The sequence below is a fragment of the Filicampus tigris genome, chromosome 2, assembly GCF_054856515.1.
Source record: "Filicampus tigris isolate MCC_2025a chromosome 2, RoL_Ftig_1.0, whole genome shotgun sequence".
In the NCBI taxonomy this organism is placed as follows: Eukaryota; Metazoa; Chordata; class Actinopteri; order Syngnathiformes; family Syngnathidae; genus Filicampus; species Filicampus tigris.
Genome location: NC_141218.1, coordinates 35457386 through 35529474, shown reverse-complemented (window position 1 = coordinate 35529474; position 72089 = coordinate 35457386). Strand labels below are relative to the sequence as shown.

General features: G+C 40.8%; 1 protein-coding gene across 1 annotated transcript; it reads left to right on the top strand.

Moving 5' to 3' along the window:
- Positions 1-18650: 18650 nt before the first annotated feature.
- On the top strand, positions 18651-69439 carry LOC147152217 (uncharacterized). Its single transcript, XM_086053748.1, has 4 exons — positions 18651-18800; positions 18929-18962; positions 20917-21228; positions 69368-69439. The coding sequence occupies exons 1-4, from the start codon at positions 18793-18795 to the stop codon at positions 69437-69439; spliced, it is 426 nt and encodes a 141-aa protein (XP_085909874.1). The 5' UTR covers positions 18651-18792.
- The last annotated feature ends 2650 nt before the right edge of the window (positions 69440-72089 follow it).

The following is a 72089-nucleotide window of genomic DNA, read 5'->3' as shown; positions in this document are numbered from 1 at the left end:
GCATTTAATTTAATTTATGTATTTATATATTTTACACAAATGCTAAAAAATCACATGAAGTATCTGGAAAAACAAATGCAATAAATATTCACCTAACCTATCATTATTCATGTAAATATAATCTGCATTTTTTTTTTAACAAGGAGTTATCCATCACACTCAGTTTAAAGGTGAGCAAATGTAAACGGGCAACATGTTTCACCTCTCAGGGCTTCATCAGTCGACTAAAGAGAACTGAGAGGCAAAATGCATTGTTTAATAAATGTGCTCACTTTTAAACTGAGTGTGGTGGACCCCTCCTTATTTAAGGACTCTCCTCTTCCTGACACCACCGGCACCAGTTGAGGCTATCTCTGTGTTGTGCGGGGTAATCTCCCCTTAAATTTGTTAATCAAAAACCTGTGCATTTCCATTGACTTCCTAGTGTAAGGCAGATAGCGCTTGTCGTGTGCCATTCTTCAATCCATTTCATTTAAACATCCTTATTAGTGGATGACCGACTGATAACACATTAGGTGATAAAAATCCCATTATCGTGAACCTCACAGTGTAGCCTTAAAAAGATTGGACTGGACAGTTTTTTCTGTCACTACTGGAATCAAACACAAATGCATGTGTACAAGATATTATCAAAAAAAAAAATCCTCCAACAGTATGTTCTGATGCAGCGAGCTCAGACCGAATGGCCCGTCTGGCCACATCTTCCTAAATAAGGGTTTTATGACAGGGAATAACAGGTCTAGTGTCCGAGTGGTGCAGATGTTGTCAGAGAAGCATGATGTTTGTGCTATCACAGAGTGGCGGAAGGAATGGATCCATTCAGGTGCACCGCTTGCAAAAGAAGCTGTGAGTGATTTTTCTCCCGCTATTCTTGGCCCTCTGGTCGAGGTTTTTACCCTGATTTGAAGACCTACATCAATGGGTGGTTTTAAGTCTTGCTTGGGAATCAACAGAGCTGGGCACTTGACTCTTTTTTGCCGGTCCGGCCGCGACCCTCCACCCTTGACCTGGGTACCCTTCCGGCCGCGACCCTCCGGCCATATTCATAAACATTGTCGGCCTCCGCCCCATTAAGCCCCCCCTCCACCCCCCAAAAAAAAGCGTCCGTGATTGACGTCGCCGCGGGAGAGATGCTAACGGCAGAGGCTTTTTAAAGATCATTAGCTGGCTAATTCGAACCCGCTGTGGACATGCTTCAAATGCGCCAGTAGTACTTACCCAACTGCGTGTGCTTACTTGCATCGCAACCCCCGGGGTTGGATTTGTCGTATTGTATGTCAAATTATTTGGGTCCATCAGACGGCCAGAATGCGCAGTCAACAAGTTATTTTCCACACTTCCCCTCCTTCACACCTCCGGCCTTCAAAATAAAAGCATACCAGCAAACCACTATACACAGCAGGTGTGCTACGGCGTATTTCCGGATGTAGAAGACGCCAGAAGAAGTGCATGAATTCCACCTTGATGGGCCAACGTCATCCTTGAGTGCTGCGTGCAGCTTGACTATACTCATGGACGCAAGTTGTTTTAAAACAGTTGCATTCCAAATCGGGAGGCGTCGCTTCAAAAAGACAGCGACAACAATGGATATCGTGCCTGCTACAACCATAAAGGAACCGAGATGACTAGCCGATGCATTTAATGTTATTGTGTACACGATTTGGAAGGTGGTGGCTAAGGGGGAACATGGGTGAGTAGCTTCTTTTTACACATACGCCGCTGCCAAACTAGTTTGCTTTGCAGCAGCAACGAGCTGCGTGCTGCATCCTCTCTCCCCCTCTCATGTGACATAATGGACCGATCAAAGCAGCAACAATTCCTGATGTGTGCGTGGCATGTGTTGCAGACCCTTCACCAACAGCACAATGCGTCGGTCATGTGAATCAATGCGGCAGTAGAAAGAAGCCTAAAAAGAAGCCTTTCACCGAGTAGACTGATAATAAATTTGGCTGCTTCGCTAGCACGTCACACGCATGAGGGCCGATTAGTGGGCCGGACTAAAATCCACTTCCGGCCATGCTTAGTCCAGCCCGTTTTAAAATTTGTCAGCCCGCAACCCCCGCCCCAAAAATGGGCATCCGGCCGGGCCGGAGAGTCCGACCGGTCCGGCCCAGGGACGGACTGGACTGCCCAGCTCTGGGAATCAACATGTAAACCTGCCGCCATGTTTTGTCATGGTACATCGTCAGGATGATGTGCCAGTGGGACTGCCTGAAAAATAAAATATATCGTGTTAAAGATTCCTTTGTGTGGTCAAAAAAGCACAACTTCTCAAGTCGCAATGCGTGGAACATACAAGACAACTTCTACTGTTTGTGCCATCACTATTGTGGCACTTAGTGAATCTGAAGGTAATGACAGTTCTGGAACCACTCTCACATTACAAAGGTGCAAGAAATACCTGAAAGCTCAAATTGCAGAAGAAGTATTTGTCAGCATGTCATATGAGGTTGAGGTACAAGAACCTGTCGATGCACATAATCAGCAAATTCAGACTGATCAATTTTTGGTTTTGCAGCACAAATCCGCACGAGTCCGGCACGCAACGAACCGGTCGACACAAATGGGTAGGCTTTCATGCTTGAAAAGCCCTTTTTTTTTTTTATCATGTTGAACATTGCTTCAACAGCTGCTGAACTTGCAGTGATACTGGTGCTTCGGGAGAGAGGGACCATTTTTCCTGTTCAGAGTAGTGACTTCCAAGTCTTATGGTGTGGGGAATCTCAGGGGAGAAGTTGTTCATATCTCTGTCCCCATCAGCCATGGCAAGTGGCCTGCTCTCCTCACATATTTCTGTCACCCATTGACTTAAACTTAGTTGGCGAGTAAGGGAGTCACTCTGTGTGTTCGAAAATAATACGTCTTCAGTGATCCTGGGGCCTGATCTTCAGCCTGTCAATCACAGGAGGCGTACCAACCATTGAGAAGAAAGGTTATTGTCTATTTAAAAGTACAGCGCAAGGCCGGAGCCATGGGGGGGGGGTTGGGTGTGCGCAGGCCCACCCAGATTGACAGACTGCCCACCCAGTGAGATTCATGAAAAAATATATACTTTGACATTTTCAGTAAATTATTATTAGATTATATTTGAATTTGTGTTTTGTTGTGTGTGTTTTTTGTTTTTTATTATTGAACATTAAGAATGGCATAATTGTGGTTGCCTAAGGAAGTTCTGAACTTCATATTATTCAGTTTGTCATTTTATTTGAATATACAATGTGTCGGGGATAAGAGGATTGTGCACAGTGAGAGAAATATTCAGGCCCATCCATTAGTACTACAGCGCGGCCATTTCTATCAATATTTGATGTTTATTTTTCCATTTCCATATTAAAAAGAAATGCAGAGACACAGATTGATTGAACATAAGTTTTCAATTTATTGATTTTGTTGAATCAGACTTACTTTATGTTTCTGTTGATATAGAAAATTAAAACAGAGTGAAAAGCCTATCCAAAGAGTGGCTATATGCAGACTATGTGTGTAAAAAGGAGCATAAGGGTGTGTAATTGTCTGAGTGTCATGAATGCTATTAATGAATGGTGAATGAACTTTTGCTCAAGGGCAGCTACGCCTGGCCTGGCAGGGGACAGGCCTTGACTAGTTTGTTTTTTATTGCTAATTGTGTACCTTTTGTAAATGCATTGTCACTTTAAAAACACAGCACTTACCTCTAATGATTTGTCCAGATGACATGTTACACATGGGAACTATTTGGCATACTGCAGGATTTGTTCCTTTTGCCACTTGAGTTGCTCTTTCCTTCTCCTCCTTCGTGCAGGCTTGAGACATTAGCCATACCACCCAGCCAACATCATTTTCAAGTAGCCACCTGAAGGATTGACCAGTATATTTTCCAAAAGTAACAACTAACTGGCCCTTCCATATGTCTCCCACAGCTGTCTTAGCTGCAGCCTCTGCCTTAGCTTCGTCTGTACACAGCAGCTTGGCTTTTCCTTGCGTGTACAGATGGATGGACGGATACTGATGCTGTTTCAAATGGCTGTTCAACCCTTGTCTCTGGTTGAAGTTTTCCCACAGTCATGACACTTATGCTCTTGTGATTCATGCAGTTGCACGTGGCGAGTCAGGTTGGACTTCCAAGTGAAAGTCTTGTTGCGCACACTGCATCTGTGTGTGTTTGACACATTTGTTTGTCCTTGCTGTAACACAAATAGATATTTCAGATACTCTACATTACTGACAGTTTACATGATTAAATTAACAATGTAATCTAAAGTTATTAGTGAAATAAATGTCCACTATTTGAGAAAGACGAAGTGCACCAATAGACTCTCATTATTAGCAGTTTGTCATTAAAACTAGTGACTATGATGCTATAGAGTCAAGATATATTTTAGTGCAACCTCGGCTCTTGCCTTGTCATCCATGCTGAGCTACATTTAGCCCCAAAACAATGTTTGATTCGAAAGCACATTAAGGCCACTCCCTTTCAGAAATTCGAATTAGGATAGATAACATAGTAGCTCAACTGAAAATAAAACGTTTGTAATATACAATTATTTTTTTGAAATAGAGTAGCTATCTGTAGATTATTTGGTGAAATGTTTATCACACATGAAATGTGAAGCCGGACACGCATCCGGGCGCATCAAAGAGGAGCGACGCTATTGGTCAGCTCCTCGCTCAGCTACTGGTAAACACTGCTCAACCATTGGCCAACTATCGGTTGGAGCCAGCTCAATTTAGGCACTCGGACTCGTAAGTGCTTGGGAACGTGCTTGTTTGGCACAGTTAATAGAGCGACATGCTTTCAAACACAAGGTTCAATGCTCCTTAGATCTTGAATTTTAAAAATTCAAATTCATTTAGGGTTATTCGTGAACATTGTATGCATAATGTTTATTACTTATCCATGTTTGCACTACACACCTACTGCTAAAACTGCAATAGTGCTACTTATGGTCGTTTAGTAACTGTTAAGCCTACAATCCTTTTTCCATCTGTGTATACTTTTTAAGATTGCCTCAAACCATGTGCAAACCAATTGGCTAGAAGGCCTCAATGATTCATGAAGCTTAATTTCACCATATTAGGACATTCATAATACTTAAATGCAGAACTGGTCATTCCGCCTAGCCAACGGACCAGTACGCCATGACGGACGCCCATTTTCCCGGCAATGAATGGGATTTTTTTTTTAAAAGACGGATTAAGTGTGAGTGGATTTTCGCCCGTCTATTTAATCGTCTATAACGTGACATCGATGATTGTAATATTTGATGCAGGTAAGTTTGCTGTTTGATTCATATATTTTACATCAGGCATGTTTTTGATCAGCGTGATATCAGGGTCACACCATAGACTCTTGACAATAATAGATACGTGCTCGCAGACGACTCCTGTCAATGCTGCTTGTATTCTGCCCGTTTATCTTAGAAAGAAACATGCAGAGTAAACACTGCTGCTATGGAAGTTGCAGAAACAACTCCAGACACGACCATCCACATATGAAGGATGTATTCTTTATTCGTTTCCCGAAGCCAAAAACTCAGAGGGATGAATGTGAGTGATGGGTCAATTTTACCTGTTTGCACAGGCATGCAAGTTTTGGTTCAACATTTCCATTTGTAGTGCCCGGACAATGAGGTATATCGACTATTCTATATTCTCAATTGTATTTCACCCATTCACAGGTTTGTTCCGAATAAACAGAACGAGAGGCTGATGTAAATATAAAAAGTATTTTTATTCACAAATCAATAAGACAGTGGGCAAAGGTACAAAACAGTATAACAATATATATTAAAACCCATGTTGGTATAAAAAGGTTCACGCATGGCTGGTTCTAACTTCACAGCAAACAGTAATATTTTCAGTATTATAATATTAAGGATGAACACAGCACATCCACACTCAGGATGAACACAGCACATCCACACTCAGACCCAAATGGGTAGCAATAGATACCGAGCCAAATCTATTATTGCACTTTGCTAATTAAATAAACAACTAAATCAGCATAAATACATTACCAAAAACAAATAATTATGATTTCTCTCAAAGAGGTCAAGAATTGAAAAAACACATCATGGGGACAAAAACAGTGACACGCTATAGTCCTTAAACGGACAAGCCATTTAACAATGATGACTTAACGTTTTGTGCCTTGCCTCTGAAGATTTACCAGATGCCTGGAGCATTTTGATGCTTAATGCACTCGTGCACAACGTCTGGCGTCCTGCGTATATATAGCCGGCACAATAGTACAACTGAGGCAAATCACTAATCACAAGGTGGAGCAAGAGAGGGAGAGAGCCATCTGTCACCTTTGGAGCCTTCCCCTTGGTCCTAAAATCCTCTACACTACATATTCAACATTAATCTGTTAATTACATAGGAATACACATTTTATATGTTGATGGGATATCATAAAACATTTTTTGTCAGTCTTGCATACATTTTCACATGATAATCACAGCATTTTAAACCCAGACATAATGTCTGCTTGTGTTGCACACAAGCAAGTCTCTTTGTTAGCAGCTAGCAAGCTAAGCGCTAGCTTGAAAGGCTTCAACGATGTACAGAAAGGCGATTTTATCCTGACAAAAAACAAACAAACAATTTAAAGAACGTTGTATACCATTTAAGTAATACTCGTGGTCGACATACTGTGTCCAAAAGCAACATACCTCTGCTGTCATGAGACAAAGATCCATAGTCCCCACATAGTGCCACTTTCTGGATTTACTGTTATCCCGTATCACAGAGCTAGCCAACCTGCGGCTTGTGAGCCTCTTTGGCCGGTTTCATGCGACTCCTAAAGCCCTTTCTGAAAATTAGCTTAGCTGGGTGCATTGCACTGTCAACCCCATTTGTTGTGTATGTGTTCACCTTAAAATATAATTTTGCTCATCGATGTAGCGTTTAAGCGCGCCACTTCCAGGTTCGTGTCACGCGGCCAATTGGGTGCCGGTATTCGCAATACCATAATTCACCAATACAGTAATTCATAGTAAAGTTCAGCAACAGTAAAAAGTTCATGAAATTAAAGAACAGAGAAGTTCATGTGATTTATCAAAAAAAACCCTCATTTCTTTTTTTTGTTAAAAATCGGAATCGAGAATTGCTATGAACCATAATCGAATCAAATAATCGGAACCGGAATCCTCCAAATTCAAATGATGCCCAACCCTAATAGGCAGAGTCGCCCTCCTTGTGGGTGGTGGCCAAGAGTATAAGAGTAGGAATCCTGGAGGAGGGGGTTAGACCTTCTTCCGAAATCTCGCAAAAAAGGCTCCACGGCCGTCTATTGCTCTTTCTGGCATCCATTAAATAGTTCAAGTGAGAATATGATGTCTTTTGGTAATTACTATTAGCATAGCGAGCATTTAAGATAAAAGAACCGGGCAAAGGTTCCCCCCAGAAACCTTTCACAAGACTGCAATATACATCATTCTTGTCGTCTTTGTACCTGAGGTAAGAACATGCACCATATCCAGCTGGCATCCAAAAAATGGTCCAGCTCTACTCTGCCAATGTTATGTAGGTCATACGCATGGTAACACCGTGGAATTAAAACCTCTTTCAACTTATAAACCGTTTATTCACTCCTCGACCGTGGGCTAATATCTGCTGGAGTGGATCGTCCCATCCAATGCCTCTGTGACAAGGTCTTGAAGGATGAGCTTTCCCTTTAAACTGAATGGTGCAATTAAACAAAGTGGATCATAGAGAGAGGCAATGATGGTCAGGCAACCACGTCGGGTTGAAGACTGATCTTGCAAACCAATATTGAAACTGAAAGCGCCCATTTTGATGGACCGTTGAATTACAAGTGCACGCTCTGAAGGGGATGGATGGATTAAACATTCACATGTACAGTAAGTACTACTGCCTTCTTCCTGAAGTTACAAAGCACGCCCATCAAAGGATTGATTAGATCAGGCCCAGTTAACAGAGTGTTGTTTAAAGAGAAACCATGGAATTTGGCGGAACAATCAAATACAACTCTTAGCTTGTCCGGTTTTCAGGGATGAAATATGCCATGATGCTGAAGGTACCACTCTGTCTCTCCCTCAGATGTTGTGGGTGCAGGCTTAGCATCAACTTTGTTAAAGGTTTCTTTCCATAGATGTGATGTATTCATCATAATATTGTTTATTGGCCTTCAACTTCATGGTAAGCCACTGTTGTCAAATTGTCGATAGTCTCTTATTGTTTAGTAGGTTAGGTGGACTCTTGCCCTTGAAGGAAGTGGCATCTCATAATGTCTTGTCTGTGTGATATGGTCACTGAGAAACCGTACTAAACAATCATCATCCTGCGAAACATTTATTTTCACAAGTTCTCTTGATGAAGTCTGATTCTAGGGCTTTTAGAACATCTGTTGTTGATGGAATTGGCATTTCTTTTACAGAGTGCTGATGCACAAAACGCTGACTTCTTTGCCTGTCTGGGTGGGTGTTTGATGAGCCAACAATACTCCATCCTAATTTTGATCTATGTGCATACAGGTGTGTTTTTTTCCCCAATGACAACCTCAAGAGGAGCAAATGTGGATGGTCAATCGTGTCCACTCAGGAGCCCTACGTCACCATCTTGAAGGGGTGGTATCTTATATGCCAAAATGTCTGAGATGAGGTCACAGTACAGGCCTCTTCATATTCGTACGCATGGGCAACAACGGGCAAATTGCATCATGTGACCAATGTGTTTTGCTGCGCGGCACGTCTGCGACATGTCTGTGTTACAGCGCCAAGTAACAGATATGTTTACTTGAAAAACAGGTTCAAGTGTTAAGAAAGTGGAGCCAGCAACGCTTGTCGGCCAGGACTCATCGGCTATGTTTATTTACACATTTAACAAAATGACCAAAGTACAACAATGTCCTATTGCAATCTTATCCCATAATTATCCAGTATCAACCATACTGTATTATATTTATCTATCAAGACATTTACGTGTTCAAGTAAAACAAAATTTTTATACACAAATACACATCTGTCATATTCAATATAGAATATACTCAAAATCACAACAAACTTCTTTGTAGCTATGTAGATTCAAGTTGCTGAATCCATCTTGATTAAAACTGTAATTTGCATCAAAAGTGCATTTGTTGATATTAAGATGCTAAAGAATCATCTATGGGAGTAACACACGGAAAAAGTCTCAATGAAATGAAAGAACAACACAGTACAATAATTGGCAACTGAAATTCTTTCTAAAACAGTGAAACAATCTTTACAAAGTTTTAGCCAGTTAATAAATCAAATCAGCATCCTAATTGGATGGAGAAGCTGTAATGCACAGACACGTTAAAACAATGACTCACATTGCCAAGTAGACGTCATTTTACCTTCACCTTGCTCGTGGTCAGTTCACTTCCTTTATAAACGTCTTTTCGCACTGTAATCCAAAGCAGAATATCTTAACGACTATACTTGGGTTTGCCCAACATGGAGTGGTGTTTCCAGGCCAAAATAAACACAAAGACAACAAAAACAGCACTGAGTGGACTGTGACAAAGATGTGACGGCCATCTTGCCTGCTGGAGTGGTGAAGGGATCGATACTGTGTGAACTGATATCACTAAAATCGAAAACTTTAAACGTTGATAACTCCGTCATTTGAGACACTGTACTTGCAATGTCGTACCACAAAGGAAATCATTATTGGTATTGAGTCGCAGACTCACACAACGACCACACAAGCAGCGGAGCAGCTTTCTATGCAGCGATGAAATATTCAACAATTAAATATTGACAGGTAGCGCGTAAATCTTTTAGTGGCAGCCAAAAGTCATTTGTGGCAGCCAATATAGGTAAATGTATATGTGGGAAACACTGCAACTGTAATGGCTTTCTCGTGAGCAGCAGATGACAGAGAATACAGTTGGGGCAGATGGTTTCATCACATCTGCTAGCGCAACATATGGCACATTTCAAGACGTGTTTTACACGTCCTGCTCAGTCACATACATGCTGACTCTTGCCATCTCTTGTGGAGCCCTGATTTCTCCTGCAAGAAATTCCCTTGGCCTGTGTGTGTATTTTGCTTGCTTTCTTGTCTTTTTAAGTACTTCTATATTTTTATTTCAACTATAATGTCATCCACGATACTCACCTGTGAAATGGCAAGGCTAGTTGTTATTTTTAAATTGATCTAATCAATTGACTACTAATGTAATTCCTGCATAGCATGCAATATTTAACATTAGTCTTCTATGTGTATTAGCAGTAGCATTCATCCTTGACAACACACAGACACCTCTCACACTTTCCAACATTTTAACACTCCTCCTTCCCCAACACAGCACAATGTCTCGAACAGAGATAAACTCTGACGATGTGAAAACCATCATTGCCAGAGGTGGACAATTTACAAAATTTTGCCAGTCCATCATTCGTCATTCTTTACCGGCCCGAACACCCGTCCGTCATCGTCTGTCCGTGATTTTTTCAAGTTGAACTGGACTGTAATCGGTTACTCTGTCATGGTATTTAACCCGCGCTTCCATCATTGCTTCCGTTAGTAAATTCATCGGCCCGCCAGTCCGTCTATCGTCAATGCCTCAGTCCTCCACCCGCCCCCACCTCGCAAAAAACGTCATAGTCCAACAGATGAAAATCCAATTTGATTAAAATGGTAAATGAAGTACACTAAATAATCAGTGTCTCATCATCATACGGTGGCTGTCCAACAAGCTTTTACACACATACATTTCACATACAATTATTTGCAAATCTATTGAACTGTGAAGTATGGCGGGAGCACGCGGGTGGGAGACTGCAGCTGTTTTAACTTCAAAAACGTTAAGTTTTAATTTAAAGTTTAAAATGGCTTATAAATAAAGATGTATTATATTGTATAGTGTTATCTTAACAAGAATCATGCGCTGCGCATTGTGGCCAAGGGTCAATCCAATCCAAGTCGCTCACATTCCTACTTCTGTCAAAAATACGAGTCATCGTCGTCCTCTTCTTCTTCTTCAGTTCATTAGTGAATTCCAGTTCGTTGGTGCATACCGCCAACTAGGCAAGGCAGTTTTATTCATATAGTCAGGTCATACACAAGGCAACTCAATGTGCTTCACACAGGCAAAGGCACAACACCTACAAGCATTTACAAACACAACAGGTAACGACATTGAAAAGCAAAGCAAGGAAAACAAAAGTAGCCTGGTTCTGGTTGACAATCAGAGCCGGACATCCCTTCTATGTGACGGACCGGTCCGTCTATCCGTCACTGACGGACCCCCGTTTTGCTGATGGTTGATGTATGACGGGAACATTTTTAAAATGGACTGATTAAACAGAAGGAAACCCCTTTATTTAGTCAGCCACTTTTCTGCAGTACGTCATTAGTGTATTTGTCACGGCGAGGCTTTGATGGCCGCGGGGAGGAAAATTGAGAGTTGTTGTTGCTTGGGGGACAGATTTGAGTGACGGACCAGGCTGCAAACTGGCTCCCAAAGCGCATTGAATCACTATTTCTGTTCAAATATCGTTTAAAATTAGAGGCGGACCGGCCAATAGACAGGTACTATTTTTCCCCGCGGAAAAAAAGGCGAATGATGGACGATGGAAGGGTACTACCCACGCCGCAGATGGATGACGAATAAAAGACTGCGAATTTTTCCATTTTTAGTAAAACGCCCAGGTCTGTTAACAACATTCAAACACATTAACAGAAAACTTAAAAAAAAAAAACAGCATCAGCAAAAGTGAAGAATTTAAAGTGGGCTTCTTTACTCCTAAGAAAAAAAAAGAAACATGATTTTAAATTGTTCAGAGAACCTTAATTGAAGGTATGAGAAAAACAGCCCAAGTTTTAAACCTGGATTTAAAAGCATTCACACTCTCGGCTGATTCACTTCTGTTGGCTTATTGCATTTGTGTGCAGCAACTAAAAACATCCTCACATCCTTTTTTTACTTTGATCACTGGGCTCCAGTAATTGATCCAAGTCTGCAGATCTCACAGCACTACAGGGTTTATATTTAATCAGCAGTTGGCTAATGAAGGAAACAAAGTACGTCCGTTTTTTGTTTTCTATTTCCCTCAAGCTTCTTTTGCTTTGCACTCCTGCTAGAGCTAACAACATTTTCCGGGTCAAAGCAAAAGGAGCTCAAGGGAAACAAAAAACGTTTCGTTTCCTGACTTGTCTTAAACACATAATAAAAGATGATATAAAGGCTCGTTTTCCGTTTTTCAATTGCCAGTTTTTAAACGAGAAACGTGAAATGGCTCGTTCCGGTTCAATGGAGACAACAACACTGTCTCCCTGCGGACAGAGGAGCAATGGCCTATCAACACATGTGAATGTCTGAGACTAAATGGTGTTACGTTTATGTAAAAAATAAACGCGCGTGATCGCTGATCCACAAACGCACATTCGACAATTCACACACAGAATTGAATATTTACAAATAAGTCATGATGAATGCACACACAACAATAAAAAACACATGAAAATCGCGCATATATCTGTGAATCTTTTTGTAATTTATACTTTAGTAATTTGTGATCTGAAAAATGTGAAAATCACAAATGTATTTGTGTGAATAATTTTGACACAAATCTCTCCCCATAAGATAATTGTAACTCATTTCAAAAGCAGGACAAAGTGGTCCAAACAACCCAGTGACTTTACGCGGAGTGTTTTTTTTGTTTCTTCATTCCAACTGAAATGAATCTGACTGAAGACCTCTGGTCACTGGTTTGCTTGCTCCACTCCGTTCATCAGAAGAGCCATTTTACAGCGGTATGACACACGCAGATCTATGTAAACATCACGTGATTTATCAAGATGGAGATCACTCATCTACAGCACAGGTGTCAAACTCAAGGCCCGGGGGGCAGATTCGGCCGGTGACATCATTTTATGTGTCCCCCGAAGGCAAATCATATGTGTTGGCTTGACATGTTTCTTTCAAATTGTCTTCACTTTAAACACTACATATGAGATATTACAAACATTTGTTACCAATCTCTCCTTTAAGGTAAATAGAAGAGTTTAACAAATGATTTACTGGCTTCTGATTTCAAAAATAGTTGTCCATCAATTTGTTGTGTGATTATATAAGGCAATCATACATTTCTATGGGTTAACAGTCGTAATGGCCCTCCGAGGGAAACCATGACTACGATGAAAAATAAGTTTGACACCCCTGATCTACAGTATTTAGCACAATAGTTGCGCCTGTTTTAACACTTTTATTGATTATTACTGTCGCTAAGAAGGAGCACAGCATTGAGCAGTGCTACTTGGACACTAGTCAGCGCCTGATCAGCCGGAGCTGATTGGGTTGCCTGGAGGACGGTGTATGACGTTTGCGACCCATAACATCAAATGAATCCTGGGTTACATCACTGATGATGTGGGTGAGTAGATCAGAAGATGTTTCAAAAAAACATCACACCAAGGGTCCAATAGAGTCATTTGGAAAGGAAGCTTTCCACAACATTGTACAATGCGCTGTGCTTTGGTTTTGCCTTTTTCATCATCTGATGCCTTCCATTAAAGCTTGGAACTGTCCGTTTTAATCTACTCCCACTTTCCCTTGACAGTAGAACAGCTCTGACATTCACAGTAGATCAGTGGCATACTTGCCATGTCTGTACTCTGATATTGAGTTGCAGTGTCGACCTTCATTAACTCCACATTTGATCACAGTGTCTTTTTACTTCAAAACAAAACAAGACAAAACGTACACTTATATAACTTTCCCAGTATAACTTTAATTTAATGCTTGTATATGAACGTTATTTGTTGACCTAACTTGAAGGCATAGCATGATTTTCTTTCCTAATCCTAACAATAACTACAAACAGAATCCAGTTCTTACTTTTTGTAAGGTAATAGTCAGTAGTTCATGTTAAATTACAGCACTGATTTTTAGACCCTAATTGCGGTTCCTATCTCGACAGTCTTGTCTTGATACAGTATTAACTGTAACATTTTATATACTGGTACATTATAATAAATACAAGTGTAATTTGTTTCACATATGTAGAAACTTGGAAATATTGACAATGGATGTCATGCAATAAAATAACACTTAATATTTTCCCCAATACCCTAATTGTGACATCAACATGAACTTAAAGTCAAACCGAAAGTATAGCCAACTCATCAAAATGCTAAATGGCCCCTTTTTAAGCTTGCTTTTCTGAGGGGGGGAAATCCTCTTCATGCAACACAAACTCACAGTTATAGAAAATGATTTATACAATATTGGAGTTACTGATAACAATTCTTTGGCATTTGCTTTATCCTGTCATACAGATAACCAGACACATAATTCACTTTGATGAAATATACATGTGGGGTCTTGAATACACAAACATGCCAAAGTAATTGCTCATGTCTCCAGAGTAGAGTCACAGAAAGGCTAGTAGAGGGGAAGAAATGTGATGTAATATTCTAAACACATATCTTGCCTTTGGCCTGGGACTACCTCTACTTCCTTCCTCTTTTTTTTGCCCTGTTTGTATTAACAAAACATCCCTTTCAACTATGTTCTACCCTTGAAAGGAAGCAAAAGATGCAATCATTAGGTTAGTATTTTCTTTTCCCAAGACATTGGCTAGCACAGGCAAAATGGTTCATTTATCAAGCTATAAATATGTAAAAATCAATACAGTACTTGGTTGACACTTTAATATTTTAACAACAAACATATAGTTCACATAATCACTACCAGGCTGCTTTTTCGCTGCATTTATAATTCAATAAAGTTGCTAGGTTGGAGTTAGATGACAATTTTTTTCAAGCTAGGTTGTCAGACAGTAGACGCAAGTATGCAAGACGAGACAGAAGAAGTGCATGAACTCCACCTTGATGTGCCGGCGTCATCCTTGAGTGCTGCGCGCAGCTTGACTTTACTCGTGGACACAAGTTATTTTGAAACAGTTACGTTCCAAGTCATGACAACAATGGATACCGTGCCTGCTACAACCATAAAGGGACCGAGATGACTAGACGATGCATTGAATTTTATTGTGAAAATGATCTGGAAGGTGGCGGCTAAGGGGGAACGTGGGTGAGTAGCTTCTTTTTACACATATCGTTGCTGCTGCTGCCAAACTAGTTTGCTTTGCAGCAGCAACGAGCTGTGTGGTGCATTCCTCTCCTCTGTGGGAAACTGTATGTCATCGCAACATGTGACATAATGGAACGATCAGAGCAGCAACAATTCCTGATTTGTGCGTGGCATGTGTTGCAGACCCTTCACCAGCAACACAATGCGTGGGTCATGTGAATCAATGCGGCAGTTGTTGCTCGTGCCGACGCAGGAGTAGAAAGAAGCCAAAAAAGAAGCCTTTCAGAGAGTAGGCTGAGATGAAATTTGGCCCCCTCGCGACCGGACTAAAATCCACTTCCGGCCATGTTTAGTCCAGCCCTTTTTAAAAAATTGCCAGCCCCCACCCCCGTCCCGAAAATCGCATCCAACCGGGCCGGAGGGTCCGACCGGAATTTGTCGCAGACATTTACAAATAATGTGAATTAGATTTTTTTTTTTTTTTTGAAAGTGAATGCATTTTATTGAATTGGTGCTGAATTTGTGCTACAACCCTATTATTTTTCCATGTCATTTGGTTAAATTTATAAGATTAAAATTTGAAATGTTATTTTATAATAACATAGGCAAATTAAGTAAGGCCTCAGTGCGGTCCAAAACCCACATATACATATATACTAGGGTTGTGCGCGACTAGTCGTTTAACCGTTTAACCGTCTACGATTTATTAAACGTTTTGTATTTTACTAGTTGGTTAAACGCGGCATCACGCATCTTGTTCCACACGCCTCTGCCTCGGCCTCTGAAAACATGCTGAGCACCAAGAGAGAGAATTGCTCCCTCCCCCCCTAAAAAATCCTATTTTTTTGTGTAAGCGTTCCTATTACCGGTACATTAAAAATGCGACCTCTGTCTTGTCTGCTGTATGAACACATGCGTCGTCAAATTGGCCTGCCTGCGCAGAAGAAGAGACGACGTCACACCCGATGTGTTTGCGGAAGTAAATGTGGTCCAGCGTGTCGGGGCATTCAAGCGATTAGGTAGCAGGTACAAATAAATGCAGTATTTGGGGTAAATTGTGAGGCGACCCTTTCATATCTCATTTCATGGAGACATCACTAACGATGACGTCACGTCATAACCGTGCGTAAAAAATCAATCTATCTGAGCCGTGGCTGAATTACTACGATCGCCATAAATGTCCACTTTATGCTTCACGTTTCAAGTGGGATTAAATTAAGGTAAAATATAAAGTCAATAGTGTTACTCAAAACAACTTTGCAGATTCGATACCCCTGCTGCCAGTACTTTCCCTCCGCCTGCGCGGCGCGCATCTTGGGCTCGTCAATATCGTATACAGTATTTGCGACCTGGCCGTTCAGACCGCGAGCGCATTGGAAAAGATCGAATACGTATCCAATCTAGGACCAAATATGAAAGCAACCCAGGTCGCATTTGAAAAAATCAGAATTGAGCCGTTCAGACCATCATAAAAAAATCAGATACAGGTCGCATATGGGCAAAAAAATACGATCTGCGGTGTGAACCCAGCCTTAGAGGAAAGACACACAGCTGAAAACTTGGCTGCTCTCCTGCGGAGTGTGATGGGTACGTGGGCACTACAAAATAAAGTTGTCGCCTGTGTGCATGATAATGCAGCTAACATGGTGCTAGCGAATGAGACCCTGCTGGACTGGGAGTCGGTACCATTACATTATTACATAATAATTATATAATTATTACATTATTCATAAACGCCATGCATTGCATTGGAAAATGTATCAGAAATGTATTTCTCTTTCAATTGTTCACCTTTATTCAGTCAGTTGTTGTTACATCAATTGAATTTAAATTAACAAACTGTCCTGAATGTTTGGGCTAAAATAGCCCCTAAACACACACAACATTTGCATTTTAAACTTTGAATTCAATATGTATTCAAATTCAAGTTTTCTTCCTTATAGACTAGTCGACTAGTCGCAAATAAAATTTGAGACTAGTCGGCGGGCAAATTAGTCGAAATTCCCATCCCTAATATATATATATATATATATATATATATATATATATATATATATATATAGATACATATATATATTTACATACATATACACATATATATATATATATATATATATATATATATTGAAAATATATATTTTTTTATATATTTTTTATATAAATTTTTTATATGTATATTTTTATTGAAATATTGGTTGGACATCGGCTTCACAGTGCATAGGTGCAGGGTTAAATTCTGGGCCCTGGCGTTCCTGTTTGGAGTCTGCCCGTGCCTGCGTGGGTTTTCTCCGGGTACTCCAGTTTCCTCCCACATTCCAAAAACATGCATGTGGGTGTGAATGGTTGTTGTTTATTTTTGTGTGCTCTGCGATTGGCTGGCAACCAGTTCAGGGTGTAGCCTGTCTACTGCCCTAAGACAGTTGGGATAGGCTGAGCACAAGCGGTTTAGATGATGGATGAATGGATCTTTGTGCTATTTTCAACTAAATATCGGGTTTCACTATTTTACAAATGACATTTTTTCTTTTTGGGGGGGATTTTATACAGTGTCTCAACTTTTTGGGAAGGGGGTTGTAAATAGTGAGTTATTTCATTATTATCATATGTATTATTGTATTACTACGTTGATATGGCACAACTTTAGATCCACTGACAGCTTAAGAACATTGCTTAAACAGCAGGGCTGTTTTAACGTGTCCTTAAATGTCTTAGTAAATAAATCAAGGAGTTAAATGTTTTGATCTGAATTGTTTAACTTATTTAATGCCTACATCATTTTAAATCGTTTTTTATAATCTACTAGTACACCCACAACATCGAGTTAACTTAAGGAATGCATTTTTTGTGTGCATTTGATGCCCAAGGCTCTGACGCAATTAATCACAAAGTTTCCAGCTTGGGAAGCATTGTAATGACGTGCAATCGCCAGCAGATGTCACTAGTGTTGTTTATCAGACCCATTGCCAGTATGTAGCATAATCTTCATACATTTTTTGTTTTTTTGTCATCAAAGTTGCTTTTTTAGAATTGTATGGGGTTTTTTAAATAAGAAAAGTACTGTTTATATAGGTGTCATGAAAGCAAAAATATTGGGGTCAAAGTTGAAATTTATAAGTTTATAGTTTATATATGTCTTCACAAAACCCTTGATTTCTCCGTTTTTTTTTCTAGAAACAGGATTTTCAGTGAAAGTTGCCTATGTTCTACTGCAGATTACTCAAGAATGACAAATGTTCGAAATATCTTTTTTTCTTGTGAAAGAAGAGAGTATAATCTTTCTTTTGATAGGCATCCATATCTATATAGTCATAAAACACAATGTTCTGTGGGCTGTCAAAATCCTCAAAAATGGCTGGCACTGAGGAGCTTAGCTGCACTGCGAATGGCTGGCATTGAATGAGTTAATTAGGTCGCCACGCCTTTTTTCAAATTAAAAACATTTTTTTTTTTTAGTTTTAGGATTTGTGTCAAATTCTCGTGCTGTTTTAGGTGAGACGTTAAAGAGAGAAGACCATGAAAGGGTTAATGAAGTTATAAGTTGAGTTTTCAGACCACAGCTACTGCGGTGCCCATCCCCCACGGCGCCAATTACAGTGAACCAATTATTCGAATCAAAGCCCGAAGAGGGCGGTGAGGAGTCGACCTTACTGATCACACCCTGCTGCACTTGCACCTCTGTACCTGACCACAAGATTAATAATTTTAACACGGAACAACGCTAAAGAAGACTCACAGCTTTATGGGACCAGCACCTAAAGTGAAGTGTCAGGAAATGTATAATAATGCTCAGGTAAGAAATCATTTCACTTTGTCGTTTGGCGGGCGCCCGCGTCTGGCGGTCAATGGCGGACGCCAGCTTGCCGCCGCAACAATACATGGACTGAGCACAGACTAAAGAAGGTTTTCGTCCATTTCCAGATTCGCCACTGTTTCCGGACTTGTCACCAACCAGGTAAGTATGGATGGTTCTTCTCAGTCATGCGAGGTTTCGCGTCAAAAAGCAGGAGGCAAGCTCGGCATCCGTTAGCGACGGGCCGTACATTGATTTTAAAGTTGCTTAATGAAACCTAATGATCTTGACTGTGCAGAATTTTTTAACAATAGTGTTGATTTCGTTAATGAAAACAGTGAGGAAAAGTTTTGATCAACAAAGGGTTTTGACGTGAAGAGACTGTGGGGAACTAAAAATAGAAGGCTCGGCCACCTCGCGCATTGGCTTTGCTCAGGCTACTGCGGCCTTCTCGGACTGTATTGTTTATTTAGTTTACATTTCTGCAAAATGAAAACGTAAGCAGCGAGTATACATGGCGAATTGAAATGAGGCAGGCTGCTAATGAGCAGACATATGAACTAACCATGAGCCAGTGTTGCTGCTTTGTCTGTTGTACTAAACCAGGCTGGTTTAGTCTGGCCAGAGGCCAGTTTCTTCAGTGAAAACGTTTTCATTTTAATTTAATGATGAATTAATGAGGCAGACTGCAGGCTAATGTTGGTTATGTTGTTAATGTCAGGTGACTAGCTTCACAGCCTCTCAGAAACATGCATCTAACATGAGTATGATTACCGTCACTGCTTCAAATTCTGCTCTGTACCATTATTTTATTTGGATTAGTATTTTTTTACTATGTTCACAATTTCTTGTAGCCAGTCGTGAGTTGGAAACAAGCCATTTTGTTTCACATTTAACATTGAAGACCCTGTAAAGGTTTTTAAATATTTGAAATATGTTGGAAGTAGCGTTATATTTAACAACCATTTTTGGTCTAGGGCTGAACAATTATGGAAATAAAATAAAGTAATTGCAATTTTTTTTTCCTAAAAATTGCGATTGCAATATGGTTTGCGATTTTTATTTTACTTTATTTTATAAGGTAATTTTCAAATGTATTTTTTAACAATCTTTAGTACAACAAACAATACCGGATATGCTTTGTATTATAGATTACTGAGGTGAAGGCAAAATGAAGCATTAATTCATATTAAAGACAGTTTATATACAAATCTCCTACTACAACACACCTGACTCAAATGATCAGAATCGTTTCAGACTTCTACCGAGCATGCTTATGAGCTGATCGTTTGAATCAGGTGTGTTGTAGTAGGGAGAGATCCAAAACAGGCAAGATATGGCTCTCGAGGAACCGGAGTTCTCTACCACTGATATAGACGGATAAATAAACGGCGGCAAACCTTCAACAGCCATGACACACACTTCCTCACATCACAAAATAGACAACACATGCACATGATGAGTTTTTTTACCCACACGTGAGAAGTTTTAACCATGCGAGGTGAAAAAGGTCAGGCATGTTTGAAAGAGAGTGCAGAAGCGTTAGCTTAGCGTTCAGTGAATCCCCGTCGCCCCTCCTCCCTCGGTAAAGTAATTTAAACTTAACCATTTAAACCGCAGCCTTCGTGATTACGTAATCGCATTTTCTCAAATCGCGATTATATTGCAAATGCAATCAATCGTTCAGGCCTAATTTACTCTCTGTTTTTTAAATCACACTTTTTTGTTTTTTTATCACATTTAGTCAGCCTCATACTGTTTTTATTTGGTAAAGTTTTAGTTGACTATAAGTCGAGCATTTTAGTCTTCATTTTCGTCCACGAAGACATAATTTTACTCGCCTTTAGTCAACAAAAACGCATTTTGTTCTAGTTTTAGTCAGGACAATCGTTTAACCCATTTACATTTTTTGTCAATAGATAATATTGAACATTTTCATGTTCATGAAAGAGTCCAAAAAGAAGAAACATGTCACAAGTTGTTTAAACAGTAACACAAATTTTCAGAGGATGGTAGATGTAGAGGCATAGGTTATTCTTAGGCAGTGATTTCACACTGAATCAGGCACTGATTTGTCTGCATAGTTGATAATTTCCCCTGCATTTGCCTCTTCTAGCCTGCTGTGAAGGCTGAAAAGGACCACTGCCCCTTATCGGGTCAACATACAGCTCACCTGTTAAAGGCTGTTACACCCCATCGACACCATCACCATCCAGAGAAGATGATATGCTCACAGAAGAGTGTCTGTTACCCAGCCAGAGTGGATCTGAAGCAGACTACAAACCATCATCATCACCATCATCCAGTGAAGATGAGGTGCTCACAGAGCGGTCCCAGTCATCCTGCCACAGTTCACCAGAAAAGCACCACAGTCATTCATCATCCAGTAAAACTGAGGCTTGGGAAGCTAAAGACCAGAAGGCTAAAGGTAAATCAATGGAAATAAGTAGGCAGTCGAAAGTAACAAAGAAGTTACATGATGACAAAAAAACTAACCAGATTACTATTAAAACTAGCAAAAAAGGATGGTGCCACTGTTTGGGACAAAGCTCATTATTGCATATACTGTAAAAAGGCTCAATTGAAGATAGGTAGACATCTAGAAAGAAAACATGGCGGGGTACGTGACGTCACCTATGCTTTTTGTTTCCCAGTTGGTTCCAAACAAAGGAAGACACTGTTGGACAGCCTTCGTCATAAGGGCGACTGGCAACATAATCTCAGTTTTTAAAAGAAGCAAATGGTGAGATTGTAACATGGAAACAGCCCTCTGGCAAGGTAGACGTAGAGAACCACCTACCTGTAATATTCGATACTTCACCTTATGACAGCAAAACTGGCAATAAAACAAACACTTCTCCCAAAACAAATAACCAGTTTGCTCTTTAATAAAGAAGATTTTCAATAAATGAAGATGCCCTGTCAATAGTGATAACATGTTTTAAAATTTCCCATTATAGATTCACTTAGCAACTCGGACCTCCCAGTTCAAAGGAGGATTCTAGTGCACTTCTCCTAGTCAGAACTAGGATTCCCACCTTCCTCGGATTCAGCATAAGATACTACATATCATATTGTAGGAGTGAGTCCAGCCCCTAGTATTTAGTGATCCTAAGTAAGCGCAGGGATCTATCTGGGTGTTGCATGCAAACTCCACACGAGGGCTTTATACAATTGCCGTATAATTTTTGGGGGGAATCAATGAACAAGTTTGAAGAGTTAAAAAAAAAAAAAAAAAACACTTCAATTAAAATATTCATTAAGACTAGCCCATTTACCCAGTCAACTGTGACAGAAAACTTTGTCAGAACTCAATTTGCTGGAGCACTCTTTGTAACTGTCAGTTCTTAAGGTAACGGCTTACGCTTTCTTTCTCTTGCTTGCATTTCCAAAGTTGGAAACTCCAGGGGATTTACGGGGTGGTATAAGAAAATATACTGATGTAGTTGTAGGTAGCCCAATAGTCTTTACTCTTTGAAATACTAAATCTAAAGGATCTAAACCAATACTGTATCCCCTGAGGGCCAGACTGTGAACATGCACTACCTACACCATAGGAGAGAGATGACGACTTTTAGTGAGTAAAACACTCAATTTGTCAGTATTATTATGCATGTATTTATTGATTATTGACAAATGTGTTATGGTGTGGTGTAAAACAAAGAAATTACTGGATGAACGTAAAATTATTTCAATAAAACCAAAATAAAACTGAGGTATATGTTTGCCAATAAAGTAAAGAAAATTACTGTTAGTAAATACCTGAAGATTCGGATCTGACTTTCCACAGTCATATCGAACCAATCACTAAAACAGCCTTCTACTGCTGAAGAGCAGTGTTTGGCAAGTTACTTCCAAAATGTAATACATTACATATTACTAGTTACTTGCATGTGAAAGTAATATGTTTCTTTACAATATTACTCTATTTGTAATAATGCGTAATGCGTTCAAGTTTACGTTACTTTTTCAAAAATCGGGGATTAATTTATTTAATAATGATTTCAAGACCTTAAAAGGAAAATGCAAAATTTGCTGCCATACTCTAGCTGGTAAAGTTAACTTAAGAGCATATTTAACTATATAGTGTGGTCTATAATATTTAATGTTTCGACTCTATGGTGTGGTGGGACATCACTACCTTTGATCGATATTTGTATCAATAAGATTTATTTTTTAAATATAAATATTGGAACTGATATTTTGTCCAGTAAATAAATAATCACAGACTGTAAACCACAAATGAAATTATCATTATTCTCAAATTAATTTACACACTGGGGGCGGCATGGCTCAGTGGTAGAGTGGTCCTTTCCCAACCGGCAGGTTGTGGGTTCAATCCCCGGCCATTGTGACCATGTTGAAGTATCCTTTAGCCCCCAGTTGCTCCCGATGCTGCGTCATCAGGGGGTGGATGAGTGTGAAGCGCTTTGAGTACCAAAGGTAGAAAAGCGCTATATAAGTGACAGTCCATTTGCCATTTAGACACAAATAATAGTGATGCATAACATATAATCAATAATTGGTCGAACTAGATAGATAGATAGATAGATAGATAAGATAGAGATAGATAGATAGATAGACAGATAGATAGAAACATACAGACAGGGCATGTGTAATAAAAGCAAAAATATGTATTGAAGTCAAAACTGTCATCTTGTCATCTTCGAAACCGCTTATCCTATACAGGGTCGCGGGGAGTTGCTGGAGCCTATCCCAGCCGTCAACGGGCGAATGCAGACTACACCCCGAACTGGTCGCCAGCCAGTCGCAGGGCACACACAGACACTGTCACTGAGCGAGAATCGATCCCACGCTGCCCCCACACAACTCGAGCGTGTGTACCACTACACTATCAGTGGACATAAGTCAAAACTGACCTGACTAAATGTTTTTTCCTTTTTCATTATTATTTTTTCTATTTATAATAATTGAAAGTTCAGTTAGTTCTAATTTTCTTTTACTACATGGAGACAAAGTTTCAAGGTGATTTGAAAAAAAAAAAGGTAAATAAGAAACGAGCGCATCAGACTCTAATAATGGCGTCTATTGTAGTTTGTCCGATTGATGGTGGCGTAGCGTGATGTCATTTGTCACCGGCATTTTGATTGTGAACAGCCAATCAGAATCACTACGTTTTACAGATGGCAATTGATGGCACTAAGTTCATTAAATCATATCTAAAAACCACAGTGACATTTTTTTGCAGCTTATTCGCTTCGTTTTACTTAGGTTTGTTCCTGCTAGTATTTTGTGTCTATGATTTGCATTTTATTTTATGAAACCGTGACAGTGATTATTGTCACAAACAATAACTTCTCAGCCCTCTTAGGTGTTGTCAATGGTGTAAAGACAACATATTGCTTGGTAGAGAGTCGACTCGCGCACTCACGTTGTTACGTGAAGCTCCAAATGCGACAGGAATTTTTTGTTGCTCGCAGTAGTAACTTATGGTCAAGTGATGTAATGAACATTCCTACTTGTTAAATGTAAGTTACAGATGTCAACATATGTATTATGGTCCTGAAATTTGTAACGCGTTACCAGACTCAGTAACTGTAATAATATTACCAAAAAAATCGGAGTAACAAGTTACATTACGTCGTTACTGCCTAAATGTAATGTATTACTGTACTGCGTTACTTTTGTAACGCGTTACCCCCAACACTGCTGAAGAACATATCCACATTGAAATGCAGAGCTGGGCATTTTACTTAAAATTCGCTGTCCGTTTATCATCTTCCGTCTACAGCTGGAGTACCCTTCCGCCGTCTGTTTTATTTCACATTACATACTCGCGAAACACTTTTGTATGTGGAATTTCACATTACACACACGTGAAACACATTTTTGGACGCGGTATTTGACATTAAGCTGACGTAATTGTGGCATCAATCTAACGCCATAGTTGACCAGGGTTCAAATCTTTGGTTTAGTGCAAAAATTCTAGAAAAAGTCATAGCGCAACAGCTTAATGACTAAAGCCGTGACAGGAAGTGCTAAATCTGTTTAACTTCACATGGCAAACCATGGACTTTAAAGGACAGGGGGAGTTGTTGCCCGAAACAGCAGCTTCCACAACGGCTTGTTTGTGCCTTCTTAACGCTGCGATGCCCACAGCGTCAGGCCGTGTGACACTGGGTGAACCAGCGAGACATGCTGCGGAGCCGGCGTAAATATTGGCATACAGGTATGTCGTGAGTGTGAAGACAATGGAGCTGGAGGGATTCAGGATTTCTCCACTAAAGCAGAGGAATTCTATTGGTCCAAATGGGACAATCTATTACCTTATTGCTGCAGCGACCATTGTATGGCTTCATATTTTCTGTAAAATGTTGCCCACTCGGCATCCATTGCAGCCTGGTCATCCTGGAAGGTCATTGCGGCCCCTTCTCAAGGTTTCTCATTTTACACAAGAAACTCACTGCTGTTGACGACGCGAAGCCCCAGCCCTGGCCGTGGAATAAGCCATTGTCCACCAAGCTAGTCTTGGCTGCATCAGTGGCTGGAATCTTACCGCTGGTGGCAACAAAAAGCCATAGCCGGATAGAAGCTAGTGTTCATCGCGTGAGCCTTGGCTGCATTAGCAGCTAGAAGTGGAGGAAAAGGACTATCGAGGTATCAGCACCAACCCTGCTTAAAAACAAACAAACAAATAAAAAGAACCCGCACAGACTAGGATGGCTTTGTTGTGTTTTCGTGCTTGTCTTGCAGCAGCCAAAGTAAAACAATATCAACCCACATTCTACATGTTTTACAACCAGAGCTGGGCATTTCGCCTGTGTGACGGACCGGTCCGCCTATTCACCTATGACGGACACCCATTTTGTAAGCATTAAATGATAGACGGAGAAACTTAAAAAAATAAATTAAAAATAGTCTGACTAAGCATAGTCAGAAGCCCATTTTTTCCCGTCTATGTAATCGTAATCATAAAAATAATGTAAAATGGTACTCAGACCAGCCTATACATTATTTATATTTGGACCGGACGAACAAAATGGCGGAAAAACGGACGGCGGAAGGCAAGAAACAGACAGCGAATTTTTAGTAAAATGCCCAGCTCTGTTTACAACATTGAGGCTTTGTAGTAAAATAGTGCGAGTACTACCAGCAGTCCATACATGTCTACCCTTGAAAATGTGTGGCACACTATGAAGCGCAAAATGGACGATATGCAGGGTTGCACATAACTGGTACGCAGGTACGCATGCGGAACAGAAATCACTGATGCGTAACGTCATGTGCGTCACGACGCGCCTTTGCATACCTGGACACACTGCCCTCCATCCAAACATGAAAAGAGCAAAGAGCACATGAATATAGCGCAAGCTATTGCTAATAAACACGCTATCCAAGAAGAAATAGCCAATCGTCCTCTTGTTAGGTGCCTTACTTATTTTTCAATCTTTATCATGAAATATCAATATCATATGTTAAAACATTATTTTCTCACTCACAAAGAGGTTCTGGTGGCAGATGCCTGCCAGAAAAGTGTAATTTCAATGGCAATCATAGACACTCTAAAGTGAGACAGGAGAGCTATAAACGGAGACAGCTATGCAACAAAGACTGAACTGATCTTGGAGTAAAATATTTTTGCTATAAACACACAGCTGTCAGAGTACAATAACAGCTGAGTAGCTGACTGACAGACAAGAAGTAACGAGTGGTAAGAAGGGAACTAATGACTCACAAGGTGCATAAAACAGAAGTCTCAGTATCAAAATAAATCTAAACAAGGAGTACAGGTTAATAAATAAAATAATGTCAGAGGGAAAGTAAGCATCAAGCGCATGGGAGATTGAGGTGAATGGAAGTCTACCCCATTTTTGGGAATATTATCCTTTTGGCGCAGAAAACATTGTTTTATTTCACTCATAGTGAATGGTTATCTTTTCCTATGCATCATACCTGTGACTTCTACAGTGTTCCCAACTCCTCAATAAGGAAACTTTTTTTTCTTCACAATTCAGGTCCCGTGTGTCTTAATAAAATGTTTCTGATATTCTACTAAGTCATTACGGCCTCTTTATTCTGACGCTTAAACGGGCGACAATGTCTGCATTGCATCACATGAGCGACGCATTGTGTCGTGCAGCACGTCTGCGTTCGTTCGTGTAAAATTATCAAACTAACACGTGTTGTGCGCAAGTAGGCGCCATTGATTCTGCACTTAACACTTAAAACATGCAGTATGATAAATCATTTTAGAATGAAGCTTGCAGCTATGCACACAACTTTTAATGTTTCAACTTTTGTCCCCCTAAATTCCGTCCAGTACATTTTTTTTTACTTTTCAAATACAGTGCGTTTTATATGGACTGTTTTCAAGAACTTAATTGAATTGAATGTCTTTATTGTCATTGCACATGTTAGTGCAACAAAATTGCTTCAACAGTCACAACCCATCCATAAAACATGAAGACAAAAATGACCAACAAAGGGAGACAGGACGGGAAGCCTGGCGGTTTGCAAGAATCTGCACTCCAAGTAGATTACGTGGGGAAAAAAAAGGAAAGGAAACATAAGGAGGGTGGAGGGGGATATTGGGGGGGGGGGAACTCTCCTACAGAGAGGGGCACAGTATGGGATTGAGACAAAAAAAACTCTTGCAAAAGCCACATAATCAGAGACATCCCTAAGAAATAATGGATATAATTGACATTGACTGCAAGAATCAAATGTTGTATTCTAAAGACAGATTCTTATCAAATTTGTATTCAGACATGACTCCTGACCACACACGTCTTCCACTTTGCTCTGCCACTGATGTTTGATTGGTTCAGTTTGCTGTCTATATTGTAAATTGATTAATGGACTGCTCCCTCTAAATTGTGGGCCTGTCCCTTTGGGTACAACGGAGGAAAATAATAATTAAATAGCACTGCATGGGCCCCATAAGATGCCGGCCCCCCAGGCATCTGCCCTATAAGACAGATGGCCAGTCCAGTGGGCCTGCCTACTGTATGACTAAACTCCTTTCAACTGCATTTGCGTGGCTAATTTCAGCACACGGTGACCATTGATGCAGGCCTTTTTCAGCACTTTTTCGTGTCTGCTGGCCCAAGTTTTATAAACAATGTTCTCAGGGTGGACACATACATCAGATTGCCGACCACTCAGATAAGTAAAACCAAACAAAATGGAGCTTGTATGGAGTTGTTGGGTTCCTCACAATGATTTCCTCATTCCACAGACTAAGCTGCATGTACAAGAGCGTTTTGCAAACATACTCAATGAACACACCGCCTCCACAAATGCTAACTTCAAAATAAAGCTTCCCAAATAATACATTGAGTCATTAATGCCAATGCAATAGCCTTGGTAAACTTTTACTTTGAAGTTGGCCTGCGTGGTAGCGTAACGGCTAACTTGACCGTTTTCGACGTATTCGGCAGTTTTAACGCTTGCTACTAACAACGACACAACGCTGTCTCGAAATCATTTTCAGTCGCTAATCTATGACACGAACAAACTCCTGGTTAATTACGCTGTCATTGTATGATACGGCACAAGTCTCCGGCGTGCGTGGCTAGCAGCTGTTATCATTAGGTGGTAGTTAATGTGGTGTGCATGTTTTAAGAAAGGTGCCTTAAATTGCACTTCAAGTCTTTTTCATTAGGAAGAAAATAAAAATAAAACTTTGTCTTCATTTAATTTATAACAACACGTTTGCCTAGTAACTGTAAGAAAACATTCAGCGCAAAATGTCTGTCAGGATACCTTGAAATGTATACACTGTACCACTTACAAAATTGCGTTAAATTGTGTTCTTAAACCCTAAACGGCCATATTAGATTAGATATTAAATAAATGTTCGGTTTTTTTGTGGGGTTTTTTTTTGCTCATACAAAAAAAACGATCCGAACCGTGATTTATGTGATCCGGTGGACCACTTGTGAGTACCAAAGACAATCTCGTGGTACTCATGCGAGTACCGCATGGAAAAAATATGTGCACCCCTGCTAATAGAGATCTCTAGAGCTAATTGCTGGGCACTGTTGTTACACATGAAAGTGATTACTTCTTTCATAATGACATTATATTAGCATACCTTTTTCCCAAAGTCTTGTATCATTTACTAATCCGGGTTAGGAAGTAGTACCAAATGTCAAATATCCATAACACGATAATCTTGACATTTCTTTTAATTGTGCTGGTTTATGTGATGGTAAATACAAACTCCAGAAAAAAAGTGAAGGCAGAATTTAACTATCCTAAATATATAGCGTGCCATGCCTGTGCAAAGGATTGGAAGTCTCACACAGCATGCCTGTGATCTTCCTCTGCTTTTCCTTCCTCCCACACTTTTTGCTTATATCTGCGCACACAGGGCGTTGAACCACCTGCTGCTTTCACCTCATGTGAGAAAACCGCAACTAATGTTGTGTGAGCGAGAGCAAGTCAGTAAAGTCAGATGAACCCTGTTAATCCATATCAATCAGAGACAGTTCCTTTTTATCTTTTTCTTTTTTTTTTGAGGGGGAGGGCCGCTTTTGATGAGTTACACAGATGCTAGAGGTAACTTGGCAGACAAAACAGGTCAAGAATAGTATACAAAATCCAAACCTTATCTGGCTGTCATCTAAATCTTGGCTTGGCTCCTTGTTTGTGTCGAGTTATTGTGGTTTTGCCCTTGCAGGTGTTTTCTCCAAGTTCTCTGGGAATCGTCCCACAGTCCAATAGGAAATCCATACTGCCTGAAGGTGCAAATGTGAGTGTAAATGGTTGCATGTCTCTGTGTCAGCCTCTCGAGTGACTGGTGATCTGATGCCACTGAGGTCTGTTCGGAAACAGTTATGCACTTCAATTTGTGTTTTCTGCAAAGTAAGTGTGTAACATTTGTAAAAGGTGTAAGGGCAAAACGTTTCTTGTATGGCAGAACAATCCAAAATTGTGACGTCTTAATCGCAAGATATGGGTTCATGATTTTCCAGTAATGTATTATAAACAAACATTCATGGATTTTGTATCTTCTTGTACCAAGGTTCATACAATCACTGAATACAAAAAGACTATAAATACAGTGACTTAATTACATTTGGTACAAGTAATCAACTGTGCCATGTCTTATGTGATGGAATACAATACGACCACAATGAGTAATAGGTAGTAGTTCCCAGTTAGTGCTTGTTGGTAACATATTTCAATGCTTCATTTGATTAATTATATTACCTGCACACCTTCTCGCTATCTTCCTTTTGGTGTCAACAGCCCATGAGCATAATTTAATGGAGTGCATTTGCAGCTGATGATCTCAACATCATTGCTCTTATGCGGTATTTCGATTTTCACACTAAATTAGCTTTTGTATTCTGCCTGTGAATACATTTGTCTTGTATCAATGTAGATGGATACCTGGATACGGCTTTGCAACACATTGAACATCAGAAACACAAGTAACAACACTTCAATGGCCAAACGTCTGTTAAAAAAGATCACTCATGCAATCTACGAATATTGCCAACTTGTGGGACGTGTGAGACAATGTAGGTGGCTGAAAAATCATCACCAAAACATTCCAGCATATTTTTGTTCACTCATTTTCATGGGTACATTCCTATTATCTTTCATTTAATTATTCAACACAAACCATGTCTGTGAAGGTTCACATAAGGCTCATCAATAGCATTAGCTGGCATACTAGCCTTAATGACTTGCTAGCGCAAAGGCATGTGACATCTAGGGTTGCTATCCATCCCTTGAAAAATTGAATCGTCACTGTTACGACTCCTCCTCTAGATGGCAAGGAGGAGGGGTCTAAGATAGGTGTGAGAGTTGGAAGGGGTAAATGAAGAGTGCACTAACACAAAAGCTGGCCTTTGAAACAACAAAATTGAGTGACCACTCGAATCCCGATTGCCCTAGTGCACACGAATGAATAGAATGACTGAGTAATGAATGGTCGAATTTATGGCGAAAACGAATGGAACTTAAATGGCCGTGACACAACGTGGACCGTAACAGTAACACTTATTTAGAAATGTAAGTACGTGTCCCGTATTGAGTTGTAAAGGGACGCACTTTGTCCCGTAATATCGTCAGAGTCAAAAATAGTCTGTAAAACAGTTCTCATTATATGTCAACTTACGGTAACGGTCCTAGGACATCCCCTGCTCTGTGACCAATGAGCTGACAGCACATTGGGGGCAGCATGGCTCAATGGTAGATTGGTCGTTTCCCAACCCATAGGTTGAGGGTTCGATCTCCGGTCATTGTGACCAAGTCAAAGTATCCTTGAGCAAGATACTGAACCCCCAGTTGCTCCTGATGCTGCGTCATCAGTAGGCAGATGAGTTACAGTGTGAAGCAATTTGAGTACCAAAAGGTAGAAAAGCGCTATAGAAGTGACAGCCCATTTACATATTTGGTACAAGTGCGAATATGGGCGATACGAGTATGACGATACAGAAAATGCTTATGTAATTGGTCGAGGTACTGTTGCTTTGCCAAAGTAGATAGCGGAAGACAACAAGCATCATGGATGGCAGTGACACACCTGCGAGTAGCAACAGTACTCTTCCGGGGTTTGAAAAAAAAAAGCAGAAACTGTAGCAAAAATACAGAGAGGACTGAAAAGTAGAAAACACATACGTCGAAAAAGTGCAAGAAAATATCTATCAAGCGCCACTGCACTGTCTGCAGGTGCAATTTTTCCATAGTCTATGGTGGACTGACTGACCTCCAGCAACATGCTTTCAGTGGTGGACGAATACGAAATACAAGGCACACAAAACTAGGGGAACCCAAGACAAATTTGTAACCAGGTAATGCCAGAGATAGATATGGTATGTACCGGTAAAGAATTATTTTTTTAACCCTCTGATCAAAGTTAATATGGGAATGTGCAATGAATGTCAGCATTGTATGGACAAACAACATAATTTTGGGGTGGAATAAACAAGTACAATAGATAAATAATACATAAAAGTAATACATTAATGAATAATAGATACAGAATACACACACAGCCTTACATTTATTACAAGTTCAAACAGATAAGCATACATTTTACTGTACGGGCTGTTGATACACTACTTTATCTATAAATATATACATTAAAAATGTTTTTACATTATTTTTCTCTTATATGAAGATTAAGGGGATACATGTGTGAAACAAATGTGCTGCCGAACTGATGAAAGGTCAGCTCACTGTGAGTCTCAACTATGACATGTCTTGCTCAGTTTTACTCTGCAGTAGTCAAAGACAAACCGCTCCTCGCTGCAGCAAGATCTCCGAAGAAATATAAATGGAAAAAATAGGCTGTCTCCACATAATGTGGCATTGAGCTGTTCATAAGTTATGCATGTTCTGCTTATTACTTATTGTTTAATATTAATTTATACAGTTTTAAGTTAAGCCAGAAAAGTTTGTGTTTGAGAGATATTTATTTTGATAAATACATTTTGTTAGTTTGTATTAAAGTACTGGATAACTTTTTCATGTGTTCATCCATACATTATCCAAACTGCTTAACCTCACAAGGGTTGCTGGAGCCTATCCCAGCTGTCTACGAGCAACAGGCAAGGTACATCCTGAACTGGTTGCCAGCCAAATGCAGGGCACACATCATCATGTCATCTTCCAAACCGCTTATCCTATACAGGGTCGCGGGGAGTTGCTGGAGCCTATCCCAGCCGTCAATGGGCGAAGGCAGACTACACCCCGAACTGGTCGCCAGCCAGTCGCAGGGCACACATAGACACTGTCACTGAGCGGGAATCGATCCCACGCTGCCCGCACACAACTCAGGCGTGTGTACCACTACACTATCAGCGGCCTGCAGGGCACACACAAACAAAAAAACATTTGCGCTCACAATCATACCTAGGGACAATTTAGAGCGTTCAATCAACCTACCATGCATGTTATTGGAATGCGGGAGGAAACCAAAGTACCTGGAGAAAAGCCACGCAGGCACGGGGAGAACATGCAAACTCCACACAGGAAGGCCGGGGCTGGATTCAAACCCACAACCTCTGCACTGTGAGGCGGACGTGCCAACCAGTTCATCACTGTACCTCCAACTCAGGTTTAAATAGTTGAAAATTGTTTCACCCACAAAAAAAGAAAAAAGTCAAGCAAGGAACGTTGCAGGCAGTCATAAGGAAAACCTCATTGGCCGTTTCTGACGATGAGGTGTCCCTTATTTATTTTTCAGGGAGTTAACAACCCTATTGTCATCCCACATACTGTAAGCAAACAAAAAATGTGCGCAAGCACTGTACAGAAAGTTACACAAGTCATTAAACTCACATTTAGGCGCTTACACATAATGTTAGGGAATACAGTAAAATAACGGTAAAGTAACGGCAAAGTAGATTGCATGGTCTATTAGTAGATGCATCAGGAGGGAAGCAAAAATAAACTAACTTTCAGTTTCACTAATGTACATGAGGTGCATTCGAGGACCGTCAACAAAACAGGATATCTCAAATGTAGAACCCCCACATTGAATGAAATCTAACAATGACAACCAAGATTTCACAAGATGACGCGAAATTAATACTGATAATAGTTTAGCCTGTGCACGAAAACAGAGCCAACAAATGAGTTTTTTTCATTCATAACAGTGGCGACCTACCCTAAAAAATTAAACCCACTGATCTGCAGGGATTGACTGTAGTTCAAGGTTGTCTTTTCACATTGCTTTGCAATAACATTTTCCTGAAAGTTACTAGGACTTGGATTCCTGAGAAATTCTCTTGCCCACAAAGGAAACAAAATCTCTCTTGAGGAAGCGAGGAACGGATTGTTTGGTTGTGACAGGTGAAGGTAAGCAATAATTGCTGTGGCTGCTGCAGTTAGCAGCAATAACATTGCCTTCATGGTCCCTGGGTAGACTTGTTGTATTCCAAACACTGTTTATAATAATAATAATAATAATAATAATAATAATACATTTTATTTGTATAGTGCTTTTAAAACACTTTACATGGTAATAGAATGAATAAAAATAACAGCTGAACCATACAACGAAAACGGAGTAAGACAATGATAATATTAAAAAAAACTATGTGGGTGCGATAGTGTATAAAAAAATTTGGATAAACAGATGATAGCAGATTTGAAAAAGTGGGTTTTTAGTGCCGTTTTAAAAGAGGGGAGAGTGTGATAGTGTCTGAGGTGATGAGGGACAGAGTTCCAGAGGGAGGGGGGCGGCAATAGAGAATGCTCCATCACCCCAGGTCCGGTACTGAGGTCTGATGGGTGGGGTGAGGAAGTTACCATGGGCAGATCTAAGATCGAATTTAGGGGTGTGATGGTAAAGGAAGTCAGTGAGGTAGGTGGGGGCGATGTTGTGAAGGGCCTTGAAGATGAGAAGAATTTTGAACTTGATCTGCTGTTGGATGGGGAACCAGTGAAGGTGTTGGAGGACTGGGGTGATATGGTCGTGGGTGCGGGAGTAAAGTAAGGAGACGGGCAGCAGAGTTTTGGATGTATTGAAGTTTGTTGAGGGCTTTGGTGGGTAAGCCATAAACGATGCTATTACAGTAATCAAGTCGTGAGGAAATGAAGGCGTGAATCAGTGTTTCAGCAGCTGAGGGAGAGAGAGAGGAGCGAATATGGGCGATATTTTTTAGGTGAAAGAAAGCTGGTCAGCAGGGTCCTCGAGGGTGCGTGGGAGTTTGCCCAACCGGTCTACATGTGTTTTGTGGACTTGGAGAAGGCGTTCGACCGTGTCCCTCGGGGAGTTCTGTGGGGGGTGCTTCGGGAGTACGGGGTACCGAGCCCCCTGATAAGGGCTGTCCGGTCCCTGTACCACCGATGCCAGAGTTTGGTCCGAATTGCCGGCAGTAAGTCGGATTCGTTTCCTGTGGGCGTTGGACTCCGCCAAGGCTGCCCTTTGTCACCGATTCTGTTCATAACCTTTATGGACAGAATTTCTAGGCGCAGCCGAGGTGTCGAGGGGGTCCGGTTTGGTGGCCTCAGTATTGCATCTCTGCTTTTTGCAGATGATGTAGTACTGTTGGCTTCTTCAAGCCGCGATCTCCAACTCTCGCTGGAGCGGTTCGCAGCCGAGTGTGAAACGGTCGGAATGAAGATCAGCACCTCCAAATCTGAGACCAAGGTCCTCAGTCGGAAAAGGGTGGCGTGCCCTCTCCAGGTCGGGGATGAGATTCTGCCCCAAGTGGAGGAGTTCAAGTATCTTGGGGTCTTGTTCACGAGTGAGGGTAAGATGGAACGGGAGATCGACAGGCGGATCGGTGCAGCGTCTGCTGTGATGCGGACCCTGTATCGGTCTGTCGTGGTGAAGAAGGAGCTTAGCCGAAAGGCGAAGCTCTCAATTTACCGGTCGATCTACGTTCCTACTCTCACCTATGGTCATGAGCTGTGGGTCATGACCGAAAGAACAAGATCTCGGATACAAGCGGCCGAAATGGGTTTCCTTCGCAGGGTGTCTGGGCTCTCCCTTAGAGATAGGGTGAGAAGTTCGGCCATCCGGGAGGGACTCAGAGTCGAGCCGCTGCTCCTCCGCGTCGAGAGGAGCCAGTTGAGGTGGCTCGGGCATCTGATTAGGATGCCTCCTGGACGCCTCCCTGGTGAGGTGTTCCGGGCATGTCCCACCGGCAGGAGACCCCGAGGACGACCCAGAACACGCTGGAGAGACTATGTCTCCCGGCTTGCCTGGGAACGCCTTGGGATCCTTCCGGAAGAGCTGGAGGATGTTGCTGGGGAGAGGGAAGTCTGGGCTTCCCTGCTGAAGCTGCTGCCTCCGCGACCCGACTTCGGATAAGCGGGAGATAATGGATGGATGGATGGAAGAAAGCTGGTTTTGTGACGTGGTTGATATGGGTTTCAAATAAAAGAGACTGATCGAGGGTGATGCGAAGGTTACGAATATGGGTAGAAGCGGGAGTGGTGGAGCCGTCAATACAAAGTGAGAAGTCAGGGCAGGAGGTGCAAAGTGTTTTGGGGCCGATAATGAGGATTTCTGACTTGTCGCTATTGAGTTTGAGGAAGTTGGTCTGCATCCAGTTTTTTATGTCAAGAATGCAGTTGATGATAGTGGAGTGGGTGGCAGCAGTAATGGATTTGGTGGAGATTTAGAGATGGGTGTCATCGGCATAGCAGTGGAAGTTAAGACCATGGAAGCATATTTTGTGACCAAAGGGAATCATGTAAAGGATAAAAAGGACGGGGCCAAGCAACGAGCCTTGCGGGACACTTTGGGGGACTGGGGCAGTGTTGGACTTGTTGTTTTCCAAACACTTTTATAATAGCTTCATCATGATGCAGTACATCTTCAGGGGTTGGAACTTTAACACAGAGACTGAAAGTATTACAGCAAAAAATATTTGACTGTACAGTACAATAAATATATAAGAATACTTACCAAGTGAACATTCTGTTGTCCGTTATTTATGTTTTGTGTTATTGTGTTTAACATCGCATGTCTCCTACATAATCTAAAAAACTAAAACTGTTGTTCATGGTATGCAAATCAAATGTGTTATATAACCCCAACCATGATATGTCAGCATGTGGTTATATTAATTATTCCGCATATCACATTTAAAAAACTAACAAGTGGCCCCTTAACAGTTAGGCATAATCTATTCCATGGTGCTGCTCGATATTTTATGAAAAATAATGAGGATTTTATTTGGGACAGCACCGTCGAGCATGTGGGTAATACATCTGCCTTACAATTAACATTGTGGGTTTGAATCACCGGTCAACCTTTTCTGTGTGGGATGACACGTTTTCCCTGTTCTTGGATGGGTTTTCTGTGGGTACTGTCATGGTTTCTGTTTTGTCTAGATCATATTTAGGTTTGTTTCTTGTTATGGCTTATTTTCGTGTGTCCTGTCTTGCTTGTTAGGCTTTTGTTCCCATCTGTCCCTGTGTCTTCCAATCAGCTCCCTCAGACACTCATGTCTTGTCCAGGTGGAAATGGAGTGAGTACGGCACAGCTTGAGTGGATGATTGGAGATATACTTGGGGCAGAAGGAGATGGTGATCAGATCCAGGTGTGTGAGAGAATCTCTAAATATTTGAAGGACACTCTGGCTCTGACGGACGAATTTGTCGGCCACATGACATTATTTACGGCGCGACGCGACCGCATGCCGTGTCCAAATTCACGCTGGCCTCGAATCTAACCTTCAAATGGCCTTTGTTTTCATGGAGATCAGCCCTGCGCGAAAGCTGCTTCGTTGCACACTTTTGCACCACTCTTCTTTTACACGTGTTGCCGGATATATACAGTCGGGGTTGCATTTATTTATTTAGATTTTTACACGATTCGTAGCTATATTTGAGGATTTAAAGTGGGGCAAGTATTCTTTTTCCCTCTCCTCCTCAAGTTTTAATTGTAGAAGAGGAAAAAGAAGTATTTCCGGAAAAGCGATCAGCTTCTGTCGTTTCATTACTGGATAAATATTTTTTGTCTTCATCCAAATTTGTATGCTGTTGTCCCCTTTTATTTTGCGCTATGGACCTCAAAATTGTTTTGATTTCACATTCTAGTTTACTTTTATTTTGGAGTTAGAGAGGAGAGCCAAACTCATCGGAAAGTACTAGCTTGGTCTATCAGCTTTTTCATTGTATTTTCAATTTTGACAGGTTAGTAGGGATAGAAATTATTTGTTACTAACGATCTTCTAAAAATACGCAAATCTGCTTGAAAAATAAAATAACAGAATTGTACCTTTGGCAACAAATGTCAGACGGGATTCTGGTCAAGGTAGGCAAAACTTTAGTCAAACCTTTAAAAGTTAAAGCGGCAGCGGGCTCACACTTACCTGTTCAATAGATTGGCAATTAAGTGTAGAAATGTGAAATGTCAAATGTATGTGAGTGTTTATCTGTTGCACTGAAGAGGGAAAGCAACCCAATCTCGCTGTACTCTGAGCACAATGACAATAAAGGTATTCGTATTCGCAAAGCTGTTTGAGCAGAAAGCGGACACATTATGATGTACATAGTACATTCCATTTGACCATTTTAATCAAATCGCTTCAGATAATGAATGGATGAATTTTTAATCTGTTGGACCTTTTTTTCCCTCGATTGACGATTGATTGATTGACTTTCGACGTTAACTGATGGATGTGTCGTTAAAATAACATGACGGACTGACTGACAGACTATTAGAGTGTGGTTCAGTATGAAAAAAACGACAGATTGACGGATGGGTATTCAGGCTGCTGACAGATGACAAATGACGGACCGGCAAACTTTAGTAAACGGCCACCTCTGGCGGCCCTTGGTGCATAAAAGATTGGACACCGGACCACTGCCCTTAACTGTGCTAAATCAGCTTGCGGTCTCATATTACAAGTCATAGGTGGTTATGTCCAGCCCTTTGAACATTTATTCCATATCAGAGGCCATAATTAATTTTTCAAAGCTGCTATGCGGAAAACCTGAAACGCAGAGCTGGGCAGTCCGTTCCGTGGGCGGAATGGTCCGTCCCTCATTCCCAGACGGACACCCATCTTGGGGACGGCGGACAGGGGGCGACAAGGGCGGAGGTGGATTTTAGTCCGGCCCACTAATTGTCCCTCATCTGAGTGATGTAGTTGCGAGGCGGCCAAAGTTCATCTCAACCTACTCGGCGAAATGGGCAAATGACAAAAATTGCATCACTTCAAACACACCACTAGTTACCCAACTGTACAGGAGATTTTTCAACAGGAGATACAGCGCGAGTTCTACTAGAATGACAAGTGATGGTACCCAGTAGCGCGAGCAACGTCAGAGCCAGCACACCAGCGAGTGACGCCAGCATGTCGCCTGACTGTCCACTGCTGGAGGAGTACGTAGCTTTAAGCCTTTTTCACGCTGCACTCCCCCAGTATGAAAGGACAACTATTATTCTTCCTTCCCAGCCAACTACTGAAAGTAGACAGCCAGCGCCTTACCTGTTGGAAGCGCCCCGCGGCCACACAGACACCACGGAGCAGTCCCGCTCCAAGGCACACCACACTGCAGTAACGGAGCGGAGCTGGATTAAACAGAGTGCACATATTTAAAACTAGGCTGAATCGACCAAACATGCATACCTTCGATGGAAATGCCACACTCTCAGACAAACGCCAACCAGAGGCACAAGGGTGCCGCCCCGATCTATTTATAGGCGGCCCCTTAATTGTCAGAGCCACAACGCCCCTTGTGGTAGGGTGTGCGGCTCTATTTTGCCACACTTATACAATACAATAAAATAGTATTTGTATAGTGCATTTCACAACAGCTAGAGCTGTAACAAAGCGCTTTACATACAAACAACAAAATAGCCATAATACAACAAGTGAAATCAATAAATCAACATAAAACACTATATACAATAGACACCGGAAAAGAGCCGAAAATTTCAGGTCTCAGGTCGGATCAAAAGCCAGCGAATAGAAATGCGTCTTCAATCGGGTTTTAAAAGTGGACAGATAGGGGGCTTGCCTAAGATCTAATGGGAGGTCATTCCAAAGGGAAGGTCCAGCAGCCGAAAAGGTGCGATCCCCTCTGACGCTCCGCTTAGTCCTCGGCACCAGGAAGGATGCGTAAAGTGGAGGCGCTTGGAGAGGTACGCCGAGGCCAGGCCGTAGATGAATAGGAGAATCTTAAATTGAACCCTAAAATGCACTGGGAGCCAGTGAAGGGAGGCCAGAATTGGTGTTATGTGCTCGATCATCCGAGCTCCAGTTAGTAGGCGGGCAGCAGCATTTTGGACCAACTGGAGACGTTTGAGGGAGAAATGGCTGACTCCAAAATAAGGTGCATTACAGTAATCTAGCCGAGATGTAACAGGCATGGATGACTGTTTCTAAGTGCTGATGGGAAAGGAGGGGCTTTAACTTAGTTAGCTGTCTAAGGTGAAAGAAGCTGGACTTTACAACAGCGCTGATTTCCTGGTCCAATTTAAGATCACTGTCTATTTTAAAACCCAAGATTAAGACTGATGGTTTTAGATATGAAGCCAGGGGGCCAAGGTCAACAAGGTGGGATGTAGAAGGGCCACTGGGACCAAACACCATAACTTCTGTTTTCTTTTCATTGAAATTTAAGAAATTAGGTGACATCCAGGCTTTGATGTCCTCTAGGCAGGACAAAAGTGATCTTATGGAGAAAGTGTCATTTTTGCTCAGCGGGACATAGATTTGACAGTCGTCCGCATAGCAGTGGAAGGAAATACCATGTTTCCGAAGGATGGAACCCAGGGGCAGCAAATACAAAGAGATCAACAATGGCCCCAAAATAGAACCCTGTGGAACACCATACGATAGAGGGGCATAGCGGGACTCAGAGGGACCTAGGCTTACAGAAAAACTCCTGCCAGCATAAGAGGATCTAAACCACTCTAGAGCGCATCCACTAATGCCCACTTGGTGTTGCAAACGAGTCAAAAGAATACTGTGGTCTATCAAATGCTGCAGCCAAATCCAACAAAACAAGACATACATAGTCTCCAGTGTCATTTGCCAGGAGGATGTCATTAAAAACATGTAACAGGGCTGACTCCGAAGCCGGACTGTAAAACCTCCATAACATCATGTTCATCCAAGAAAGATCTTAATTGTGAGTGCACCACTTTTTCCAGAATTTTTGAAATAAATGGAAACTTGGAAATGGGTCTAAAATTGGATAGCACAGCTTGATCAAGGCCAGGTTTTTCATGCAGGGGTTGCACTACAGCATGCTTAAAATGTTGGGGGATCACACCAGAAGACAGGCTGCTGTTGATAATGGCCAAAACCAATTTACCAATACCAGGGAGAATCTCCTTAAAGAAGAAGGTGGAGGAACGGAGTCATAAGCAGTCCTGGCTGACCTTGGAATATCAAGATGGCCACCGAGGGGCAGACACACAGACTGGCAGGTGCCAAACAAACACTCTATTTTACCTCCTTATTTCACATTTTCACTTGTTACATAAGCACAAACATAAACAAAGTAACAGAACAATTCATGTTAAAACACTCTTCAAATAGTATTTTTTGTATTCGGAGCATGATTTACACTCCCCCGTTTTATTGCAAGCACCAACCATGTTATACATTTTTCTGTCCACACGATGGCGTAGTCGAGGAAATGAATCATCTTGAAGCCCCTACGCGTGTGTGGAGTATTTCCCTGCAGGGCTTGACTGCTTTCTGCGGCTTCATTTTGCCATCACTAGCTATCACCACCACCACAGCTACTTAGACTTCCACCAACGCTTGCTGGGTCTCCACCATTGCTGGCTAGACCCTCACCACAGCAAGTTGAGCTACCACCGCTGATAGCTGTGGCACCACCATACAATACACAACATGCACTACAACTACAATTAATAAGACAAAACAAATAAATAAGGCCATTACCAAATATTGCAAATTCAAGCTATTCCATACTCTTAACCATGCTCATGTTGTATGGGACCAAAAAGCTAAATCGAGGTCGCCTCTTGGGCGGACACTTGAATATTAGAAGTATTATATCAAAACATGTCCAAGTGCAGCATCTACTTAATGAGTCAAATCTGGATTTCTTATGTTTAACGTGAAACGTGGCTTCACGCCAGATCATCAACTGCTGGGATACATGTACCAGGTTATAACATCTTTAGAAAAGATAGGGCAGAGGGTAGAGGAGGAGGGGTGATGTTTTACGTTAGAGATCATAAAAAATGTAAACAGATTCATTGGTCATGTGTGAACAATCTGGAATGTCTGGGTGTAAACATAACCATTTCCCCACGAATGTCCTTCATATTGATTGGAATTTATAGACCTCCATCAGTTCCCAGTATTTTTTCTATGAGCATTTGCTGGCTATTCTTAAAGAACTTGATCTTAAGAAAGAAATCATTTTACTTGGGAATTTTAATGTAAACTGGAATGACAGAGTAAATAGAAAACAACTTAAATCACTGACAGACAGCCTAGACCTATTATAAGTTGTTAAAGAGCCTTTAGTTTACTAGAATAAGTAAATCAACAGAAACATGCATAGATCTGGTTTTTAGTAACAAAAGGGAAAGAATACAAAACATATATAATATGATAACAGGTCTATCTGACCACAACCTAATACTCTTTTCTAAAAAATTGTCCAAAAATAGGTTTAATAATTCCACCAGTAAAAAAACAGAACGATTAAGGATACTTAAGAATGAAATTAACAATTGATAAAATGCACTAAATCAAATAAATTGGTCTGATCATCTCAATCATGAACATGTTGACGACAACTGTAAGATATTCACGACGGTTGTGCAGCAAACTATGAACAGTTTCATGAGAAAGGTTAATTAAGTTGGAACCAAGAAAAATAAATCATCTTCCTTGGCTAAGAAGTGAAATTTGGTCACTGATGAAACAGCGGGATCATGCACTTAAAATAGCTCTAAAGACAAAAACAACACATGATAGATAAATATTCTCATCCCTTTGAAATAAAGTCACTAAATAACTTAGGAATGCCAATGCAAAGTTCTTAATTGATGCCATAAGTAATGCAAGAGGCAATGCTAAGGAGATATGGACAAACATAAAGAAACTAACAGCACAGAATGCTGTAAATAGACACAATAAGGAACTTCAGCTAAAGGAAAATATGACCCAAGATTCAAATGAGATTGCAACAGCCCTAAACACATACTTCATAGATTCTGTAAAGAGTCTGACTCATAAATATTCTTACCAGACACAAATGCGTAAAGCATTTGACACTGTAAATAATAGTATTTTAATGACTAAACTATCATTTTAATTTCTCCTTGGGTTCAATGGAATGGATAGAATCATACCTGAATCACAGAAAACAGTGTGTCAAAATACACAACATTACATCTGCAACATTCGAAAATTCATTTGGGGTACCTCAAGGGTCTTTCTTGGGACCACTGCTATTTAGCTTGTACATAAACGACCTTCCACAAAATTGTTCATCTCATGTTACTTTGTCAGATGTATGCTGACGATGCAGTTGTGTATGCACATGTAAAAACAAAACATCAAAAGGCACAATATCTATCAGCCGCCATGTCTGATGTGTCAAACTGGTTGGAACAGTCTCATTTACATCGTAATACATCAAAGACTATCTGTATGTTCTTTTTAAGTAGGGGAAGCACTGATACAAATCCTAATGTACTTGTGCAAGGAACGAGAATCGAGGTTGTACAGGAGTTCAAATATTTAGAAATCATTTTGGACTCACAGTTGCAGTTCAAACAACAAATTTTAAAAAATCAATGAATGAATGTAATGAAATCTCTCTAACTTGAGATATATTCGGAATAACTCTTGATTCATCAAAACTGTTCTTAAATGCCATGATAATGCCACATATCACTTATTGACTAACCAGTTGGCAATGGCATGTAAATCCACACTAAAGCCTGTTGAAATTGCAAACAAACAGTTTTTGAAAATCTTGGATAAAAAGCCCAACACACCACCACTGTGATATTCTGAAGAAATATTAACTCCTGAGTTGGGAAAACATACTAAAATATTCTGACTATATCCTATATAGTATATAAAATACTCCATGATCTGGCTCCGCCCCCACTAAATACATTTGTAAAGAAGAATATGAACAGGTCAACTAGAGCAGGTTCTAGAGGTGACTGTATAGTTAGTTCCATTCAGAAAAAGTGCCTTTGGCCAGGCAGTGTTTTCATACGGAGCATCTCACACCTGGAACACAGTACCTAATGCCATACGAGACATATCCACTCTCACTTCATTCAGTAAACACCTAAAAACCTGGCTTCTTGCGAATCAAGCCTGTAATCACATTACTTTCTAGTGTACTTGATTACTATAAAGTGGGAAATCATCTTTTGATATTTTTGCAATTTATGTGTATGAATATGTCTTTGGAAATGTTTGTTGTGCTGTAATGTGGTGTTTAGTTACTGTTTACTGTATTTTAAACTTGTACGAAAGGACAACAACAACAACAACATGATGTTATAACATCAACCTGCCACAGGGACAACAGATGCAAATTAGCCATTGGCTATAATCAGCCATATTTATGGGAAACTGTTTAATTAATATGCACTGTCCCTGTATACTTAAAAAAAAAAATACAAAATACAAATAAGGGGAGCCAGATGGCTTAATATGGCGAACCCCAGCCTCCAAAAATGTCAAGGAAACCAGCTCAAAGGACTCGGACACTGCTGAACAAGGAATGTGGAAAGAGGGGTCAAATGTGGCGTTTGAAATAAGAGCCCTAGCCGTAGCAAACTTGTCAGCGAAAAACTGCAAGAATCTATTGCACGTTTCGGGGGATGAGTCTGTGCAAATCGGTTGACGGGGCTTCAGTTCAGAGTCAATTGTTTTAAATAGAGCATGTGGATTTTGTCGATTTGCCTGAATCAGACGTGACAAGTGGTCTCTCTTGGACTCCTTCACCTTTCTCTGGTAACAATGCCAGCAGTCCTTTAGGATTTGATAAGAGACCTGCAGCCTGACTCTTTTCCACCTGCATTCAGCTCTGCGGCATTCCTGTTTAGTCGCACGAGTGCTCTCATTAAACCATGGCTCCGGTCTAATTTTTTGCCGCATATTTTGTCATGGAGCCATGGAGTCCAAAATATTAACGCAGGATGAATGAAACCAAGTCCTGAGCCCCTGCGCTCGCTAGCATTAGCTCTGACAGCACTGGAAAACATTACATCAAAGAGCACAGTCATATGATCAGAAAGCACATTGTCCAAAACTTTCAAATTTGAGACCAATAGAGCAAAATTAAGGACAAAGTCTAAAGTATGTCCTTGCTTGTGAGTGGAGCCAGACACGCACTGCACCAAATTATATAAATCAGAGCAAAAATGGAAGGCGTTATGAGGATTCAAAGTATGCTACAATATCTAAATTTTTTTCAGTAAATAAGTTCTCAAAATCTGAAACAGTTCAAATGAAAACCACGTAGTTACCATACCTTTGACTTTATATCAACCCAGACATACAGTATTTAGTAGGGAAAGAACACACTTTGGATTCTTATGACAGATTTTATTTCATTCTTTTAATGACATACATTTTATGGACAATATGCATAATGCACGGCAGGTAATGACAGTTCTTGTGAAAAGATTTGGAGGCGTACAAGCTTCTGGTTTACATTTATTCCAAGCTACGTGGCCGCCATTTAGAGGTAAAATAACTTCATTCCTGAGAAAATGTGTTAACGTGGGTCTTAATAGCTCGCAGCTTGTGCTATTCAAGGTGGAAATCCGAAGTTGGGACTTTTTAAAGATGAAGGATCCCCTCCTGACAATTCTCTGGTAACTGGTATTACAAAGGAGAGAGAAAATTGATATATTTGTGGTCATATACTGCCAAGATGCAAGATGGGGAGGACCCAAATGCGAGAGGGCGAGACATGGAGGACAGATTATGATATTTTAATGAAATGAAATACAATTGACCGGATTCAGATTTCTGGACAAGCCGACGTTGAAGTCGTGCACTTTTACCGGGCACGTTATTTCGACGACTTTAACAAGGCAGTGATTTATGAAGTTTCCATCTGAAAAAGCCTTCCCATGTCTTGCGATCAGTCGGGAGAACTCATAGCTCATTATTGTTTTTCCATTTATAAATGGTATGATTGAAATTGCAAAACATTAAATGATTTTCAACTGCATTATGTTTTCATGCACTGCTTTTTCAAAAGTTATGTATTAGCTGGTTTTTTTTTCCCTCTTTGAGTAGTGATACATTCTAAATCCTGGTCGAGGCAGACGGCCGCCCACTTTGAGTCCCGGGTCTGCTCGAGTTTTTCCTTGCCTCCGTTGCCTAGTGCTTTCTCGTTTGGCCCAGAGCTCTTTTTACTAAGTGAAGAGTGTAGTTTTGCACCCACCCCATGTGTAAAGTGCCCATTGTCAACATACCTTGTGATTTACCATTGTACAAATAAAATTGATTTGAATTACACATTACATGTCTTGTGTTGGGCGGCACAGTGGTCGGCTGGTTAGCACGTCCGCCTCACAGTTCAGAGATCGTGGGTACGATCCCGGCTCTGGTCTCCCTGTGTGGAGTTTGCATGTTCTCCCCGTGCCTGCGTGGGTTTTCTCCGGGTACTCCGGTTTCCTCCCACATTCCAAAAACATGCATGGTAAGTTGATTGGATACTCTAAATTGCCCCTAGGTGTGATTGGATGTTTGTCTCAGTGTGCCCTGCGATTGGCTGGCAACCAATTCAGGGTGTCCCCCGCCTACTGCCCAAAGACAGCTGGGATAGGCTCCAGCACGCCCCGCGACCCTTGTGAGGATAAGCGGTACAGATAATGGATGGATGGATGTCTATGTTTTTTATTCCTTTTCCCCAAAACAATGTGTAGGCCTTATTCTTTTTTTCACTGTTAATGTGAATATAGTTCAAGCGTTACACTTGTATGGTAATCAATTCCATTCGAATTGTCACTAAAGCATTATTTCATGCCATTGACAGTCTGACAAGAGCTTTGTATTGATCATTATTAATCGATCAATATAGGCACCCGGAGTGGGTCTCTTTTATTGCAGCCTTGGAGTATGATGGCTCAGACCAGCACATTGAAGTTTACTACTCTTATGAAGTTGTCCAATTTTACTCACATCAGTGTATCAATCTAAAATACGTTGCAATGTCAGGTGATTTATTAAAGTAAACATGTCGACTTAATGAGGCAGTTATATAGTTTAGAGTGCTGTTCACATGCAGTTAGATCAGGGGTAGGGAACTCCGGTTCCTCGAGAGCCATATCCTACAAAACGAATCATCGCTCCCCTGAGAGCCAAAGTGGTGGTGGTCATGACCACCACCACTTTTAAAGACTGGGTGGTCAAAGAGGATGGCACCGTCGAAGCTGGGGACTCTTACAAAAATACACTGGCTGCACTGTCGGATGACTGAAATATCTGTAAAATAATCCCCAGGCCGTACTTTCTAAAAAGAAAACGACAGTGGTGTTCTGCTATCAAGGACCAACACTCAAATATACCACTGCGCTGACGTGCCGCCGGAAGTGGAGGAGGAAGGGCCAAGGCTGCTGTTTCCCCTTGTGGAAAAGGTTTCCATCAAAGAAATTCCCAGGGAGGACGGCGTCCATGTAACCACTGAGGGCATTGTCACAACTTATCACATTATCACATCTGAATGATATCCCTCTCACACACACACACACACGCACACACGCACCCCCCCCCACACACGCGCACACACACACACACACACACACACACTCCCACACACACACACTCTCTTTCGTCCTCTCTCTCTCTCTCTCTCTCTCAGTGTCTCTATGTGTGTGTGTGTGTGTGTGTGTGTGTGTGTGCGTGTGCGTGTGTGTGCGTGGGGGTGTGTGTGTATGTGTGAAAAAGTATGTTTAATCCTTCTTCTGTCTTCCTCCCTTAAAGCGGAAGTCAACCCAAACATATTTTTTTTCAAGAATATGTTCCCAGCAGGCCCACTAGTTGAAACACGGCATTCTGATTAATTTAGCGTTTGTGGAATATAAATTAAGCAGCAAAATGCACTGGTTTTTCGCCATCTCCGGGGGCGGCCATTTTGTCTTCTGTCGACTGAAAATGACATCACAACTGCTCACAACGACCAATCACGACTGACCTGTTTTCTGAATCTGAGCCATGATTGGTCGCTGTGAGCAGTTGTGATGTCATTTTCAGTCGACAGAAGACAAAATGGGCACCCCCACTGATGACTAAAAATGAGTGGATTAACACTACTTCCACTAAGGCAATATTTATCAGAATGCTTTGTTTCAATTAGAGGGCTTGCATAGAACATATTCTTGAAAAAAATATGTTTGCGTTGACTTCCGCTTTAAGGCCCTGATAGACCAAACCGACGTCGGAGGTCGTGAAGCGTCGTGGCGTCTGAATGCGCCGTCTGTTTGGTGTAGTGGCCACCGTCGTAGTGTCGTAACCTGTCTGTAAGCGTTTTGGGGGCGTTTACGTATGTTGAATCGGCGTCGCCAGCTGTGACATTTGGTCACTCTGATTGGCTGTTAGCTAGCAAATCAGCGCTCGCAGCACCAACGGGATGTGACAAACGCGGAAAAACAGTGGGCATGCCTCCGCTGACTTAATCTTCTTACAAGTACGAGAGCGAGGGTTGACAATTTTAGTATTTCACAATACCGTGTCAAGAACGTGAGGGTTTATTTCGCGTGGGAGTTCATCGTGAGCGAAGAATATAGCTGAATGCATTGTTTTGTTTTTATAATCCGCCCCCGACCAACAGCTTTCCGGATGGAGTTTTCTAACAATGAGAAATAGTGACTACCGCCGCCGATGGTATGGAAGGGTATTACATCTTATGGATGCGCAAAAGGTACGTTAATGGTCAGCATCGCTGTCTGTCGTTGCGGTGTATTCCTTCAGCGTGACGTGACGACAGCCGGCCGGACGCCACAGCGGGTAAGGGTCTGTCACTTTTGGCCAGCGTCTTTTTGGTCTATCTAGGGCTTTAGATTCGCCCCATCAGACTGGTGAGTGTAGGCAGCGCCCCAAAATAAAAAATAAAAAAGTAAATATTGAAAACACATGTTTTACTGTTAGTTTACATTAAGTGCAAAATTTCAGGTTGCACTCAATGAATTATTTTACATATTTCGAAGCTCAAAATTACATGCGATGGTTTCTTCAAGTGCGGCACGGCGGTCGTCTGGTTAAACATAACCTGAACAATTGTGGCCTAGATCTACAATTCATCTGGCAGTATTCATTGGACATTTTTATTACAGGAGGGAACAGAGGTCAGGATTGTACGTTGGAGGGAGGCCAACCTTGTCCCCAGGTCTCACACCTAATAGAGAAGATGGGCCCATATGGGTTTGAGCTCCACACGACTGCCCAGACAGAGATAAAAGTGAGTAGGCCGACAACGTCTGTCTGATGCTTTTGAAAGTATACGTTGACAGCAACGTCAGCATAGCACAATACCTATATGAACTGTAATGTTTAGTCAAATACAATGTGTCCTATTTGTGTTTTGAACAATAGAGTATTTGTTTTTAATCCTAATTATTTTTAAAAACATGTTGGTAGCAAATGGATAACTCGGTTAACATTAAATCGTTGTTTTTAATAAACATCCAACGCAAAAAACTTCTACACACCTACAGTGTCCAATTTTTTCCCTATTGTTTCAACCCTTCCACATGGTGACAACAGAGGTAGGGTCTAACATAAGTATGGGAGTAAAAAAATAGTGCACAAGGCAAAACCTGGCTTTCGAAACACATACGAGTGCCCACGATTGTGGGAAAATGCGGCACATCATAACGAGGACTTAGACACACAGAGGGACAACTAGGCAGACACACACAACAATACACTTTCAAGTGGACTAAACACCCCGGAAGCCAACTGCCTTAGTGCAATGGACAAATGAACTGGTTAAATGAATAAATCAACGACGGTTGTGACGAAGGTCCTACAACACACGGATGAATGAAGGATGGTTATGGAGAAGAAATCAACACAATGCACTAAGCTAAAGACAGCGATACAAACACACAGGCGGTATAGGGAACGGCTAGCATACTTGACAGCACACAACCAGCCCTAAGGAGTGGCTAAACACGACAGCCAGCCAGCTCTGAAGGCAACAGAGTCCTATTTAAACTGTGGTGGGTAATCAGTGCAGCTGGTGGCACTCCTGAAACCAATAACTACTCAGTCGTGCACCCCTACAATGATTGGTTGGCTGAGTTGAGGAAGAGGACCACCAACGAGAAAAGAGCAGGAGGAGAGCTCCCGCACACAAACCATTAACCCCTATAATACAACAAAATACACTTAATGGCCTCGAAATATTGTGGGCCGTAACATCTATATTCATCTATATTTTTGACAATATGAGCACAAACCTCTTCAGTATTAACTGTTTTTATGACGACCAAATGCAAATTCTCCTTTTTCCTCCACACTAGGAAATAAGATTGCTAACATGAGGACCACAGTTGTTGATGGCGCCATTCATTAAAAAAAAAAAAACGATCATGCTAAAATGATCAGAGACGTCACTGATTACAGTGACAATTTATTCAAGTTGGCAACACTCAACCCAAGTCGCACACATACGCACATGAAAATAAAAGCAGCGCATACTTTTAGGTTGACTTCCTAAAGGCTGCAGAGACTGTGGACAGGCTGCACGTGGCCCGCAGGCCCTGCTTTGCCCAGACGTGCTATAAATAACCAGACAACAACTTCTGGTGCTCATCTGAGAATTCCACCAAAATGTTCATGTATATAACACGCCAAAAACTGTGTACATTTTAATAATAAGTAGGGACGAAGTTAACACATTCTTAAGTGTTGTACAAGTGGTGAAAACACAAGTGGGGAAATAATGGACACATACAGCATTTGCATTTTTTGATGCCCAAATTTGCATTCCGCTGTTTACTTATTTTGCTATTAGTCTAAAACGGTCAGAAATTCACTCCACAATTAAGGTAAAGTTGTGAGTCTCAGGCCATTCTACCTTTCTTCAGAAACTGTGGAAAGCACACACAGTGACACACTCTCAGTGGGAGACACTGTTGGGACGCCAGATGCTGCTGCAATGGTTGACAAGCACATTTCAACCCCCGATACACATTTAGATCCATGCAATCAAACACACATACCTTAACAAAGACAGCTGGTTGGACAGAGATGGTGAGAGAGGAATAGCACGGAGAATACGGGGAATGAAAGCTTTGAAACAGAAAGTTGACAGCTGTCTGATACACACTCAGATCTTACCCATCCCAAAGGAAAGTATAATTTATGCACCATTTCCCAAACCTCCCGAAGGAAAAGTGTCATTTTCCACTACTTAATAAACTGGAGCCAGGAGGACCAGCAGCAATCCCACATATTGAATATAAGTCCCCTCCCTGCATAATGAGTTTGGCTCTTTGATTAACATTTGTTGAGACCCACTTGACCACAGCAGTGGAAAAGAGTTGCTGGGAAAGCATTTTTCAGTCCAATGAGTAGAAGTTGATCTTATGGCTACTGATTACTGATTATTATTACCGTGATCATTGACATACATTGGGCATTTGACATACATTGGACATTATTGGCTTTTAGATCGCAGGAACCAATTCCCGAACTACATTATGTAGCCTGGGAATTTGGGTAACTCCCTTTATTCACACACACAAAAAACTACTGGCCTTAGAGGTATAGGGGCCACCAATTTTTTGGAAATTGAGAGCTACTTCTTGGGTATCGATTAATGAAGAGCGACCAGTTTGATACACACTTTTGATTTAACAAATTTGTCAGTTTACCTTTACTAATATAATCGTATGGCATAATTATTATATTAATAAATAAAAAACTAATAATGATATTTGTTTATGTGAAGACACTGAACATGTTTACATATTGTTTCTCATAAAACATTTGGAAGCAGACAAATATCCATATTCAACACTATTTCTATAAATCCTTGCCAATATTTACATTTTCAAAAGATCACTTCTTCAGCATTCCTAGAAAATCAAAACGTTCCATCACTGGTAAGACAATTTTAGAAAAGGCCCGTGGGCTACTCATTTGGTCCTTGAGGACTACCCGCAGGCACCACCTGCACTAGGGTCTTCGTGTACCTACTCGGAACAACTTTGACTGCATTCAGACTGCAGGCATACCTGATTCCAATCAGATTCCTCCTCAAATCCCATTTTTAGGGCTGACTGTCCACACTGGTTTTAGCAAGTGTCCAAATGGGAACCGTACGAAAGCAGCAATCAATCGTGTCATCTTTTGGTTATTGCCCATTTGCAATTAGCAATGATGTTAACGCCGTATGTAGGATCATAACTTAAAAATTATGTTTACATTTGAAGGCGTATTCATTATTCCCATGGGGTCCATTTTTAGGAGTTGACTGTTATTTTATATTTTTCTACATTTATTGCATTGTTGAATAAATATGTTAGAAATGTTGAATGTTAATAAACTGTTGAATTACCATATAATTATCTTTGTTTTCAGTACTAACGCTTTAAAACTGGAAATGGCAACTGCAAATTGCAATTTAAAAAGCATCCATCCATCCATCCATTATCGATACCGCTTCTCCTCACAAGGGTCGCGGGGCATGCTGGAGCCTATCCCAGCTGTCTTCGGGCAGTAGGTGGGGAACACCCTGAATTGGTTGCCAGCCAATATTTAAAAAGCAATGAAACAATTTTTTTTTTCTATAGCGCAGCACAATCTGCTTGTTCTCCTACGTAGATTTTTCGGCGGAGGATGTTTGGCTAAGCCAAGTGTGACTTATCCCGACATTGTTTATTACCTGGTGTTGACGACATACTCCGTGACACACCGTCAGATGAAAGCTTACAAATCACTGGAGGCTTTATTTTCCAAGCTGAGGGATACAGAGTGGAAACTTCAAGATCTAATGTGAAGAAGCAGTTCTAGTTGTTGCATGGATTAGTAAACCGCCGAGCGTTGTTAATGCTGTACAGATACCAGTAATGATAGGCTCTATATAACTTTTTTTTAATTATTATGTGCTTTTGGTGATTCTCCTTCACATACTCTAACAAATTACTATCATATCACAGTTTATTTAATGGTCAGCCAGAACACAAGCACTAATATTAGAAAAATCTAATTAGCAGTGGCATTTGAACATGCACATTGCACACTAGAGCTGGGCACTTGACCCTTTTTTCCGGTCCGTCCTCCGTCCGCGACCTGGTTACCCTTCCGGCCTCGTCCCTCTGTCCTCATTCAAAAACATTATTTAAAGATTAGCTGGCTAATGTCCTGTGCACATCCACTTACCGGCTGGCAGTATCGTGAGTGGATTGAATTGTTTACAACAGTTTAACCAAGATAGCATTTAGCTGTCATGATGTGATGAAGATGATGATGATGATGCCGACTAGAGCAAGCCCTGAGACATCAGGAGAATATTTAAGATTGAGTAATAATGCAATACTATTGCTACTATTGTTTTTAACACAAAATGTTTTCAGTTTTTATAAAATAATTATTGTAAAATAACGCAAGGCTATTTGAAGAGGAAACAAAGATTTCCACTTTTGGGTCATTTAAATGTATACGCTGGTCGAGATTTTTACAGTCTAAAGATGTCCCACACAAGGACATACTTCGCATGCAAAGGGATAAAGTACTAAATGTTAACAGTTAGTTAACAAATCAAAATTGCTATCCTGAATTACACACACACCCGTTCCCCGTCCCTAGGACAGAATGCCCAACTCTGTTGCACACAGTAACCAGACAGTGCATGGTGTCACTATAAATAAAGTTGTCATATGCACTTAGTGGTTATCGGGGGATTTTTGGACAGAACAATCTGGCGATGAAGTTTTCTTTATTAACTTCATTGGGTTTTGTCAACTTGACTGCTGCATTTTGGGTCACTGTGCCCTCGGTCCTGTGACTTGCAACCTTGAAAGAAAGACGAACGAACGTATTGGGATGCTGTATGGCTATTTCAACTGGGGCTTTATTCCATCACAATTCTGAAGCAAACAACTTACTGTTATTCGCATTTATGAATAGGAGCGATCGAGGTTTGCTTCAATACGTCAGCTTTCGGCTAACGTTAGACTCCTCTGCTAGCTAGCTTGTATTAGCGAGCTAACTTGCTCATGAATCCAAAACATAAACGGCATGTAGTGTAGTGTTATTTAATAACTTTTTTTTTTATTTGTCGTCCATATGAAATAATCACTTATCAAAACGATTTCAAACGTAAACTAACTTACCGTATTTTTCGGACTATAAGTCACTCCGGAGTACAAGTCGCACCAGCCATAAAATCTATAATAAAGGGGAAAAACATATGTAAGTCGCACTGGAGAATAAGTCGCATTTTGGGAGGAAATTGTGCGCTTAGTACACATCATTTCCACCAAACTACGATGCTACATGTAGCAAACAAGAAAGTTACGGTAAGATAACTTTAAACTCACCAAAACGGTTGTAGATCGATTAAATAAGTCTTTTATTTATCCCCGACCATGTTGAATGTTTCCAAGTCTCCAAAATTATTAATGTATTCGCTCGTAATTATGTCTTCGTCTCCTCTTTGCTGAGGGTGCTCCTCCTTACGTGTGTGGCTGCATGATGCAATACCCCAGTCAGAGGCAGGCAACTGCCTGTTTGTGGTTCGTTCTTATTCAACCATCGTCTGTAAGTAACTTAGACAATTGTGTGTAATGAGCATGCAACATTTATATAGGAGCTGAATTGTGGCTAATTGTACTGTGTTGTTGACTGAACATACTAATCGCTAATGCTAATCGCGGTTGCTAATCGTTAGCGTGTCTGCCTGTTTGTGGTTCATTCTTGTTCAATCGTCATCTGAAACTTAGACATTTGTGTGTAATGACATTTATATACAAGCTGAATTGTGGATGATTGTCGTTTGTTGACTGAACATCCTAATTGTTATCGCTAATGATCGTGATCGCTAATCATTAGCATTGGCTCATCTTGTTCATGTCTATGAAAATACATCTGTATGTAATGCATAAATTGATAGTATTTTCTGTTTCTTGTGCAGTTTCACAATATAAACAGGCAACTTCACTGCACACCTAGAGTCTGTGGAGTTTGTGTGTGAATGTTTAGCTGTTTGGATAAGCTGGCTTCCTTGACTAGCAAGGCCTGTTGGTTTAACAAAACATTAGACTTTAACCGTTTAAATTATTCATGCATTGTAATAGCTTTTAGGATGTATATTATGTTCCTTTATGTTGGTTACAATAACATGTGTAATGATATAGAAGTAATTGTCATGGCTTGTTAGTGCTGACTTGTGTTTATGATGTTATGTCTCCCTCTGTAGGCACTTGAGCGCTAAAGCGCCTGCAGAGGGAGGCAAAACATAAGTCACAAGTCAGCACTAACAATCCATGACAGTAATGTGTTAAACAATTTCACACATAAGTCGCTCCAGAGTATAAGTCGCACCCCCGGCCAAACTATGGGGAAAAAACTGCGACTTATAGTCCGTAAAATACGGTACTTCTCACAAATTGACTGTTGCACACACAAGCCGAAACTATGGATTGGCCATGGATATGTGCATGGGTAATGTTTCTCAGTCACTTGGCTTGCCATTACTTCTTTCTCCCGGCCGTGGTGCATAATGATCTGCGAAATCTGAAAAAAAATCCATCTTTTTCTGTCTGCATTGTTATAAGACCCAATGAAGCATCAGGAGTGCACCATATTAAGAGCAGCCGAGAAGCTTGTTTTTTCGATCAAATGAACAGTTGAGTCTAATGCTATCCACCCAAGAGGGTGTGCGAAAGAATACAAAGCAGAAGTGACGCCATGTGCAAGCGACCTATAAATATATTTGCAAATGATTGCATTCTCTTTTTATTTAGGGTTTTCGCAACGCCCTGAATTACAGAATTGGGGTTGTAAATAAATACATTGAAATATGGTTTATAACATAGTGACTTATATATCTTTTGAGTATTTACAGTATTTTTTAACACGATACCATTTAAGTTTATTGGTTGCATTGGTGATAAAAACTGATAACACAGACAATCCCTCCTCCACTTTTCTCAAGACTGAGCGCTGAATTATATAGAGAACACTCAATGGTTGTTTTCATCCAAGGATACAAAAATACCTATTAAAATGTGCTCCCCTGATACACAACTCATACCCTTTGCCGCAGTGTTAAAATAGCTGATGCTCTCCGGCGATAACATCTAATTTAATCTACAGCAAACAGAGGACTTGCTGTTTGTTGATGTTTTTTTCTTCTTTGTTATTCATTCAAACATCAACTCTGACATGAGTCTTTTGGAGTAGGAGAAAGTGAGGCAGATGGAATCAGTTTCTGTAACAGAACAAAAGCTAAGGGGTAACTAGTGTGAAATTACCCTGTCGACTGCACCAAATAGCTGACGTGTGGATCCAGACCACAGAATGTGTACTATTGAACTATTAAACAATGCTAAGAATGTGTATTGCATTCTTTCACATACTTTACTGAATTGTTCTGTCTATCTTAAAATGCCGCTTCAGAACCATTGAAGTACAGAGAAATAGGGAGAACCAAACAAAACCAAGGCACTACTTTTGTCATATACTTATGGTTCAGAAGATTAATAGAGGGTAGTTACATTTTTTTTTTCAGTTTTTAATTTTTTTTAAGCCATTGGGGGCATCAATTACACTCTTATTTGCGGTCAGGATTGTTATTCGCGGGGGAATAATTTATGTTATTACGACGCAAATAAGCTGTTTTAAATTGTGAGACAAAAATGCGTAATGTATCCGTTTTAACTCATTAAAGCCTGAAGCCCCTCGTGAGACAAGTGTGTTGTCTATATCACTCCCGTGACTTGTATAAGAGCTCCCGCAATCCACTGTGCGGCCATTACTCCTCGGAAAGATTCTGGATATCCTCCGACAAATCACGATACCTTCACATGTATATTCTGATGCACTTCATTGACTAAGAGACCGAGAACTGGATTAAAAAAAGAAAATGACATATATGCTCTCCCGGCTTTAAAAGGGAGAAACACGCAACAGCGCTCCCGGCTTTAGTGATAGAAATGCGGTTCATTATGGGTTAAGGCCTACAATGTAAGGGTTAAGAGATCTCAAATTAATTTAAGTCACTTGAAAAGCTCCATGATATGCTTGATGCATGATTGCTTTAAAAAGAGGTCAGGCAAATATATTCAATAAACTACTACATACTGTATACACCCTGACAAACTGTGCAGGCATGCTTTCTTTAGTGCACACTGTGAATGTGTGTCTTGAAGTAGGTACTGTATTGATATTCCAATTTGTATTTGTCATTGCATCATTATCTTAAAAGTTTGAAGTAGCCAAAGGCTATATAGTTGGTCTTAACAAAAAGTGTAACAAATGATGTGTGTAAATGACACAAAAGCCACTGAAACAAAAGCCACTGAAACAAAAGCCACTAATTTAGAGAAATTAGCAATCAGAAACATATTTGGTTCAACAAATTCTGCAGTCTTGTTGAAGCACACTAATAAATTGAGTGTGGGTGTGTTACACATGCTATGCTTCAGTAAAAGCTTGCTTCCTACACGTTCATAGATCCAATTATCTACCTGAGGATGACATCATTCCACAATTGCAAGATCTGAGAGGATTGCCAAAGGGCGGCAAGAGAGATACATTATCCATGGAAGTGCCTTCAAAGTCCCAAGCACTATCATCCCATCTCAGAAGCAGTCTCATTAAAGTTAAAAAAAAAAAAAAAAAGATTTGTCACTGTTGGAAGGCAAACCTCCCACATACTAAAAACATTCATTCGAGATTAATTGAAGGTTCTAAATTGCCCATATGTGTGAGCATGAGTGTGAATGATTGTACCCTGTGATTGACTGGCGGCCAGCCAAGGATGTTCCCTGCCTGTCTCTCGCTCAATCAGCTGGGATAAGATCCTCCTCCCCTCTAAGAGAACAGAGTAATGCATGGCAATTCTGGAGATGACAAGCCTCGCTGGATTTTCTTGGTATTTACATTTTTACATTTACATTTTAAACTGGAACATTTCCATTGTCTGTTGTTTACATTTATTGCAAATCGGAAATGACCTGCATGCGCACATTGCCAAAATGCAGGTAAAATAGTGTCAGCAATATCATGTAGGAAAAAAAAAATAGCGATGCCTTGGCTCACCCTGTATTCAGTTTACATTCATGAGCATTCTATCCAGCACAGGCATATCTAGCCCATTTTTAGGGATGCTGAAGCACTAGGGGTGGGCGATATATATCGTCATCGATTTCATTGTCAATCTTGCTTTCACGATGTGTAATTTTTAGGCCCGTCAATTTAATCCAACCCCCTTTTGACGCCGTCAATTTTTTTGATCGCGTGATTAAGGTTTCCACAGCAACCAGCGGCTGCATTGATAAAGGCTGCTGGTCACCATGATCTATACATATATTTGTATATTTTTAAAAAAGCTTTAGAGTGGAGGAGGCGTTACATCTGCTTCAAAATATTGACGATGAGGATGAATTGCTCGGCTGATAGCGACGTACGCGTTGGTAATGTAATTATTAAAAGTTGTTCTTCCTTATCTTCGGAGGCCGTGGTATGGCGAGTTACAATGTAGGTTTGACTTTATGTATTTCTTCTGGCGTCTTCCTTGGTAAAGACAACCGACACGGCAGGACAGTGTTTTGTTGCGTCTTCGTATTCGGACGTGAACAGCTCCGCTCAAATTCATCCCTCTCTCTCCTTTCTTCTCCGCCCAGGAAATGAGCGGTACAAACAACAAATAAAACAAATCAAAAAGGAATAAATACTTAAGCACAATATAAATACATAAATATATACTCACAAAACAACATTGCGGCATTTTAGAAAAATAATAAATAGAAAAAATATGCCGTTTGCTCCAAAGCAGCTGTATTTTATAACAGCACGACCAACGCAGCGCGATCGAGCGCTGCACGGGACAATCTCAGCGGTCCACCAACTGTTTGTCATTGATTTATCCGACACAATTTAAATTAAAATACACCCACAACAGAATTTTAATAAATAAAATACATTTATTAGACACTCGACAATGTAAATGATTGTGTGCGTTCGTGTGTGCGTGCGCGGACGCGCGTGTGTGCGTGTAGGTGTGTGTGTCTTTGAAAGGTTTGTTTTTTCAATTGAAGGGGAAGTCAACCCAAACATTTTTATCACTTCTGTCGAATGAAAATGACATCACAGATGCCCTGAGGGATCAAAAAACGACCAATCATGGATCAGTTTCAGAAAACAGGTGAGCTGTGATTGGTCGTTACCTGAGCCCTGAGCAACTGTGATGTCATTTTCAGTCGACAGACGTAACAAAATGGTCGCCCAGTGATGGCTAAAAACAGGTGGATAAACTCTTACTCCACAAACGCAATATTTATCAGAATGCCTTGTTTCAACTAGTGGGCTTGCATAGAGCATATTCTTGAAAAATATGTTTGGGTTGACTTCACTTTAATAAAGTATTTGCATAAGAAAATCAATCTTTCTTATTCATGTTAAGGGTATTAAAATTCAAGAAAATAATGGGACATAAAAATCATGGGATTTTTTTTACAATAACTACAATGTGCAATTAACTATGAGTTAACTATGAAAAATGTGATTAACTATGATTAAATATGTTAATCGATTGACAGCACTAGTAATTTTACATTATCGAGTATTAATACTGCCTCGAAGAGCATAATGAGTCAGTCGACTGCCGCAAAGTGTGAGGAAATGCTGAAAGCCTCATGCCACAAATCAGTGTGCATTGACGGCAGAGGAGGAGGAAGTGACTGTGTCCGCACTGCAGCCGAGCTGTTTCAAATATAGAGGAGTGTCGAGCGGAGATTCATAGCGAGGCGCGAGTCCACGTTGTCCGTAGTCTGTAAATGGTTTGAGCTTGACGAAATTGACGTCGGTGGCAATAACATTGTTAGATGTGCCAAAATGGTCACCGTGAAGAGCAATTCTGTTGCACCACGAGCCATATGGATTACGAGAAAAACTTGGCGACCACCCAAGCACACTAAACAAAAGCTTGGTGAACACACACAGTCAGAAAACAGTCGCCGAGTTGAACTAACAAATATGAACGCACGCACACACTCACACTCAGTACTTTAGCGAGCAAGTCAAATGTGACAGCCTGGATGATCGATTAATATTCAGTCTACACGCTTTCAGTCCGCACCATTCATAACTAGCCTGTATTCCCGAGGCATGTTGTACAAACTACGCCGTCTTATTAGTGTGATGCCAGGATACACCCAAACATGAATAAAGTCACAAGTATATCACAGCGATGAATGAAAGGGAAAATGCACTTTTCGGTAAATTGCAGTTTTGTTATTCAACTTTATTCTGAATACGGTGGCCAATGTATGAGAATGGGTGTTGTCATGACGATGTCTTTTTTTTTTCTCGCTGGGTGACACTTCGTCACACGTTACATATCAAATACATTTTTTTCCCATTCCGAATGCTCTAGTTAACACCTTTTTTTCATTCTGATTGCTCTATTAGTTGGCAGTAGTACACCAGTACTTACTGCAACTCAAAATGTCATTATATGTCAAATCATTATGGAATAATATGAGACATTTAAATGACATAAATATTCCCAAAAATCAATGTAAGTCTATACATAATTTTTGTCTCTTTATTGTTAAATATTGTCGTAGAATATCATTATGTTTTGCAGAAGCTGTATTTAGCAATTTAAAAGATGTTGATCACAAACGCTGTCCATCCACAATTGGTCTGTGAAGCAAGTGCAGATTTAAAATAATTTTTTAGGATATCGTCAAATTATCGTTAGGTTTTTGAAAAAATATCGAGATATTTTTTTGGGCCCACCCCTATAAAGCACCCCAAAAGAGAATTTTCGCATCCCAAAAATTTTTGAGACCTTTATGTATTTTTTTGGTGTGTTCTTTCTTAGTGTGTTCAAGCTAGAAAATTGTGAAATACATTAAATTAAAACAGAATATTTTAAAAACCAAAACACAAGCCCTCCACTCCTTTTGCTTGAAAAATGGTTTGATCAGCTCACTCTTTCCACCCCTGCTTTGGAGCGCCGAGCTCAAGCAGAGAAAACTGTCTGTAACCTTCTCGTCATCCCGTCAGAGTGCAAGTGAATGTATCTTTGCTATGTGACACATTTCTTAACTTCAACTAGGTACAAATGCATTATTGGCCCCTTTTTTTTTTTTTGCATATACTGTTGACTGCTAGGTAGGAGTTAGCTGCAGTTTTTTTTTTCAAGCTAGGAAACGTTACAGGTGGTCAGACAGTAGACGTGTTTCCATTTGAAAGAGAGAAACAAGTTTATGCAATGTGTATGTTTTCATATTAAAGCCTTGTGCTGCTGTTGTCTAGCTGACTGACGTGTGTGTACAGACAGACAGGCAGCTTCATGGGAATAAGATTTATTTTCGACAAAGAAGAGCCAGGTTCAGCTAAGAGTGTTAGATCAAATGGTCTAGCCTTCGAGAATGATGCAAGATGGATCAATGTATCAGTTTTTTCCTATTAAATAAAACCCATTGCTCGGTTACCAGCTTTTTGGTTGATGGTACAGAAAGAGCAGGGAGAGGCCTTGATATAACGATGTATGAGTTGATGTATGAGTATTCCATTTATTATTTTGTCGATTTTATGTTCATCCTCACATTGAAAACCACACAGACACTTCGTATAGCCAGGACATCTCCATTACCATTAATTAACTTCTTTCTACATGATTTACTAGTTGTTAAGTTCACTATACAAGGAGGAGAAGAACAGGAAGAGACTTCCTTTGTAGAAAAGTGGTATAAAATTTGTACTCACTGTAGGGGGCTGGTTCACTCCAGAAACATGCATATTGCCAATGTGTATGTTGAGGAGCTGCTGCATCGAAATAAGTTGTCTTCCCCAGAAATTAGGGTTACCATATGTTCATATTCTACAATTACAATCCTGTGACTCCTAATTTAAATAACCGTCTTAAGATTTGGTTTACTGGCGGATTTCCTGTGCATGTTTTTTTTTTAGGAGTGGTCAGTGCTCCTACAGCATTCTAAACGCTCGTCGATGCACATCTGCCAACGAATCCCCCGCGACCCCAACCTCCACATACAGCCGGTCTTTGAAGCACCCAGAGACCTCTCTGTAGCACCCCTAAACCTCTGATCCAAGAATCGCCCCTGTATTCCATGGTAGCCTCTCAGAGTTGCATACCTATCCTGATTTCTTGGAGTTGGCAGCTGTTTGGAGTTAAATTGGTATTAGCTCCTTAGCTGTACCATTTGGACAATGAGGAAGAGAGAAATGAGGGAAGAAACCCCAGAACAGTATGGAAAGCACAACAACTGGGAAGATAGATAAAAAGATACTTTATTCATACATGAGGGAAATTCGCTGAACCATGAAAAGAAGAAAACAATTCAAGAGACATGCCTTCTTCAAATGTTTTTGTCCTGACTTGCTGCCAAGCATGGAATGAGACATGACGCAGCATGGAATTAGAAAAAATAAAAATAAATCTGACTGAAGTGTAGTTAACAAACTATATTGGGCATGCCCAGAAACAACACAAACATCACATTTTTGTTAGTGACATAAACAATTGGAACCAAAGGCATTCCCAGAACGATTTTGGTTGGTTTGGTTATTTCTTGGTTGAGTTGTTTTTGGCGTGCATTTTTTAGATGCTATTTGATGTTTTATACTTTTTATTTTGCTTTATTTTGCTGTAGTGCAAATGGCCAAAAAATGCAAGCTGTACATGCAAAGCAATTATAGGAGTTCTGAGCTCCCCAGACACTGTGAAACCAAATGGCTTGCTGACCTACATAGAATGTGCTGGACCAGTAATATAACGTGTGGGCATAGTTTCTGAGTCATGACTATTTGGAGAAGTCTGGCAAAGTGAAGCTTTTGGAAAGAAAACAAAGTTATGTTGCTTTTGCCAGGCTCTAAAACCATCGGCATATTTCAACAGTGTTCCAGTGAGGCGATTACAAGATATGCACGCATGCATGTTTTTTTCCCCAATGAATGCTAAGCAATCTGCTCTTGTCTTTTGGTTATGGTTGTATGTGTTATAATCCGTCATGTATAGAGTACCTGAAAACAACACGTGAGTAAAAGTACACATATCACGTATTACATATGTATTTAGTTTACGTCAGTGGTGGGGGTTTAAGATCTGTGTATTGGCGAATGAGCAAAGTTAGCCTGACCATCATGTGACACTGGCGACAGAAAGACAAGTGCGTAGATACTACAAACCCAATTCCAATAGTTGTGACGTTGTGTTGAACATAAATATAAACAGAATACAGTGATTTTGCAAATCATGGTCAACCTATATCTAATTGAACACACTACAAATACAAGAATATAATGTTCAAACGAATAAACTTTGTTTTGAATAAATAATAATTAACAGAATTTTATGGCTGCAACACATTCCAAAAAAGCTGGGACAGGTGGCATAAAAGACTAAGAAAGTTGAGGAATGCGCATCAACCGCCTGTTTGAAACATTCCACAAGTGAACAGGCTAATTGCGAACAGTGGGGGGGGGGGCATGATTGGGTATAAAAGGAGCTTCCTTGAATTGCTCAGTCAGTCACAAGCAAAGATGGGGCGAGGTTCACCTCTTTGTGAGAAAATAGTCGAACAGTTTAGTAGTGATGGTGAGATGAAGCCCCATGAAGCATTGACACTTTCAGTCAACTGTGCTGAAACATGTACCAACACTTTATCAGGAATCATTTACTCTATGGCGCCATCAAGAGGTTAATAAAATATACAGCAATCTCGTTTCCACCTATAAAACAAGTGATAGGACCACAGTGACACACAGAAATAGGAATGTAGTTTTTGTTAATTGTAGTAGTGCTTGGAATTAAATAAAGGCAATTAAACCCCCAATATTTTTCATTGTTTTTTATTTAAAAAAAAAAAAGTTGTTTCTCTAAAGAACCAGGAATAAGACGGTTCTGCTTTTTTTGTGAGGATTTCTCCTGCTTTTGAAAAGATCCTCTCACAATTCACAGATGAAGCTTGAGTGAAAAGGTAATATGAATAAATTAAGGAAATCATTTCTTTGCTTTCTCCAGTGTTACAGTGGGTCCTTCTGTTGTTTGATTCTGCCAGGTATTTCTGTACTTCGATTGTTTCATTTAATGTCAGTGATGCATATGTGGGATTTTTACTTTAAACGGATCAATCCAGACAATGACACAGTTTGCTTCCTGAGAGAGAAAAACAGTCAAATCACCATATAAACATACTGTATATAAAAAAATGTTCAGATCCCATACACATTGCTTTGTGTTTGTGACTGTGAAGCTCTAGATGGCTGAGTAGAGGCTGAGGCTGAATTTGAGGCTGAAGCACTTCTCATAACTCAAGCACATTCAGAGGTCAGGCGTCTTTCTGCCTCAGCAGCTTTGTGTGGAATGAAGAAACCAAATTTCTTAGATATTGGACCCAGAACAGTGATGAGAGATAAAATACTCTGCGATTGTAAAATGAAAGGTTTTTCTTTTAGCAGTTTTTTTTTACATTCCATGGCCTTTGGAGTGCCCACATTAGTTTCCTCTTCCTCCAGAGCATGATGGAGCATGGCCAACATAGGGATGACTTTCGACCCAGAAACAGCTTTCCCTCTGAATCAATTGTTGCTTGATTGAACGGTGCCAGAACCTTTAAATATGCAGGCAGGAAATAGGTGATGCCCAGCTCAGGTAATTTGAACAGGTGGAGACACCTTTTCAAGCATGTACGCCGTACATCGCAAATCTGTACGGCCAAACTTCGTTGCTACCGCCACTCCAGACCGGTCCGCTGTTAGCGATTACGACTGCAAAGCTCAGCCGACTTTAACTAGTAGTAGTAGTTTTGATGTGTTGATCTACGTTCTTGAATAAAGCATTTTAAATAAATGAATAAATACCTTTTTTAAAATAAATACTTGGACAGTTACCTAGGTAACATAGTGGGAAGAGCTATGGTTATATGATTTGGCTTTATGTGGCCCACATTGTGGATACCAGATGTGGACCACTAAAGGACCGTAATTCATTGAGGTATGTGGGCCAAGTGCAGCTGGGTTTTGCTATTTTGCTATCTGGGCTTCTTTTGCGGACGTCAGTCGACCTTTAACGTAACCAAATACGGCACGTCGTAATGGTATGTGATGTCAGAAAATTCTTACGTCTGTGATGTAAAATAAGACTATGTTGAAAAAAAATTGAAACTGCATTTAAGAGGAAATCAACCCAAAAACCAAACGTCATAATGGTGTGTGCGCGTATGTGTGTGGGTGTGCGTGAGTGTGTGATGACGTCATACAATTCTTACATTTGTGATGTAAAATAAGACAAGTGTAGAAAAAAAAAATGTAAACTGCATTTACGGGTGGGTGAAAACTGGCTATACATACATGTATATGGCCCAGAGTTCTAAAGTGATTTCTGTGCCAGATACTTCACTCAACAAGTGGCTCGAGCTTGGTTGCCAGAGTCAAGACAGTGCCTCCTTTGCCAGTCCTGGGCCATGTTCGATTCAAATGCCGTATGCCAGTGCCAACTGAATACCACCTGTGCCAACTTCATGCCTTTAATATTTGGGAAGTTCCTGATTATTTGCTAAACACAAGTTTGATCGGTTTGAACATTAAATATCTTGTCTTTGTAGTGTATTCAGTTAAATATAGGTTGTACATGATTTGCAAATCATTGAATTCTGTTTTTTATGTTCAACACGATGTCCCAACTTCATTGGAATTGGGTTTATGTATAGTATAAAAAAGATATAAAAAGTCTATATGTCACTGTTCAAATGCCAGGGTTTTGTCATATAAAGAATGAGACCAAGATAAATCATTTGAAAACATTTTCCACCATTAACGCGAGTTATCACCTATATCACCAACTGATTTTTTTTTTCCCAAGGGACAGAAGTTAAAAAGAAACAACTGAGACAATGTGGTTGTACAACTGGGCATGCGCTCTGATAATTGGGGATGTGACTGTGTACCGAATTCACCAATCACTTTCAAACTCATGATTGAGTCAGGACACTCGTCACTGTATTGTATTGTTTAAAGGATTTTTTCATTTTGCTTTCTAGCAGAAGTGTGAGGATTTTGTGTTAATATTGACTGCTATTTTGAGACAGTTCATAATTCCATCCACCTTGTCTGAGACTATAGTTTCAGATGAAGAAAAATAGTGATGATCAGTGTTGTGTTTGCACCTAACATACTTTTGGGGATATTGTTTACAAAGTTCAATCGTGGTTTCATTGGACCATGACAACAGTTCCTTCCAAGCACATGTGGAAAATGTATCACCTTCACATTTATCCTTTAGTTCATGGCCATAAGAAGGCTACTGATAATGTGTGATTTTATGAAAATGTGAAAAAAAATTGCCCAAGGACACTAAAGGACGGTTTGTCTACATATTATATATGATGTGCTATTATATCATATATGATATGATATATTAGCCCAATCACTCTTGATTATGTCAAAGCAAATAGGATGTTAATTAATATTCTGTAATATCTTGCTGTTCGTTTTGATTGATTTCATTTGAATGCCAAAATGTAAGACAAATGTCTTCATCTCAGTATTTTCAAGGCTTGGCTCAGCATAATTGTTCAATACTGTTTGTATTAATTGTCATATCTATCATCATCTCCTGAATTTATTTCATCCCTTAATCTCCGTCTCTCTAATGATCATCATAAGCCTCACTCCATGTGTCTGTGTCTCTAACAAATGAAACTTTAAAATAACAACAAAATCTTGTCTGCGGGGTTTCTACTCATTTACCATTTTCTTTCAGTAAACTTGTTTTATAGTTTGTCACTGTAGAGCAGGGATACGGAAACTCCGGTCCTCGAGGGCCACTGTCATGCCTGTTTTAGATGTGTCCCTCCTCCAACACACCTGATTCAAAGGTGATAAGGATTGTAATCCAGTTTCTGCAAGCTTGCTGATGAGCTGATCACTGCTCCAGTGAGAATTGAAGTTTGCGGCTGGATGAAGACAACAGAATCACATCATCAGCAAAAAGATAAAGGGTAGCCTTGGTTTAGTCAATCCCTCACTAAAATCGAATCAGATTCACAATGCAGACACCGGGTTGTAAAGGGACCATACAGCACATATCAAGGTGTTCAGTACACACACATAACTCCCTAAGGGACACAGAGCTGGTCTACTGTTTCACGGCCATGCAGGAAGCAAACCACATTGCCCCTCCCGAATCTGAGATTTGACTTCCCGGCGGACCATCCAGTCAAGATTCACTGAATAGACCCTACCAGGGAGGCGCGGGAGTGTGATCCCTCTGTAGTTGGAACACACCCCTGGTTCCCCTTTTTAACAAGGGGGACCACCAGTCCAGTTTGCGTGGCAATCGGGGCAGCCCTACAAACACCTAAAGACTTTAGGAACTCTGGGCGGATATCATCCACCCCTGGGAGCCTTACTACCCACTTCAACCCCAGAGATGAGCACCTTACCTATATTATCCCCAGAGCCTTATCTTGTACATCATTCTCATTCTATCTACTGCACATTTGCACGGTGTTATTTTATTCTATTTTATTGTTGTTTATCTGTTGCACTGAAGAGGGCAAGCAACCCAATATCGTTGTACTCTGAGCACAATGACAATAAAGGTATTCGTATGCGTGTGAGATAGACGAGCCCACCTTAGAGTCCCCAGACTCTGTTTCATCAAAGGAAGTATGTCGATGGAATCGAGGTTTCTAGACCCAGCTTCTGGGGGAGGGGATTGGACCTCTAAGGTCCCAGCCTTTGGCAGCCTCCCATCTTATATTGCATCCGACCTCTCTAGTCCCTCCCACAGCTGGTGAGCCAATGGGAAGGGGGATCCATGTTGTCTCTTCGGGCTGTGACCAGCCAAGTTCCATGAGTGCAGACCTGGCCACCAGGTGCTCGCCATCAAGTTCCACCTCCGTGCTCCAGTGGTGTACCCCTTTGACCTGCGTCTAGGCAAGGGATAACAATGTCCACATTTTTAACTCATCATAAGGCGTCTTTGAGGTGAGCTTTGTCTGGTTTCTCACCTGGGACCTGTTTTCCATGGGTGCCCTGCCAGGAACGTAAATCCCCAGACAATTTAGTTCCTAGGATCATTGGGACACAAACCCCTCCACCGCGATAAGGTGACAATTTTTATGCATTTTGATGCAGACATATGCTGCAAACATAGCCAGTAGAGTAGTTATGTTATGAAGCTCAGATTAATATTTGAATCAAATCGATAGGTATCTTAAATTACTATTAAAAAAAAAAAAAAATCTTTTTCTTCGCTCCAAAAATGTTTTGCTGTACTGTTGGTATCAGTCCTCAAGATTAATTCACTTCAGAAATGTCCATGTTTCTCTGACCCTGAAATCCTCCAATCTTTACCAGCTGTCTCTGATCCTTTTCTTTGTTCCAGTAGTATATTTTACCATGTTTACTTGACAAAATGGTTGTTGAGTAAAACTAGACATTCATCACAGTTTTATGAAGACAATCCTCACACTGCAGGCTTTTTGGAGATGGAGAAGATTCATTGGTGAACGCACAAGGCCAAACGTCACAATAGCAAGTAAGGCACTTTGAGGTTAGTCAGAAGTGATTTGAACGAAGATTATCCCTCTTACAAGTGACTCCCATAACTCGCTGTATTTAAACCGGCAGTGGAAACAAAACTCAGCTCAGACTGTCAGTGCTGTTTTCAAGTGCGTTGTTAAACATTTAACTTGGGAATGCAGCCATCAAGTTCTCTCAGATGACTCTGCTTGAATGTGTACGCGTGTACCTTACAAAATACCTTGAGAAACACAACAGCTCATTTCACTTTCCTCTCCAGACTGTACTCTCTCGCTTGATGTTCTGCATCAAGTTTGCAGATGGCATCCCCATCATGAGGACAAGGCACCAACCTGACAAGTAGTGGCATAGCTATCATCTTGCTGCACTTGTAACAGCCTGAAGCCTGACAACCGTACACCGCACACTCCCATCCTTTCATCCATCACATCTGGTTGAGTGCAGCAACCACGTATGGCCCCACGCCGGATTCTTTGAACGACTTTCCTAGGAAGTGAGAGAGTGTGTATTTTTTTTCCTAACATGTATCACTTAGATATGACCTGATAGTGTATTTGTAACAGTACAGTATATAATCTTGATTATTGCTTGAACTTTGACCATTGCTTTTTTGGGGGGGGCATATGCAATTATTTATTTCTAATAAATGTACGCACTAATGGACAGATCAGAGTGAGGAGTATGCACATAAACAAACACCTCAAGCAGCTGGGGGTTCAACACCTTGAACAAAGGCATCTCATCTGTTGTTTTCTCAGCGATACCAGGTATTATTTCCCAAAAGTGCCTCAGACAGCAGACAGAGTTTCAGTAGGATTGTGGAGATCCTGGAAGTGCTTCTTACATTGCCCAACTACATGCGGTTGCAGCCGAATGGTTTCCATCTCCATGGTTAACAGTCTGCAAAAGGACTTGTTATTCCTCCACCAGGCCTCCGGCCCCCTAACTTTGTGTTATATGGTTTCTCTCTCTCAGGTATTTTGCCTGACCAATCACCAAAGCCATGCATTGCTTGGTCCTTTGGTACATTTCGGCTGCTGCAGATATCCCACGAGCAATTTCTGCTTGGTAGGACTCCATATTCTTCTTGATGGGCTCCTTTACTTTTGGCCTTTGTTGGGTTCACTGGTTGTCATGGCGACAGGCACAGCTCATAGCAGTCCCAGCAATAGTGATGAGTACAAGCATACTCAGAATCAATATCCCCAACCTTGGGTGATCAAATGGAGGAAGGTCAAAGTGCAGTGGATTTTATGCTGGAGGTAGTTCTCATAAAATCATGAAAATGTCCGGCTTTAATTGTTTTTCACAGGACCAATTAGCATGTGGTTAATTTGACTGAAGTTTTGCACGACAAATGTGAGGCGGCTTGCTTTTTTGTTTGCTTGTTTCATGAGATGCGGAGTGTACCGTTAACAGCATCCGTGACGTGAAACCTTGCAGGGTGAGAACCCAAAAGAGAAGAAAAGTAGCAGCAGTGAGAACGCGTGCTCCACTATACAGGGTGTGGTGTAGAGCAGCACACCCGATTCAAATGATTCATTCATCAAGGCTGTTAGCGATTAGCTTTGCACAAGCCTGTTAACGATTGTGATCATTTGAATCAGGTGTGTTGCAGGCAGGGAGAGATGGAAAACAGGCTGGATGGGGCTCTTGAGGACTGAACTGGAGCACCCCTTATTTAGAACATAGTCATATTTCAGTAAGACTTCAAAAGAGGGCTATTATTATGTTTTTTGTTGTTGGTGTTTTTTTTCTACCCATACAGAGGAGGCACAATTTAAATTAGGGCTGCACAATATATTGAAAAAATATTGTCATTGTAATAATGGCACATGCAGTGCAGGATGCAAAAGGCGTGCAATACATTCATATGGAATTGTATACTTTAACTTTGACCAATCATATGCAACCTAAAATTTGCGTCGCCATCCAATTGGAGAGCAGTACCTAGGGGCATAAATAACACCAAATAACCTAATTAGATAATAATACATTCATATTTGTTTGCAAGAAAAAGTGTATTTCTTTCATTAGATAATAAAGATTTCATTTCTTTAGGTACACGTTAAATCTCGCAATAATATGCAACACCCATATCGCATATTGCAGCTTTTTCCAATGTCGTGCAGATCTACTTTAAATATATTATAGTCATATAAAGAGTCATGTATGGTATCATTTCAGTATCTCACCTCCTTCAGAATGTGGTAGATCTATGGGACTGACAATTGGTGCAGTGATGCCAATGTGGGTGTTGAAATACCCAAACTATAGAACACCTTCTAGCATCCCGGATTCTAAGGGTCTCCAAGATGGTCAAGTACTGTGTGCCGTTCAGTGCATTAGCACAATGCTGTTCTGAATCTGAAGATGAGAGGGGGGAAAAACAGTTTATTCATTGGGGTTGACTCTGAAATGTTGGTACTGATGTGGAGAGCTACTGCCTGCTGCCTTTTCCCAACAGCAACCCCTACACAGCAACTCTCAACAAGCTTAGTTCCCGTGCAGTGTGCTGATGTAAGTCCAACTATATGAAGTATGAATGGCCCTTGTCAAAATGTCATCGTTTTATGTTCACAGAACAAGTGGTAGCCAAAGATTGGGTTACTGAAGCTTTAACCACTGTCGAGGCCACAGTGTCACGCTCGGTGACGGGAAGTGGCGAAGTGCGAGACGGTAGGAGGATTCAGATCATTTTAATGGGCTGTGACAGAAGTCGCCGTCTGGCTCAACGTGACTCGAGTAGCATGACTAGACTTGACCGGAGTAGCTGGACTGGACGTGACTGGAGTAGCTGGACTGGACGTGACTGGAGAAGCAGGGCTGGATGAGACCCAGGAAACTGGACATGACGTGACCGGGGAAGCTGGACTTGGCGTGACCAAGAAAGCAGGGCTTGACGTGACCGAGGAAGCAGGGCTTGACGTGACCGGGGAAGTTGAGCTTGACGTGATTGAGACGAAACATAATTCTACCAACAAGACTTCACACCCACAAAGACACAGGCAGACTAGGACACCAAAGACACTGACAATTACCTGACAAGGACTGAACGAAAACTAGGAACTTAAATACATGCATACTGAGGGAGGAGGGAGCTGATTGTCTAACACTAGGGGGTGGAATGCAGACAATAATCATTGATGAGACAGACACAGAAATACTGAGAACAAAACTAAAAAAAAAAAAAAAAACCAACACAGACCAAATAAGGACACACAGAGTACAAGACCCCAAAATTCCTCCATGGTTGTCCACCAAAGGGCTCATAGATGCATAATCTCATGCGTGTTCATGTCGCCTGTTTCTTTGGCCTGATGATAAAAATATATGAATGACATTTTATTTACTTTTGATTAAGTGGTGGAGCATTCTGGTTGAACAATGACAATAACATAATGTAAACTGATGCACTGGGCATGTATTTAATACATCTTTATTTATACAGCACTTTCACAACTTGTACTGTTTACATAAGCCATGAACTGGTTTTGACTGAACTCTGAATTTAAGTGGATGGAAGTGGATGATGATCCAAAAAAAACACATGATTGAGGTTACCTGACCTTAACATTAGTGCATATAAACTCAAAATAGGTCACTTTGAAAATAAAGAAATAAATACAGAGCAAGACCTTGTATATTTTATTAAACAAAGCTTCTTCCCTTTATATTGTCCCAGAAGAGCACTGGATGAAGCAGGAGTGCCTTCATTTATTCATTTGGTTGCCAGTTGATGAGGCTTTCAGCAGATGGGATTACACTGTGACAGCAGTGGAACCGAGGTAGTGTGTGTGCGTGTGTGCATGTGTATGCATTTTGTCAGAATACAGATACAACATAATCTTTTGCATTTCTGCACACCTGTTCAGTGCAGAGCATAGCACGTTGAAGCAATGCATGGTGTTCCTCTATAATCCTGTCCTGCCCATTTGACTGTTGGCCTTCCTTTTTCCACTGTGGTCTCATCGTTTTATCTCTTCTAATTTTCAAGGCATCTATGCAGCCTATGAATTTAACGTTTGACAAAGGCTCTTGTTTTCCTGCATCATCTGCCTTTGAGCCGTCATCTTTTTCCTCTGTTGTTTGCTTTTAACATCCTTCTGTTTTAGTCTTCAGTGATGCAGTGACGTTTGCCTTTAGCACTCTGCCACCGTTCGCT

Coding starts and splice junctions, on each gene's coding strand:
- LOC147152217 (XM_086053748.1), top strand. Junction 18,963..20,916: donor CCGGACTTGTCACCAACCAG/GTAAGTATGGAT, acceptor TGCCTCTTCTAG/CCTGCTGTGAAGGCTGAAAA. Junction 21,229..69,367: donor TAAAGACCAGAAGGCTAAAG/GTAAATCAATGG, acceptor GAAACCTTGCAG/GGTGAGAACCCAAAAGAGAA.